Source organism: Ochotona curzoniae, unplaced genomic scaffold (genome assembly GCF_017591425.1).
Source record: "Ochotona curzoniae isolate NIBS_2020 unplaced genomic scaffold, NIBS_Ocur_1.0 scaffold_2453, whole genome shotgun sequence".
In the NCBI taxonomy this organism is placed as follows: domain Eukaryota; kingdom Metazoa; phylum Chordata; class Mammalia; order Lagomorpha; family Ochotonidae; genus Ochotona; species Ochotona curzoniae.
In genome coordinates, this window is record NW_024467094.1 from 14,490,519 (window position 1) to 14,561,722 (window position 71,204).

General features: G+C 47.6%; 1 protein-coding gene across 2 annotated transcripts; it reads left to right on the top strand.

The window, feature by feature from the left end:
* The first annotated feature begins 29,367 nt into the window (after positions 1–29,367).
* On the top strand, positions 29,368–50,518 carry LYRM9 (LYR motif containing 9). 2 transcript variants are annotated; one of them, XR_005885938.1, is made up of 5 exons: positions 29,368–29,409; positions 46,824–46,967; positions 48,494–48,586; positions 49,591–49,738; positions 50,485–50,518. XR_005885938.1 is itself a non-coding variant. In XM_041001334.1 (4 exons), the coding sequence occupies exons 2-4, from the start codon at positions 46,842–46,844 to the stop codon at positions 49,606–49,608; spliced, it is 237 nt and encodes a 78-aa protein (XP_040857268.1). In that variant the 5' UTR covers positions 29,368–29,409; positions 46,824–46,841; the 3' UTR covers positions 49,609–50,445. The 2 variants fall into 2 exon arrangements, 1 of the variants encoding a protein (XP_040857268.1); XM_041001334.1 differs by lacking the exon at positions 50,485–50,518 and having other exon boundaries at positions 49,591–50,445.
* The last annotated feature ends 20,686 nt before the right edge of the window (positions 50,519–71,204 follow it).

Sequence of the window (71,204 nt, forward strand, 5' to 3'; positions counted from 1 at the left end):
GGAACTCTTGGTTCCTGGCTTTAGTCTATCTAGCTATGGTCATTGCCGCCACTTGGGGAGTGAACCAGAGGATGGAAAACCTCTCTATTTCCTCCCAGTACTATGGCTTACAGCATTAGCATCCCCATATAAGCACCAGTTCAAGTTCCTGGTGCTTCACTTCTAATCCAGTTATCTGTTAATATGCCTTGGAAAGCAGCAAAGGATGGTTCAAGTCCCTGGACTACTGCACCCACATGAGAGACTGGGACAAACCTCCTGGCTTTGACCTGGCTGAGCCCAAGCTTTTTTGGTTATTTGGGGTATAAACCAGCAGATGAAATATCTTTCTCCTTGTCTCTAACTCTGCATTTCAAATAAATAAAATAAATTTTTAACAAAAATTATTGGTCCCAGTACAGTAGCCTAGCAGCTAAAGTCCCCATTTTGTGAGTGTTGGAATCCCATATGGGTGCTGGTTCATATACTGGCTGCTCCACTTCCCTTCCAGCTTCCTGCTTGTGGCCTGAGAAAGCAGTGGAGGATGGTCCAAAGCCTTGGGACCCAAAACCCACGTGGGAGACCCAGAAAAAGTTCTTGGCTCCTGGCTTCGGATCAGCTCAGCTCCAGCTACTTGGGGAATGAACTAGCGGATGGAAGTTCTCTCTGTATTTCCTTTTCTTTGTGTATCTGCCTTTCCAATAAAAGCAATAAATCTTAAAATTTTTTTTTCATTACATAACACTGTGAATAATATACTATTATTTTGTATATGTATAAATTATGACATATATATATATACACACACACACACACTCCGGTAACTGTCTATACAAAGTACTGGAGACAAATAAGAAGGCAGTTTTTTGTTTTGTTTTGTTTTTTAAAGATTTATTTTATTTTTATTGGAAAGGTAGATATACAGAGAGGAGAAGAGAGAAAGATCTTCTGTCTGATGATTCATTCCCCAAGTGAGCGCAATGGCCAGAGCTGCACCAATTCAGAGCCAGGAGCCAGGAGCTTCTTCCGGGTCTCCCACGCGGGTGCAGGGTCCCAAGGCTTCAGGCAGTCCTTGACTGCTTTCCCAGGCCACAAGCAGGGAGCTGGATGGGAAGTGGGGCATCTGGGATTAGAACCGGCGCCCATATGGGATCCCAGTGCATACAAGGTAAGGACTTAAGCCATTAGGCTACTGTGCCAGACCCTTGTTTTTGTAATATTTTACATTTGTATCCAGCCCTGGGCTTAGAATTTTCTTTATTATGTATATGCACTGAAATGACTACATTTTAAAATTTTTTATTGAAATGAAATTAATATAATATTAACCTTTAAAAACATTTTAGAGATAGAGAGAGTGTGTGCTTCCTTTCACTGGCTCACTCCTCAAAATCTACAGGGTAATAAATAAATCCTTAAAAAAAACCCTACAGGGGCCAGCCAAGGGTCAGGACTGATGTGAGAAGTCAGGGGCAAGTCCAGGTCTCCCACATGGATGGCAGGGACGCATGCTTGAGCCATTCGTGCAGTTGCCAAGGCCCTCCTTAGCAGGAAGCCGGTCAGGAGTCAGAGCTGAGTACTCAGCCCAGGCACACATCTCAGCCAGCACCTTTTGTGCTGTTCCCCCATCACCATTCAGAGTTTCAAATGGGATGATTCAGTGACATCTAGCACTTGGTTCATACAAAATGTACAACTACTACCAGCACTATAAAGTTTCAAAACATTTCCATAAGTCCAAAGTAAATTTCCTTACCCATTAAGGGATTTCTTCCTGTATTTTCTTCACCCTAGGCCCTGGCAGCTGCCACTCTTCCTTACATCCCTAATAGATTTGCTTGTCTTTGGGTATGTCCTAAAATAGAACTGGGTACCACATAGCCTTTGTGTCTGGCCTCTTTCATCTTGTGTGTCTTCAAGGTTCATCCACACGGCAGCATGCCTGGTCAGAGCTGAATACTAGTCTGCTATTTGGATATATCATGATTTGTGTGTCCATCTGTTGGTGGACATTCGGCTTCCTCCACCTCTTGGCTGTTGTGATCAACTTGCCTGGCCGCACGCTGGCTTGGGTTTTCCATCCTGCTGAGTATGTGCCTACTGATGGAATTGCTAGATCAAGTGGTAGTTTTAACCTAGTATCACAGTCCTATTTCCACAGCTGCTAGAACTGTTTACATGATAGCTAAGACAATCTTCTATTTAACAAATGTATGTATTTGTTCGAAAGGCAGAGCCACAGAGAGAGAAGGAGAGTCAGAAAGATCTTCCATCTGCTGATTTACTCTCCAAACGGCTACAATGGCCAGAGCTGAGCCACACTGAAATCAGTAGCTAGGAGTTTTATCTGGGTCTCCCATTTGGGTGCAGGGACTCAAGTACTTGAGTTGCTCTTTGCTGCTTTCCCCAGGCTATTAGCAAGGAGCTGGATTGGAAATGGAGCAGCTGGGTCCAGAACACCCACCCGTATGGGATGCTGACCCCACAGTGGCTTTAACTACTACACCACAATGCCAGTGCCATGTAGTTATGGCAGCTTCAAATATTCCAAATGCACTGTGTGCAAAGGAAGATAAAATCAAAGTCTTATACGTCTGCTTCATAAGTTGGAAAATGAGGTTCCATTCCTAAGTGGCCCTCTATTCTTCACTCTGTGTCAGCACAGAGAGTTGGGTTGGCTGCCCACCGCTCTGTTGCCCTTTACAAACACAGGCACTTGTCACTTACTGTCACTGGCTTTGAAAGGGCGCTTTCAGCTGCTCCTGTCTTTCTGTAGTCGATGAAGGGCTGTCAGTGGGATAGGAATTACAACCCTCGCTGCTGTTATCGGTGTCTGTCGTCTGCCTGGCTGGTTTGTTGCTGGCACAGCTTCCCAGGGAATTCATCCCCTAAGTGTGGATGGCAAATGATGAAAACCTGGCACCTGAATGAACAGGCAGGCAGCCCTGCACTGATGGCTTCAGGAGGGAAGCACCATGTCTGTGTACCCCATGCTCAACGCCCCCAAGCTCCAGGGCCATCGGCCACAGGGAAACAGCCAGGCTTCACTCACTCACCTGCTCGTTTGTTCATTCATTCAGTGAGCCTTCTGGAGAGCCCATTCTGTGCAGCTTTGTTCTAGATGTTTTTGTACAAACTACATCGTGTGAGACTTGTAAGAACTTTAGAGTCGGAAAATACTGTTGTCCTCAGTTCAGAGCCACTAAGGGCTTACCTCCACGGTCACCAAGCAGGACGACCACGGGTTTAAAGGTGGATTTTTTTAGGCCCTAAATTATATAGAACCCCTTTTTTCATCTTTTTCTTGACTCCCTTTTCCTCCTCATCATGCTGCGCATCCTGCTCTCTCCCCAGCCCCATGCCCTGCAGACATTTCCAGGGAATGGGGAATGGTAAAGACCCAAGCGGGACTCTCCGCCTGAGCCCAACACACAGACGGACCAGGGCGGGGGAGGTAGCATTTGAGAAGTACACCACCTGCGTTCACAGATGGAGCAACAGCAGTTGCAAACCAGGTGCCAGAAGCATTTTCCAATAGGAAGACCAGGGGCAGGTGTCGGATGCAGCAGCTAAGAGTCCTGACTCTGCTTCTAATTCCAGCTTCCTGCTAATGCTCACCCTAGGAGGCAGCAGGGAATGGCTCCAGCACTTGAGTCTCTGACATCTATATGGGAGACCCAGATTGAATTCCCAGCACCTGGCATCAGCCTGGCCCAGCAGCTGCTGCTGGAGGTATTTGGAGTTTGCTTGTCTCTTTTGTTTTCTCTCTCTGCCTTTCAAATAAATAAGTTGAAAAAAAAAAACAAAAAAACAAATAAATAAGTTGAAGATAACTTCACGACACATACACACCCAGTTCAGTGGTGGATAGCACTCAGACCATCAAGGTCTAGCCTCTTCTGGGGAGTTTGTGCTTACATGATGCAGCCCAACACGTGCTAAGAAGTAGCAGTGTTCATTTCAGTGGCATTTATTTCAATAGCTTTATAACTCACACCAGGCTGGCATTTACAGCGTCATTAAAGAACTGAAGGCATCACTTGTCACTTAAATGTTTGAGTTGGACTTCGCTCTGTAGTTTATGGGAGACATTATATGCTAGCAGGAGCAGAAGGATAATAACCTAGACCCCACCTCCCTGGTCCCACATTTATTTTTTGAAATGGAGGCCCTAGAATCTCTTTTTAAAATATGCTTGATTGATTATTTGTTACAGATGCAGAAAGATAGAGACAGAAACTTCCCATCCATTGCATTATGCTCCCAAGTGACTGAAAAGTCACAGCCAGGCTGAATCGAAGAGCCGGGAACTCTATCTATGTTTCCCGTGTAGGTAGCAGAGACCCAAACACTTGAGCCATTAGCTGATGCCTCCCATGGTACGCATTAACAGGAAGCTGGAATTGGGGCTGAAGCCAGGGTACAAAACCAATAAATCTATATGGAATGTAGGCCTCCTAAATGGATGTCAACCACTGTGCCAAATGCTTATTCTATATCTACATTTGAAAATAAAGAGTTGGGGCTGGTGCTGTGGTGCACTAGATTAAGCACTGCCTGCAGCACCAGCATCCCATATGAACACCGGTTCAAGTTCCAGCTGCTCCACTTCCCATTCGGCTTCCTGCTAATGCACCTGGGAAAGTAGCAGAAGATGGCCCAGGCACATGGGCCACATGGGAGACCCAGAGGAAACTTCTGGTTCCTGCCTTTATCCAGGTTCCCCATTTGTTGCAGTCACTTGGGGAGTGAAGCAGCAGATGAAAGGTCTCTTTCTACCCTTTCTCTAACTCTGCCTTATAAATAAAACAAATCTTTAAAAAATGTGTTACAGACAGTAAAGGAAGAAATTCCAGTATCTTTGCCAGTCTCCCCTTGTGGACTACAGCTCCAGGTTTGGAATACTGAGATCCAAGGTTAACACCGTCTATACCGCTGCACCCTCCACTTGGGCAATCTTGGAGACAATTGTTTCTGCAACTGTTAAAAAGAGTGGGATTGGAGGGCTAGCACATGGAATAGTGCAAAAACTACTGCCTTTGATGCTGGCATCACTTTTAGGCACCGGCTAGTGTTCTGGCTGCTCCACTTCTGGTCTGACTGCTTGATAATGGGACAGCATCAGTGATGGACCAAGTTCTTGTACCCCTGTACCCACATGGGAGACTTGGAAGAAGCTCCTGGTTCCTGGGTTCAGCCTGGCCTTGCTCTGGTTATCTGGGGAGTGAACCAGCAAATGGAAGATCTCTCTCTCTGCCTCTCTTTGTAGCTCTGCCTTTCAGATGTCTAAGTAAATCTTAAACAGAAAAAGAAAGAGAAGGATCATAGCACTGCCTTACCTGTGAAACATGATGTTAACAAGGTGGTGACTGGACACATGTGAGATAAAGGTGTATTCAGCAAGCCTTGCAGCTCATCTCATCCCCACCTTTACCCTCCACAGTGCTCCTGAATTTAGGGCTGAGAAAAGCCAGGAGCTGAGGGACCCAAAGTCTCAATGCAACTTGTTTCTCTTGTGGAGGCCAGAAGTCTAGGGGCAAGATGTCAGTACACAGGTGCCTGCCTACGGCTTCCCTGTGTCCCTTTGTTTCATGGGGACACGAGTCACTGGATTTAGGGTCCACTCTAAATCCAGCTAATCTCCTCTCCTCTTGAGATCCTTACCTTAATCGCCTCTGCAAAGACTATTTCCAAAGCAGGTCACACTCATAGGGATGCAGCTTATTTAGTTGAGAAGTAGGAGTGACAGAGAGAGGGAGAAATCTTCCATCTGCTGGTTCACTTCCCAGTTGGCTAGGCCAGGCTGAAGCCAGGAGCCAAGCTGGGTGCTTCATTCAGATCTTTCCTGCACATCATAATGCCTCTTTTGTGTACTGTCATTTAGAGGGGAACCTCTAATTCGCACACACTTTTAAAAGTATATATTTATTTTTATTATTTTTTTATAAAAACAGGTACCCATATGGGATCCCAGTGGGGATTTAGCCACTGAGCCATTGCACCAGGCTCACTCGGATACATTTTTTTAAAAAATACATTTATTTATTTATTTCATTGGGAAGTCAGATTTGCAGAGAAGGAGATACAGAGAAAAATATCTTTCATCCGTTGATGGAAATGGCCACAGCAGCCTGAGCCAAGCTGATCTGACGCCAGGAGCCCGGAGCCTCTTCTGGGTCTTCCACATAGGTGCAGGGTCCCAAGACTTTGGACCATCCCCCTCTATTGCTTTCCCAGGCCACAAACAGGGAGCTGGATGGGAAGTAGGCAGCTAGGACGCTAACCAGAGACCAAATGGGATCCCTGTACTTTAAAAGCGAGGACTTTAGCTACTAGGCTAATTACCGGGTCCACACCCATACACTTTTAAGGAAAGAGGAATTTAATTCCTCTGCTTCCTGAAGGGAGGAATAACAACTAACTTGGAGAATTTTAGATCCACCACAACCAGCTCTTATTACTTTCTATAGCAAGCTTGGACACCATGATGTTGCCCTTGAATGGGAAGCCATTTTTGAAAAATGAGCACACAGGCAGATGGTGAATGAATCTGAAATGATGGGTCCTTGAGGCAACTGAATGGCTGGCTCTGCAAAGAGGAGGCTCCAAGGCCCACTGACTGCGTCTTGATTTTGTCTGCGCACTAGCTGATTGGGGCTGGCCCAGGAAAAATGCCACTTCTTTTGGTCTACCACTGGAGTTTAAAAAAAAAAAAATCTGCCTTTAGAGGGCCAGCACCATGGCACAGAAGGCTAAATTTCTGCCTGTAATGCTGGGATCTCATAGTGGGCACAGGTTCTCACAGGGCCCCAGCTGCTCCATTTCTTGCTTGTGGCCTGGGAAGGCAGCAGAGGAAGGTTCAAGCCTTGGGACCATGTATTCATGTGGGAGACCCAGAAGAAGAAGCTCCTGGATCCTAGCTTAAGATCAACTCAGCTCTGGCAGTTGTGGCCATTTGGAGAGTAAAGTAGTGGATGGAAGATCTTTGTCTCTCTGTAAATGTGCCTTCAAATGAAAACACATTTTAAAAAGAAAGACTTCACTTGGGACACCACATGATTTGAGTTCAGGTTTCTCTACCTCCCATTCTGTTTTCTATGAATGTGTGCCCTGAGAGGCAGTGGTGATGGCCACCCACGTAGGATACTCAGGTGGCATTCCTGGTCCCTGGCCCCGGTGCCCATATGGGATCCTGGCACGTTCAAGGCAAGGACTTTAGCCACTAGGTTACCACACTGGGCCCTTGCTGTTGTTTTGTTCCTGGGACAGCTCCTTGGCTCAGCAGCTATATATTCACGGACAGCAGTGAGGGATGCTGTAGGAACCTGGTGTGAAGTTGAGGGCTCTTAAAGGAAGGCCAGGGACATGTCCTGCTTCTGGAGCAACCCCAGCCAACATGACAGATATGGGGGATGGGAGGGGACTTCGTAGGCTTAGGCTCTGAGGCTAATTCGAGCCTTTCAGAGGAATCTATGTGGTAGCCCAGTCAGAGTTCCTGGCTCTTGGCTTTGCAAAGATTGGCCCAATTCTGGGGCCCAGCACAGTGACCCAGCAGCTAAAGTCCTTGCCTTGAACACGCTGGGATCCCATTTGGGTGCTGGTTCTAATCCCAGCCGCTCCACTTCCCATCCAGCTCACTGCTTATGGCCTGGGAAAGCAGTCCAGGACGGCCTGAAGCCTTGGGACCCTGCACCCGCGTGGGATATCCCGAAGAGGCTCCTGGCTCCTGGCTTCAGATAGACTCAGCTTCAGCTGCTGTGGCCACTTGAGGATTGAATTAGTGGATGGAAGATCTTCATCTCTGTCTCTCCTCCTCTCTGTATATCTGACTTTGTAATAAAAATAAATAAGTCTTTTTTTTAAAGATTGGCCCAATTCTGGCTGTTGCAGACATCGGGTGAGTGAGCTCTCAGAGGCAAAATCTCTCTCTCTGTCTCGCTCTGCCTTTTAAGTAGAAGTAATGAAGTAAAAAAAGAAAATTTCTTAAAAAAAAAAAAAAAAAACCAAAATCCAAACCAGAAAATGTATTGTATTCCTGTCTGAACTGGGGCTTACCACTCCTTGTGACCCAAGAGAGCCAGCTAGGCATCTGGCTGAGCAATATGGCTTCCAAAAGGATGTTCTACAATGGCTTTTTATTCTTGGGAGCCCTCCAGGGGTTGTCAGGAGCAAAATACATGATAGGCCAAGTTCTGTATCTTATCAGTAGGGCAGGGTCTAGCTATGCAGTTGGCACTTTATCAGCCAGGGTTCGCAGATCTAAGACAGCTAAAGACTAACTCAAGAATGCACAGCTCCGAAGTCCGTACCCTTTTCAATAACACAAGTGGACTTTAAAACATATGTGGAAACGGGGGCCTGGTGCGGTGGCGCAAGTGGTTAAAGTCCTCACCTTGCACGCCCGGGATCCCATATGGGCGCCGGTTCTAATCCCGGCAGCCCCGCTTCCCTTCCAGCTCCCTGCCTGTGGCCTGGGAAAGCAGCAGAGGATGGCCCAAAGCTTTGGGACCCTGCACCCGCGTGGGAGACCCAGAAGAGGCACAACATCGACCGTTGCGCTCACTTGGGGAGTGAATCATCAGATGGAAGATCTTCCTCTCTGTCTCTCTTCTCTGTATATCCGCCTTTCCAATGAAAAAATAATAAAAATAAATCTTAAAAAAAAAATATGTGGAAACGGAAGTTTATTTTGGCGCAAAAATTTTGTCATGTCACCCATAATTTTCCATGAACTTTTTGAAAGACCCCTCCTAAGGAACATCTCTGCCTGGGACTGCTCAGCAGGCTCCTTACTAGTAGCTGCCCACTACACAACTTTGCCTGACTTCAAGAAAGCAAGTAGAATGCCAGTGGTCACCTGGAAATGTGACCCAATGAGGTACCCAGGGACCTGCCTACTGCACGGGTGCCCTGACTCCATGGCACTTGCCAGGTGGTTCCTGCCTTTGGGGCAGCTGTGTGGTTCCTAGTAGTTGCACCTACCTCTCCTGTTTCCGCTGGGTCCTGGGTCTAACTTACTTGGTCTCCCACTTCTTATCGTGACTCATAGGATCCAGAATCCTGAAGCTAGAAGGAACACAAGTAAAGGTGTGGCCAGACATTTGCTCTCTGCAGACAGGTAGGTGGCGTCCAGGCAGTGGCTGTCCCCTTCTTTGGAGGCACCTGGAGACCTTCACCTATTATTCAACTCAGGGTAGGGCTGGCAGCTCCCTGTAATCACCCTCAGCTCATTAACATGCTATACTCATTTGAATGTCTAAATATCCCTGTGCACAGAAAACAGAGCCTTCTGCATATATAGGAAAAGGGTAGGGAGAAAATCGACAAGAAGAAAAGACCACACACCCTTTCCTCTGCCCTCTGCAGGTCATCCATCCTCTGAAGGATGTTCTGGTTTTATCAAACCAGCTCATTCAGTGCTTGCAGGAGGAATACTGACACACTTTATCAATAGTACCTAGCTTATAGTTCCTGTCCCCTTCCTTTTGTCCCCTTTCCCACTCCACAGCCCTCCTCTCTTTCTTCCCACTTCCAGGAAGATACCCCAACTCCTAGGGGAGGGAAAAATCCATAGCCTTCCTCATCCATCAGCTCTATGCAAATGTCTCCAAAACACCCAGCCTCCATCAGCAGGCTCAGAAACAGGAACCATCTATCTATAGATCAGCCTGATTGCAGTTCATTTTCATATAGTCTGAGAGGCGTGAAAAGTCACAGGCTGGGGCGAAACCAGCCCTAAACCACCATGCAGATAACCTGGCTGATGGAAATCATTTCTTCCAAGCCAGTCTGGCTCCCCAGACCCCACCCCTGTAAATTTCTTGTAGGTTTGTAGGGGGGAAAAAATCTGTTCCTATGTTGCCTTCTAGAACTGCTCCATTTACCTGGAGTGAGGGTTGACTCTCATTTTGCCCAGCTGCCTGGGAAAACAGTTTAAAGCAGGGGCCCAGGGAGAGCGAGTAGCACCACGAGCTGAGTTGATTGGGGTGTCACTCTACACCTACGTCTACTCTGCAAGCATTTACATAACCCCTACAGGGTGACCAGTTCCCCATGAATTCCAAATGTATTTATTTAGCAAGTGCTGAATGCCTGCTTGCCACGGGGTGGTCACTGGTTATATCATGAACTCACTGACTGCTATCCTCAGCTTCTCTTGGCTGATGAGGAAACAGACACCGACAGGCTAGGTGGCATGCCCTATGGCGGGCCTGGGGTTTCAACCTAGTGTGCGCTCTTGGACTTGCTGGAACGAACAGGGGACAAGGGGAAGAGGGAAGGGTTCCTTGTAGAGCTGGGAGAGTGTCCATATGCGGTGGTGCCTATTTGTTGCTCACTTCCCAGGCTGCTCACCCTTCTGCTGCCCGTATCAGCCCTATTCTTTTTCTAGGACTTTGCCTCTCCATAGGTGTTTGGAACAGATTCAGCCCCATCCCCAGCTCCAGGGTGGGTCCTCCATGGTGTTTAGGCTCATTTATGGGTTAAAGTCAAACTAAGTGAGGTTTCCTATTATGGGTACTGAACGATTCCTAATGGGCACACAAGCACCAGGGACAAAGCACACATGAGAAAAATGTGGAGTGTATGTGCAGGTTGCACACGGACAGAAGCCAGTGGGATCTTGTTAAGACAGTGCTCATGAGACACGATGCAGGGTCTGCCCTATTTGTCCAGCAGTGTCTGGACTCTGGGCAGCAGGCATGTTCCTGGGACCTGGTGCCTATTTATAACAGTAGAGGCTCCTGGCAGCTAGGAACTTTTTTGAAAGTGGCAAAAGGGTTTGTTAAGGGGAAGAGAGCCCACACACTGAAGCGAGACCTAGATGTGGCGTGTGACACATATTTATAGCTTGGGAATGCTGGGCCTCCCAGTGGTTCTGTGGCAAAGCCTCGCTGCTGGGAGGGGCTGAGGCAGTGGTCTGGTCAGCCAGGGGTCTCTCCTCAGTCCTGTTGGATTGTCTGGAGCCCTTTAAGGGGGAGGGTACAATTTGTGCTTATTTCTTCACTTGTCCATGCTCAGACTTACAGAAGTGTAATCCACCCGTGCTACCCACCCACCCACCCAGCCATGCTGCCTGTGGAAGGCTGCTTGCCGGCACTACCCTCAGCTGCTGCATTTATCCAAAAGTTTGTCAGTCTGCCTTTACCTGTATGGTAGCTGTAGCTGGAGATGCATGGGGGCTCCTTCTGTATCTCTCTCCCCTCTAGGGGTTCACCCTTTGCTGGGGCCAGCCTGTAAACAGACACATTTACACAGAATTCAGGCAAGTTAAGAGGATACCTAACTTGACATTCATGTTCAAGAGTCAGTCAAAACGCAAGCAGGGGCCCAACGTTCAGCCTAGTGGTTCTGATCCCTGTTTTCCACATTAGAGTGCTTAGGATTGACCTCAGCTCTGATTCTCAACCTCCTGACAAGGCAGACCTTGGAAGGCCATGGGGATGGCACAAGTGATTGGGTTCCTGCGAGCTTAATTTGGGGTCAGTGCTGTGGTTCAACAGACTAATCCTCCACTTGAAGCACCAGCATCTCATTTGGGTACAGGCACCCAGCTCCCTGCCTGTGGTCTGGGAAAGAAGAGGAGGATGGCCCAATTCCTTGGGCTCTTGCACCCACTTGGGAGACTCAGAAGAGGTGTCTGACTCTTGGCTTTGGATCAGCTCAGCTCTGGCCATTTGCAGCCATTTGGGGAGTGAAGTAGTGAATGGAAGATATTTCTCTGTAAAACTGCCTTTCAAAGAGAAAAGATAAATCTTTCTTAAACATCGAAACATTTTGTATTAGACACTAGGCCATTATTTCATCCACTATTCACATTCAGCTTTTTCCAGGTATCACATTCATGTCCTTTATATTTTCCTAGTTCAAAATCCATTTCAGGACTACCTGCCACTTTCAATAATCATATCTCTTTCATTGCCTTCAATGTGGCACGATTCTTCAAACTTCCCTTGTGCTTTTGACCTTGACATTTCTGAGGATTAAAGGCCAGTAATGTGAGCAGCCTAAATGTAGGCCTCTATAGGATTTCATCACGATGGGGTTCAGACTCTGTATTTCTGGCAGAAGGACTGTGTCCTTTGAGTGTCACATCAGGGGCCACACGATGTCCGTTTGTTCCAGGACTGGTGAAAATAGCTTTTGTAACTTGGCTTTTCTCCACCATGAGGTCGCTGTTTTCCCTTCTATTTAGACAATACTTCATGACAGCCATTTTCATTTCAAGTTTTGCTTCTCCCTTCAAGCATCCATGACTGATCTGTGTTTATCTGGCCTAATGTGCAAATTAAGTTGGTCCCAGCACCCTCACTCTTCTCACCTTTTTATTGGATTGTAATTATGCACACTTTATGTGTCAAGGCCTTGGAAGAGTGCAGTTGATGAAATTCTTCCATCTGCATGTATCTATGTAGCCCTCACTCACATCTGTCACATGTGATCACCTGGAGCTTCCATTTCCTCGGGAAATTGCAAAGACCATAGCTGGGGCAGCATGATTGGGTACATACAGCAAGGACCTTCAGGCCAAGTGGTGAGGCCTGGGAGAGATGCTGAGCATAGCAGAGGGTGGTTCAGGCTCCTTGCCCAGGCGCGAGGGGCAGGCAGAGTAGGAGCATGTGCTCAATGTTGAGGGGGAGGGATAAGCAGGTGATCCTGCAAAAGGGAGGCTAAAAGGCCTCATGGTCAGAGCAGCCCTTGTTTGAGACACCTCCACTTGAGAATCCCTCTGGATCTCTGGAAGTGATTGGAAAGTGGTCCGGGGTATCTTTTCAGGGCCTCCGAAAGACTTGACAAGGATGAAGACCAAAGAGATTTGTGTTGTTGCTGTTTATAGGTCCTGTGGTTGTTTGTTTTGGTTTTTTTTTTTTTCTTCCCTCCCATCTGGGAGATGAGCTGTGTTTTGCTTCTGTTTCTCTCTGGGCCTGGCCTGCCTCTGCCGCAAAGACCATAGCTTTCCAGCTTGGTTTGGATTGCTGAACCTTGATTCCCAACCTTGGCCCTCCAGACACTGGGATGTGGACTCAAAACACCATCTCTGTTCCATCCCATCCCTCCCACCCCTCTCCTCCCCCTCCCGGCCCTCAATCCTCTGACCCAGCTGTGACCTCCCATCGGCACTGTACGCTGTCTGGCTCATCTTGCCAGCTTGGCATAACTCCCAGAAAGGCTGCCCTTGGCTTGTCCTATTTTGTTTCTCTCCCTAATTTGATGCTGACATTGACAGATAAAGACAAGGGAGACAGCCAAACCCCAGGGCATCACCAGTAGGTATCATTCAAACACCAACAGGCTAATCCTCAGAATCCGACCCTGCCTGCTTGGAATATGAATTGCCATCACTAGGTATGAAAGCTGAGGATGGCTGCTGAAATTGGCATGCAGAAGAGCCACTGACACAACAAGAAGAGCCTAATCTCCAGAGCCGGGATTCCCAGAGTCCAGGTTCTAGAAAGGACAGGAATCATTTGGTGTCTGGTGGAGGGGGGCAAGAAGAGATAAAGAGAAAATGTTGAACTCCACCATGATAGCACATGAAGGCTTCACTGTTTGACCCAAGTATGGTCCGTGCTTAACTTGAGCTGTATTTGCTTATAGAAGGGAGAGAGCCGCTGGCAGTGTCTTCCTAAGGATTTATCATGACCTCACTGCTGCATTGCCTTTGTCTGCTGCTCTAATAAAAGGAGGCTTGGTTGAAAATTCCTTGGCCCTTGATTACATTTCATTTTTTGGCATTGTTTGGGATGCTTAGAGAGAGAGACAGAGACTTGCATCTGCTGGTTTTGCTTTCCAAATACCTGCGGCCTGGTTAGCTTAGTTTCAAGTCAGGGATTGACAACTCCATCCAGGTCTCCCATGGTAGGAACTCAACTCCTTGAGCCACCACCTGCTGCTTCCCAGGGTGCGTTATTAGCAGGAACCCGCATCAGAAGCAGAGCTGAGTATCAAACCTTAGTATTCCGATGTGGTACACTGTCTTAGTTATGAGGCCAAACACCTGCACAGTCTTTGATTTTAAACATCTTATGACACTCTTTTATAGAATATGACATTTAAAGTGAATTTTGAAAAAAAAGGAAAGTCATACTGCGAAGATTCGAGCTAACTGCAGATTAATACAGGAGCCGCGTGAATGCCTGCAATGGCTGCAGTGGAAGTAGAATCTGGGGGTGCCAGGGCACCTCTTGGATATAAGGGGGTACCCTGGGCATCCTAAACTTGATTCTAATTGAGTGACTTCCAGCTCACTGGCTGTGTGCCCATCTGGATAACGATTGACCTTGGGAGATACATCCGTGTCTTCCAGCCTGCCTTTATTCTCCTTTCTTTTCTAATGAGCCTTTATCTAAATGCAAATGTGATTCCAACTTTTTGATTAGGATATTATATAGTCATCCACTCCAGGAAAACCACAATTAGCAAGTGATTTTGTTTCTGACTGGAGGACATTTCTTTGGAAAGTTTGGTGATGTTCCTGCTGGAAGCAGGCAGAAGGCGTCTTCTCCACGCGTGGGGGGCTGTGCCAAGCGTTCTTAGAGGGAAAGGTGGTGGCTTCTTAGCTTCCCGGGGAGATGGTGGCAGTGGAGGGGGAGTGTGCTTGGGGTGTGATATTCTACCCTAAAATATTTTTCTAAAATATGCTGGCAGCTAAATCTGGCCATGTTTGTGGGATTCAGTGGAATTTTCCTTACTGTGATGAGAAGAGGCACACTTTATCTCAAGGTTTTATCTGTACCGGGGACCTGGGAAAGCACACCGCTGGGTTCCATACACCTTGGAGATTCTCAGAGGCAATATGATTCAGTCTGTTAACATGTATCCTGACTTGCCATGTGCTTCCTGTGTGACCTCTGATCTTCATTTATTGATTATTATTTTTTTTAGCTTTTCTGGCCCTCTAGTTTCTTACTTAAATAATATTTGCTAACTCCTGTAGTTATGGGGGAAATCAACTGAAATGATATTCAAAAAGAAGTTAGAATGGAGCCTAGTGCTCAGGGCATGGCTTGAGTGATCCTAACCTATCCTTCTCACATGAAGGGTTCGGAAAGCTTGGAGGGGGAGTGGTGTTGTGACAAAGTGAGTTAAGCCACCACCTGCAGCAATGCCAGCATCCCATAGGAGTGCCGGTTCATGTCCTGGAGGCTGTGCTTCCCATCTAGCTCCCTGCTAACATGCCAGGAAAACAGCAGAAGAGGCCCAACTTCTGGTGTCCCTGAATGCATGTGAAAGACCCGAATAGAAACTCCAGCTTCAGCTTGGCTCAGCCCCTGTGGTTTTGACCATTTGGTGAGTAAACCAGCAGGTGAAAAATCTCTCTTTCTCCTCCCTCCTTCTCTCCTTCTCTAACTCTGCCTTTTAAATAAACATTTAAAAAGAAATAGAACTTAAGGAAAAGTGGGATTTAAAGGTCATACAAATTTTTCATGAACTTTTTGAAGCCCCACGTAGACTCTCTCATCTATTGCATATCTGCTAAAGGCAAGATGTCGTGCTAAGGACTCCGGGTGCACTTACCTTGTTTAATCCTCCAGGAATCAGAGTAGTGTGATTATCCCATCGTGGCTACTTTTATTACCTACATATCTGATTAAACACTAGCCAACCATCTACAGCCAACTGACTTCAAGTAAAAGATTTGAACCAGACCAGTCCCTATCATCTTGTGAGCTAATTCCTTAAACCTCTTTTTCAAAAGAATGCAAAGGTGTGTGTGTGTGTGTGTGTGTGTGTGCGCATGCACACATCTGTGAGGAAGCCGATGTTCCTGGAAGTGAATCATTGCACTAGATTATACCACATACCACAGGCAAGCTTTGTGAGGATCAGCCTCCAGGTCTGTTTCATTCTCAAGCTGACTTTCCACTCTCTGGTCACAGCATTTTTGTCTGTGGCCGGAAGACCTCACTGTCTCAGTCTGTGGTTAGAGCAGGTCGTGCTTACTCTATCTTCAATCTCTGGGGTAAGAACCTACAAAAAAGCTCAAGTCCTCTGCCCATGTGATCTGTTCCATGTTCTAATAGCGTTTGGCAGTAGGGAGCAGAGGAGGAAGGGAAGAAGGCTGGAATTTAACAGTGAGGTTTGGGGTTGCTGGCTGCAGAAATGGGTGTGTATTGCATCACATTATGCACAAAGGAAAGGATGGGAGTGCAGAGGCGGGAGAACTCCCAGGGAACTCTACCTTGTGGGCAACCTCTGCTGCCCCACACAAAGGGAGCAGCCAGGGTTGGGGAGGGGGCAGGGCCACTGCCCCCAGAAGATGAGGGGACCTTCATTTGCCAAAACAAAATTGGGGTGCCACCAAGAAAGGACAATGGATGCTTCACAGCCAAAAATGAGAAGTTGCCACCAAAACTGTAAGCGACTTACAGGGTTGATCCTCTTTGTGCAAAAAGAATTCAAAATGGGTACATTCCCAGGACTGGGGATTTGTGGCATGATCCAGTGCATAGCTGTCAGTTCCAGCTTTAGCATTGCGGCTCCAGGAAAAGGCTGTTTGCTACAAATGTTCCCATAAGACACATAAAAGGGAATAACAGTAGCAGTGACTCTCCATGAAACACCGGCTGTGTGCTGGACACGGTTCCAAGTGCTTTGTTTGATGCTGTTCTCATTCTTGGCATGACTCTAAGAGGGTGCAGCATTGTCACTGGTTGACACTGACAGGAGGGAGTTCAACTCATCTTCTTTCCCCTGCCCCGACCAGGAAGGGTTAGCAGTATACAGTATTGTCTTTTTATAACTTAAAGCCCAGAACAGGAAACAGAGGTGTGTTGGCACACACAGCACAGGGTCTAAAGACAAGGCTTCCTCCACCTCGAGAGCTCAAGGCTGGCTGGAGAGAGTCTGCCTTGATGTCTGCTCTGAGACTGTTCACTTCCATTTTCTTAATGGCTGTCAATCAGTTCCCCGCTGCTTCCCCGGAGGCTGGGCCCAGCAGGGGTGTCTCAACACTTAGGAGATGCATTAAGAACAAAGCCTGATCTGGCTGTTTGCTTTTCCCCAGTGAGCAGGAATGGGCTTAGATGTTGCTCCGCTCTGAATGAATTGCTTCCAGAATCTCTGGGCTTCCCTGAGACTCCCAGTATTCCCAGAGCAAACAGAACAAAGGTGTGAGTTCAGATAATGCCTGTGATCACTTAGGCTTCTGGGTACTTCCGCTCATTCCAGCAGCGCTGTCCCATAAAAACAACGTGAGCTGCAGCCATCCTTGACAGATAGATGCGAGGCCTGCGGGGCTGGCGTTCAATCTAGCGGTTAAGCTGCCGGTTAGGACACCTGCTTCTCCTCTCCAGAGTCCTGGCTCTGCGTTAGTGCAGACCCTAGAAGGAGACAGCAGGTAATGACTGGTGTCATTAGATCCCTGCCACCCACGTGGGAGACCCAGACCCCCACCCCTCCCACGCTGCACGCTCCTGCCAGTGTTGGCCTTGTTTATTTGGTTGGCTTATACATGAAACACTGAAAGTCAATATGTCAATGATTTTTTCAGGAAAGAGTTGATTACATTCACATAGAAGTAAAAGTTGTTCAAACTGATATGATGCCTTCATGGTATGTAGCAGCAGTGCCTGCTGGCTGGTTGCGCTGTTATCTCCAGCATGTGGCCATCCTCCGAGTGGTTGAAGTAAGCTCTGTGTTCCATAGAGCAGGCGTGAGAGTGGGGGAAGCGGAAAAGGGAAGACAGACCACTTCCTGATTTTTTTTTCTTTAAGGATTTATTTATTTATTTGAAAGATGAAGTTACAAAAACAAAGGCACAGGGAAAGTTTTCTACCTGATAGTTCACTTCCAAATGGTCACAATACTGGGCCAGACTAAACCCAGAAGCCATGGATGCAGCTAGCCAACCACTTTGGATCATCGTCTGCTGCTTTCCTAGGCCTTTAGCAGGGAGCTGTATCAGAAGGGGAGCAACCAGGACACAAACTAGTACCAATGTGGATGCCGGCATCATAGGTAGCGGCTTACCCTACTATGCCACTGTGCTGGTAGCCTTTTTTTTTTAAGATTTATTTATTTTTATTGCAAAATCAAATGTATACAGAGAGGAGGAGAGACAGAGAGGAAGATCTTTTGTCCGATATTTACTCCCCAAGTGATCGCAAAGGCTGGTGCTGCACTGATCCGAAGCCGGGAACCAGGAGCTCTTCTGGGTCTTCCATGTGGATGCAGGGTCCCAAGGCTTTGGGCCATCCTCAACTGCTTGCCCAGGCCACAAGCAGGGAGCTGGATGAGAAGCAGGGCTGCCGGGATTAGAACTGGCGCCCATATGGGACTTTAGCTGCTACGCCAAAGCGCCAGGTCCGGTAATCCTTAAAAAAAAAACAACAACAACAAACAACAACAACAAAAAGATTTATTCACATATTTGAAGGGGACAGTAACAGAGAAAACACTCTTCTGTCCCACTGATTGTTTCACTCCCCAAATGTCCACAGCAGCCAGATCTGGGCCAGGTTGAAGTCAGGAACCAAGAACTGGATCCAGGCCTCCCATGCAGGTACTTCACTGAACAACCAGGCACATTAACAGGAGGCTAGATCAGAAGCAAGGGGGTTGGGACTTGAACTGGTGCTCCGATATAGGATGTGGGCATCCCAAATGGTAGGATATAGCTTCTGTAAATGTATGGTGTTTGCTTTCATTGCATCCCTTTATCAGGACCTCACATGACCAAATCTAGCTACAGGGGAGACTGGGAAAGGCACAGCTAATGTGGGGAACCATCAAGTGCCAAATGTTTGTTACTGGAGGTAAGTGCCGATCTGGGGCATATGGAGGGCGGGGACTGTAGGGCATCTGCTACACTTTCATATGGCATTTGTAAGCAATTCCTCAATTCAGCTTTCTCACTTACGAAATATGTAGAATAATGCTCAACTTACACAGTGGTTGTGAGGCAGTGTTTATGATAACACCTAGTATAATAGCTACCCTATGGAAAGATTGTCAGTAAATGTTAACATATTTTCTTTAAAAAAAATAGTAATTTAACTTCTTTTTATCTTATTTGAAAGGCAGAGAGAAACACACAGAGCTCTTCCCTTGTTTGGTTCACAAATGGCCAGAGCAGTTGAGTTTGGGCCAGGCTGAAGTGAAGAGTCAGGAATTCTATGTGGGTGACAGGACCCCATACTGCTGCCTCCTAGGGTGTGCATTAGCAGGAAGCTGGACTGGAGGCAGATGGAAGCAGAGCCTGTATTTGAACACAGGCACTCTGACAGGGGAAGCCAGCATCTGCACTGGTGTCTTAACCTCTCGGCCAAACCTCTCTTCCTTTTCACATGTGCCTATTGTAGATGTTTAGACAGTTCCACAGGACATGCTTGGCCTGCTTTTCATGCTACATTTATTATTGAATTGCAGTTAACCCTCTTAATGCTCAGAGTTCGCATCTGTAAATTCAAACAACCTTGAGCTAAAGCTATTTGAAAACAATTGCATGTGTCGGGAACACATGCACATTCCTTTTTCTTGTCACTAGTTCCCAGGCAGTGCAATGTAACAACGACCTGCATAGCATCTTCATGATATCAGATAGGTAAGTAACCTGGAAGTGATTAAAAGTATACAGGAGTATGTGCATATGCAAATGTTACATCATTTTAATGAGAGGAACTTGAGCATCTGCAGATTTTGGTACCTGTGTGTATGGGGCGTTTGGTTCCTAAAGCCAATCCCCCATGGATAGTGAGCAACAACTGTGCTTATAATGGTTGGTCATCTTACCTCTCCATTGAGAGTGCTAATTCCTTCTTGGCAGAGGCTCCTACTTACACAACCTTGACCATGCAGCATGCCTTGGACCTGGATGTTCAGTCTACAGCTACTGAATGAATACATGGGTGAAGAAGAGAAGGGCTTTTAAAAATTATTATTGTGTTATTATTATTATTATTTAAGATTTATTTTTATTATTTTTTAATTGGAAAGGCGGATATACAGAGAGGAGAGACAGAGAGGAAGATCTTCCGTCCGATGATTCATTCCCCAAGTGAGCGCAACGGCCGATGCTATGCCGATCCGAAGCCAGGATCCAGGAACTTCTTCCGGGTCTCGCACACGGGTGCAGGGTCCCAAAGCTTTGGGCTGTCCTTGACTGCTTTCCAGGGCCACAGGCAGGGAGCTGGATGGGAAGCGGGGCTGCCGGGATAGAACTGGCACCCATATGAGATGCCGGGCGTGCAAGGTGAGGACCTTAATCACTGCGCCACCACGCCGGGCCCCCGTGTTATTATTGTTATTATCATCATCATTATATTCTTGTCCCTGTGGAGTGGGATTTACCCTTTTTTTTTTCAAGATTTGTTTATTTTTATTGCAAAGTCAAATATACAGAGAGGAGCAGAGACAGAGAGGGAGATCCTCCATCCGATGACCCACTCCCCAAGTGACCACAATGGCTGGAGCTGAGCCAATTTAAAGCCAGGAGCTCTTCTGGGTCTCTCACACGGGTGCAGGGTCCTAAGCCCCTGGGCCATCCATGACTGCCCTCCCAAGCCACAAGTAGAGAGCTGGACAGGAAGTAGGGCTGCTAGGAATTAGAACCGGCGCCCACATGAGATCCCAGCATGTTCAAGGCAAGGACTTTAGCTGCTAGGCCACCTCACTGGGCCCAATTTATCCATTCTATTGAGGCAGCGGCAAAAATAAATGAACATTGTGCAGGCAGGGATGCCCGGGATGTGTGTGCACCACCCAGGACCTGGCTATCCTCATGCCTGGAGAGGACATGTGTTGGAGATGGGCACAAACCAGAGAACAGTCAGATCAGCAGCCAGGAGACTCTACTTCCCACCGTCATCTTCTCCCCCTTTCCTTGGACTCTCACACTTGAGAGAGACCCAAGAACCCTCACAATTCTAGGCATTCTTCTTTTAAGTGAGGATGAAGATATCTGGGGAGAAGAGGAAAGCCATTTGGTTTGGGAGTAAAGGTGGAAATGATCCATTCATCTCATGAAACTGGGTTATGTGTGGACAGTGCCAGGCCAGCTGGCTCCCCCAGAGATGCGTTACCATGGCAGATTGTAAGGTCACCTTGTGGTCACCTGGCTTAGCTGAGCTTGTTGTGTCTAGACATTCATGCTGAGGGTGATGGCACCCTGGAAATTGGCACCTTGCTCCGATTGCTGGGATGGCCCATTTTCTGCTGCCTCCTGGCTCCGGCTGGGGTTTCTAGCAGCTTTCATGTGTGCATTTGGCGTTTGCCTTGCTCTCCGTTTTCCTGAGGCCAGGCTGCTTCCAGCATCCCCAGTCCAGGAGGGGCCCTGGCCTCTACCACGGCAAATCCATCACACCACTTAGGTTTAATTAGAGCACAATGATGGATGATTAGTTTACACATCAAAACACTGAAACAACTCCACAAATTGGCCCCATCCCAAAGCTCAGCACAGGAGCTGGCCTTGAACTCAGAGGCTCTGCGGGCTGGGGCCTGGTACCCCTGCGCAGAGAGGCTGTGGAGCTCTGTTTCTCAAGTGAAGAAATGGGCCTGCAACTGTTTGCCACCTCATTGTGCCCCGTGGCTCTCTCCCTTCCCTTTCTACCTCCAGGCTCCACACAACCTCCCCCAAGGAGTGGTTTCTATGTTTTGGGGGATGGGTTGCCCAAGCCCCTGGCTATTTCTCTTTGCCACCCTCCCCCACCCCCATATTTTCCAAGTGGGATTTTGACTGTTAATTAGGATACAATCAGGGAATGAAGGAGAAAAGCAAATAAGTTAGTCTTCAAAGCAGGCCACCCCACTTTCTATTGGCTGCTGCTTTTTTTTTTTAACTTTGAGATTTGATGGGGAAGGAGCTAGAAATGACAGATTTCAATGAGGTAAGTGAATTATTCCTGGCTCTCCTTCACACTCTCACCCTCCTCATTCCTGCTGGATGACCAAGAGGGAGACAGACACACGGCAGTGCCCGCCATTAAAACTGTCTTCACCTTCTTTTAGTTATTTATGAACTAAGAGCTGACAATTTTATTTTCACGTTTCACAGCACAAATGAAAACTGCACTTTTCAAAACCCCACTGCTTCCTTCCAAAGCTGCTGTCTCTGACAGGGAGGCAGCTTGGGTTCTCTTTGTCACGCTATAAGAAAACATCGGAATCACAGCAGATCTCCTGGCAGAGCAGGAAAAGTGGTACCAAGCTGCTCTGAAGAGGCTGCGCTTCTATCTTGATCTGCTGGCTAAGCCATCACTGGTACCCTGGCGTTAGTGGCATGTGGCTTCATTCCAGGAGCAGGTTCCACTGGTGTCATCCCCAGGAAGAGAAGGAACCATCACTGGCACCATGAGAGGGCTTTCCACATGGGGTGCTGGCATCATACCAGGGCGAGGAGAGCCCGGGTTACTGGGGGGGAGGTAAGATCACTTGCCGAAGAAGGCACAGAACAGGGAGTAGGAGGCATCTTGCCTCATTGACGTGTAGCCACTGTTTCGTCAATGATGCTCTGAGCCTGTCCTTCCATCCAGCTCTGACCGAAATCTTTCCCGTTCTGTTTCCTGTCACTGCCATGTGCCTTTCTCACAGGTGGAGGGCCATGGTGAAGTACACACTGCAGGAATCACAATAAAATTCGGGCTGTTGCTCTGTGGGCTGTTCCTCCCCACCCCCATGGCCTATATATGTAAAGATTCTTTTTATCAAAATCTTTTTTCAGATTTATTTATTTTTATTGGAAAGTCAGATATATATACATATATATATGCAGGAGAGACAGAGAGGAAGATCTTCCATCCAATGAGTCACTCCTTAAGTGGCTGCAATAGCCAGAGCTGAGTTGATCTGAAACCAGGAGCCAGGAGTTCTTCTGGGTCTTCCATGTGGATGCAGGGTCCCAAGGCTTTGGGCCATTCTTGACTGCTTTCCTAAGCCACAAGCAGGGAGCTGGATGGGAAGTGGGGCTGCTGGGATTAGAACCAGTGCCCATATGGAATCTTGGCGCGTTCAAGGCGAGGACTTTAGCCGCTAGGCTACTGTGCCTGGTCCAAAGGTTTTTTTTTTTTTTTTTTTTTTTACATAAAAAGCAAAGTGACAGAGAGAGAGTGAGTTTCTATTAGTTCGCTCCCCAAACGGCCACAATGGTTGGAGCTGAGTCAGACCAAATTCAGGAACTTGGAACTCTGTCCTGGTCTTCTAAGCGGGTGTAGGATCCACACACGATGCTGTCTTTCCCAGGTGCATTAGCGGGGAGCTGAATCGGAAACTGAGCAGCTGGGACTTGAGCCAGTGCTCACATACACAGGATGACTCAGACTGTGGTCTAACGTAGTATGCCACAATGTCTTCCCCTTTGTTACATCTTTCAGATCTTTCTTGTGGGACTGGAGCCCCAGCAAGGCCGGCTGTGTGTGAGAACATACAAATGTTTGGTTCTTCTGACTACAGAAGACCTAGCCTTTCATGCTCATGACAGTTAATTCAAGGGAAAAGTGAAACAAACCTGAACTATCCTAAACGTTTTCCTGGTAATCATGCTACCAGGTCCACACTTGGCCTTCAGAACAGCATGAACTACCCAAGGTCATATAGTCAAGTCAGAGGCAGGGCTGGCCTGTGAATCTAGGACTTCGGTATGGCCCTTCTCTCTCAGCACTCTGGAAATGTTCACAGGAAAACAGGGCTGAGACTACACAGAAACCTCACCGAGCGCACAGCCTCTTTTTCGAACAACTGAGGAGCACATGGGGCAGGGCAGGATTCTAGATCCTTTGCTGCGGGCCGTGGTGGCGAGAGGGCATCAACCCTGGCACTGGGATGTGGGCAGATAGATGAATGCCGGCTGTCTGGAGCATAGGATGGCAGGCAGCAGCTGAACAGGGTTCAGACTGCCACTGCCTAGAGCCAAGCACTTCAGAAGGAGGATGACACTGCATTATTAGCATAAACCAGGAGCTTATTGATCTGACTGATGAGAAAGCCTTCCAAGGCACTGGGGTAATTAGCACAATTTACAGAGTAGCAGTTATCAGCTTCATTGCTTAATTAACAATGTAAATATCTTCCTAAATGACATTTTCTAATCATGATCAGACCCTCTAGCATTTGCCTCGTTCACTGCTAATTCGGTCCCAGATGCACACGGTTAGTTGCACCCCCTTTTTGTTCCACACCTCACATCACATTTCTGCATCCGGTGTGACCAAGCGGTTGCCCGTGCCCCACATCTCCTCCTTTGTGTCTTGCTGGGGGTCTGCTCTGCCTTCGTCTCATCCCAAAATACACAGTCTGCCAATTGAATCGCCAATTAAAAGTACTTAATTAGACGAGAAAGGGGAGCTCTGTCATGTTCTGGATTCTGAACTATTTTTTATTTATGCGCTTAGTGGGATAAGTCATCCTAAATTAGCATCACATTTTTTCCTCTGAAGAGCATGTGAGAAACGAGGCTATTAGGAGAAGAGGTTTCACACAATATTTGTGTACAGTAGTCCTGGATGCAAGGAATCATCCCCAGTGCATATGTTGTTTTGGCAAGCAGGGATAGTCGTCATATTTATTTTATTATCATTTCTTGTTGAATTAATGTTTGCCATTGAATATTCGACTCACCTTATAAAGCATATATGCAGGGAACTCAATTGTTTGATTTATTTTTTACTGTGGATCCACCTATTATTTTGAATAGCAGAGCTAGCTCCATGTCTAGATTCCCAAAGGCACACCATGAGTCTTTTTCTTTTAAACTTACCTGACAGGCAGTAACAGAGAGAGACAGGGAGAGATGGAGATCTTCCATCTGCTGGTTCACGACCCCAAATGGGCCCACTAGCAAGGGCTGGGCCAACCTGAAGCCAGGAACCTGGATCTTCATCTGGATTTCCCATGTGCCATCCCCTGCGGACTTCCCTGGGTGCCTTAGCAGGGAGCTGACTCTGAAGTGGACCAGGAAGGACTTGAACCAGCACTCCAATGTCAGATGCCAGCATCACAAGTGTCAGCTTCACCTGCTGTGCCACAATGCTGGCCCCATACTTATAGTCACGGGGTGGAAAAGTTCAGAGACTTGGCCACTTCCTTGAGAGACACCCCCAAAGCCTTCCAATGACGGATGCCTGATGATGTCAGATGCTGAGTTATCACCTCTAGTCTTCTTCCCACTAATTGCACGACGGTCAAGGCAGTCACGTCCATAAAGTAAAAAAATAGGGAATGGAAATTTAATACAAGCCGATCTCTTCTTCCACCAGTAAAATGGTAGGAGAGGCAAAGAGGAATTCTGGAGGAATCAACTGTGGGTTTTAATTAAGCATCTTGCCCTTGTTCCCCATTATCATTGATTTGTGTGATAAGTGCCAATTATATATGTCATAAGGATACTTCTTTTCACTGAAGACAAGAGATCTTATGTGTGATGCAAATAAGGGTTCTCAGAATGCTAATTTTGTAATGAGCCAATGCATTCTTCAAGGAGTTGATAGTCTAGAGGGGGAATAAAACATGTGCATAAATAATTACAATGCAAAGTAGGGAACTGATGTGTCATGAGACAGCGCTGAAAGAAAAGAGGATAGAGAAGTAAATTACACTGAAGAGATGTGAGAAGGCTTGCTGGAAGGTTGGGGAAAATGGGCATCAAAGCATGGAGATTATTAAGTATGGTTTCCAGATAGGGAACTGTAGGAAGACCACTCACCAGTGGGGTCATGTGACGTTTCAGCAAGAACAAGGTCAAGTATGGAAGAGAGCAGAGCATGACTGACAGGGAAGGCCATCAAGTTCAACCTGCATTAGAGTCGTATTCTGCAGGGCAGAAAGAACACGGAGCATCCAGAGCTCTTGAAGGGCTCCCGTGGCAGCAGAGGGGGTGAACCTGAAGAGGCCAGATCCTGCAGCATCTGGTCAGATGTGAACACGAGTTTGGCATTTGTACTTAGATAATGGGGAGAAGCCCCAAAGGGGTTTCCAGGGGACCTGCCTATAACGTGGAAAAGGAAGACTTCTGGAGGAAGGGGAGCAGCAGAGACATGGAGTTTTACACTTGAGGAAGTCTCAGGAAAAGCACGTGGAAGTGGAAAGTAACCATGAACTCCATGATTGACCAGCACGCCTTACTTCCTGGCCAAGCTGGTTAGCCCTTGCTCATTCCTGGCTGAGAGCTCTGGCTTGCTGGGCGTCCTCTCCTCGCTCCCTCAGAAGAGCGGCTCCCTCTCACATTTCCTCCTTTGCCGGATTCTCTCCCCCCATTCCCTTCAGCTGTGGCACTGAGTTCTTATCCATGGCCATCTAAAGTTTCTGCAGACGCACTCACTGGACACAGAATGATTCTTTGTGAACCGGGAATTTTAAATGAGTCCTTGGTCAAGTGCAATCAAAATGCAAAACAGAAGAATGTTCCCAAGCTTGTCCACACCTCTGGAAATACTGCCCTACACACGGTCCAGCATGTGCTTACACCTTGTTTGGGAAGGAATCCTATTGCAAGGATAATTTATACAGAAATGGTGTGCTTGGGGTGTGTGTTATTTACAACCTGAAACCATGAGACATGGAGCATATTTTCAAGAGATGGAGAAGTAGAGGCCAACATTCAGAGATGGCATACATCTGGTCACCCATGTGATCTCACACGTGGCCACTAAATTATTATTGCAGAACACAACAGAAATACAGAATGACGTATCCCAATCGGCAAGGTTAGATTTATGGTGTTGTAGAAAGTAACAAGACAGAGGGCCAGGAAAGCTAAAACCCAGCCTGTAAATTACTCTCCAAGCCCGGGTTGTAAATAGTCACAATTGTACCCTTTTCTCTCTTGCACTCCTCTATATGAAAAACTCAGAATCCTCGCTCATCTCCTTCCTCCACCCAGCAATTCCACATAACCTTTTACACCCAATAGTTTCATTGTTTCACAAACAAATCTTGAGCAATCAGTGACGGTTATGTTTGGCAACACCCTGGGGTGAAGATGTATTCATGGAGCTTTCTTTCTTGCTCTGGCGTCCTCTTTGGGCAAATTCACTGTCACTCCGCCCTGCCCCTCACCCTGTGTTCTGGCAGGATTTGCGACATGCAAATTGCAAACTGGTAAATAGCAACTTTGCATATTTTGAATAGAAGAAAACAACATGCTACCACCAGTTCTGTTCTCAGGGAAATCAGAGATAATGGGGGCCGAGGGCAAGGACAGATCCAAGAGGTCCTGAGGATTCCCTTCCAAGTGTCTGTTATGCTTATGAAATCTATTGTGCACTGATGAATTGATTTGAATTATTTACATGGTCAGCCTTGGAGACAGTGATTAAATCCCACGATGCCAATGGCAGCATCAGGACTTGGTGTGTCTTTCCCTGCAACTATTGGGTGACACACTTTGCCACTGTCAGGCTACACGACACAGTGTCAGAAATCAAGAGGAAATGATCATATATTTCTTGGGAAAGTCGATAAACTGCCCTGGGAGAGCATGTCCACTAGGCAGCCAGCCCTTGGGTGACAGATTTCTTAACTAAGAAGTCTTTCAGTTCTGTTTAAGTACTATGTGCTGTCTGACAGGAGTGTGTTTATCAGCTACCATTTCAGTGTAAAGGAAAATCACATGGCAAGTCAGTTGGGTTTTTTTTTTTTTTTTTTATTGTTGGCCTGGTGTCATTTTAGTCAATGTTTGGGTTGGTCACAATTCTTGTTTTGTGATTTGAAATTGTAAGAACCTAAGGTTACTTTCAAGTGTCACAGCTCCAGTATTTTAGAATCTAGGTTTCCCATTGTGATTTGGGGCAAAGAAAACAAACACATACACACTCAAACAAAAACCCTGGAGATTGTTGCTCAGCTCTCTCACTTGGGGTTGCTCTCATCCCTCCTTGGCTCCCCAGATGTTCATAAGGAATTTTTGGGAAAGGCAGAATCTCTTGTGTTTGCAAAGACAGAAGAGGCATAAGAGATTCTAAAGGTGGAGGGAAAAGGAACAGCTTGCCTCCTGAATATTTTATGAGATCCAGGTATCAGGCCATGTAGGAACAAAAGGGAGCTGGAGCTAGAGAACAGACTGAGTTTCTCCAACATATTCCACGCTCCTAAGGCTGAGCAGAGGGGTGGACAGTGTCCCTGCAGAATGTCCCCCAGAGTTTTTAAAGCTCTAGGACGTATTCACGAGGCCTACACTAAGGATGTGCCCCTGATCATGCGTGTGTAAATAAGAGGGTTGATGGAGGAGGGTACCGTTGTACCTCTCAGATATACTGGCTCCAAGTCTACAGACTGAAAAATAAATGGGGTCTATTTCAGGGGAGGAATGCCCTCCTCTCTCCCATGAGATCTGGACAAAATCTAGTATGTTAAATGGAGGTGGGGGGAGGGAGAAAAAAAATTCTAAAGGCTATGCAGAACAGCAACAACAAGCAAAAAGGACAAAGCCTGAGAGGAGCTGCGCTAAGGAACAGCCCCTGCTTCCCGGCTCCTAAGAGTCTCCTGTTACAGAAAAGACATCCCCAGGTGCCCCCGGGAGCAGTGCTCTCCTTTAGAAAAAAATGAGAGAGAGAGAAAAGAAAAGGATGATGTGAGAAGAAGGTATTACATTATGAGTTGTTCTGTTCCATCAAATGCACATGGATTCACGTAAGGAAAGCAGCCTTTCGTTTCACATGGGTTTAAAAAGCCCCAGAGAGCCGTGAGCAGAAGCACCATCACCCGTGAACAAACTCACTCCCTTTCACACGTCAGCCGAGGAGGAGGTGAGCAGCAGCGTCGCTCAACAGGATCAAAACTCATCTGGATTTCTTTCAGGCTATAAAACTTGTATTTACATCAATTCAGAGAGGCACTTTGCCTTTCAACATCAGAGTAGGGAGAGCCTACTTAATATAAAAGCATTATTTCATTTCCAAAGAATGATTCTGGCAGTGGCTTCTGATTTTAAATTCTGGATTCTTCTCCTCAATTATAATTATAGATGGGTCTGAAAGGAAGCGTGCCTATTCCTGTCATATTTATTCTTTGGACAGGTGTTATGGGACTGCAATTTGATGCAAAAGGGCTCAAAACGCAGGTTCTCATCCAAACGTAATTCCTGTCATTCAGAGGAGAGATTTTAGACAAGTCTTCCAGCGAGCTTTGTCATGAATCAGGAACAAACCCCACCCTCCAGCCTCTGTTAAAAAAAATTTTTTTTTGTATCACAATTCATAATCAGGAATATGGGGGAGAGCTTGCCTTCGGGGCTTACATACGGGTCAGCAACAGGCGGAAGACAGAGCGGGAGCAGAAGGTGGAGCAGGCTGGCTCTTAGCCGGAATAGCTTTCATTTTTTTCGGTCAATCGGGTGGGGTCGGATCAGGAGGGAGAGTGGGCAGCACCCAGTAGGACCCTGAGTCCCGCGCGCGGCCGGCAGAGGGCGCTGCGGACTCGCCTTGGCCCGCGGGGCGCAGGCGCAGTGGTCGCCGCCGTGGCCGCGGCGTCCCGGGGCTGTGGCGTCCGTAGTGGAGGCGGGTGAGGCGCAGCGGTGCCAGGCCGAGGGTGGGGACGCGGGTAGCGGCCTGGGGTTGAGGGGCGGTGGCTGTCCTCGGGCCGCCTCCCTCTCCCTCAGGGCTGGGGGTGCCTCTGGGGCCGGCCTTGGCCGTGCGGTACCTCAGGAGGCCTCTGAGGAGCACGAAGGCCCACGCGGGAGGGAGCAGGCGTGCGGGTCCCGTGCAAAGGGGGGTGGTCTCCAGGAGATGCTCGTGGTCCGGCTCGCGGCGTCGGGGCAGCCTCTTGTCCCCCTGCTTCCCCCGCCGCCGCTCCTTCTGCAGCGTGTCACCCGGTGGCTGAGGCCTCCTGCCGCCTGGGGTTAAGCCCTAACAGTGCGGTGCAGTTACCGTTTACCACACACAGTTCCCCTGCTTCAGCAGCGACCTCTATTTCCCGGTCCGTGTCTTCTCACCCTGTTTGGCTGCCACCTGTCTCAGTCTCGCTTTGCCCGGGGGGCGAGGGGAGTAGGGGGTCTCGCCCATCATGTGTGTCTGTCCATAGGTTTGCCCTCTGTGGACAGCGCATGTAAGGGGGTGTCCTGGTTATGCAGCCCACTTAGCATAGTGCTGTCAAGGTTGGCCCATCTTTTTTTTTTTCATTGCAGAATAATATGCCATAGTATTAATGTACCTGGCTTTCTTTATCCACTTATCAGTTGGTGAGCCTTAGGACTCATCTGAACTCCACCTTCCAGGCCTTTCTGGGTATGTCCAGCCTCCTGGACAACTCTTGCCCTCCCCTGGGCTACCTTGGGTTTCCCTTTTTCCCTTAGACCTTCCTGCAGGTCCCAGGCTTGTTCCCTGCCTCTTCTGCCACCACCAACACCTTCAAAGTTTGCCCAAACCCTACTGTCCTGCAGGCCTCACATACACAGGCCTCAGGGTTAGTGTCCGTCTCTCAAGTCTCCGATTCTTGACTAGCTGGAGAATCCCTGCAGTCACACGGTGATTTTTTAAATATATATAATTTATGTATTTATTTGAAAGGCAAAGTTAGACGGAAATGAGAGAGAGAGAGAGATCTTCATCTGCTGGTTCACTCCTCAGATGGCCTCAAATGGTAGGAACTGAGTCTGAAGCCAGGAGACAGGAGCTTCTTCTAAGTCTCCTGCCTGGATGTTGGGGTCCATGTGCAATGCTGGCATTAGAGCTTAACTTACTTTACCACAACACTGGTCCCCATATGTTGATGCTTAGGTTGTGACAGAATAGTTTTTGTGATCTTCTCCTGTTTGTAAGTCCCATGAGGAAAGGAGCTGCCCTTCAGACTTGTTTGTTTCAGTATTGCCTGGCTCCCTGTTGGTGCTCAAATGAATAGTTCCTTACTTATGCAGGCCTACTATGTGTCAGGCACTATATTGTATCAGGGATACACTGTTGCATTCCAGTGGGGGGATGCAAACAGCTGAATGTATATGTATCATGTGGTGATCACTGCCTGGAAGAAAAACAGCAGGGTCTGTGGTGTGGTCAGAGAAGGGCTGAAATTTACATACTTGGAGTGGGACAGGGTTGGTTAGGGTGAGAGCCACGTGGGTCTTGGGCAGGAAGGAGCTAGAGGGTGTGTGAAGACCAGCGCAGAGGTCAGAGGGAGGAGCAGCAGAGGAAGGGCCTGAGCCAGGAATCCTCAGGTGAGCCCAGAGTGTGTCTAGAAAGAGCCTGGCAGGTGGAAGCTTGTCGGCCGGCAGGTGCGCAGCCCACCTGTGGCTCGCCTTGTTGATAACCTTGAGCTTCAGTCTTCTTCCTCTGCTAGGTGGGACTGGTCAGGAGGTTGTGGACTCAGTCGTCCCTGTGAAGGACTCAGCCTAGCACCTGGAAGGTATGTGTCAGTCTGCTCCTTTCAGCCTCAGCTGTAGTGCAGGCCAGGGGTGAAGGATCTTATAGGTTTAAGTTGGGATTGGAAGGTGCGTGTGTAATCAACCAAGTTCCAGGTTGGTCAGTGGCACTTAGGATCTCACTTTGATGATGCAGTGACGTGCTTGCTCTTCAGGGAATTTCTACTCTGAGCAGCTGGCTCCAGTTAGTTTAGAGGTTATATACAGGGGGTGATTACATTCTGCATGGAACTGGAATTTTCTCCACACAAACCACCCCAGGCCATTAGTAGCCATCAAGATTCTTATCTATTGGAGAAGCAAATGACTTCTTGAGTCTAGCGATTAGAATCTTAGAGGGCCAGTTACCTCTCCTTCAATTCCTTGAATACCTTTCGATAAAGGGCAGGTGAGGACACTTTGGGCTAAAGGAGACAGACAAGCGCCCGGATCTTGTTTTTGTATTATGGGAAGGTTTGTCTCAGTTCCCTCGTGTTTTGTTCTTCCTTAGTCCTGAGGGGATCGGATGAGACTGATCTGACTGCTTGATGGGATCCTGTGGGGTGCTCACGGTTAAAGGAACAAAGCTGTAGGTGATTTTTGAGGTGTCATTTGCTAGGCCCAGTTCAGCTGCCGCACTGCCCTGCATCACAGTAGGCTTGGCCGGTCTCTGTGCAGCTTTGCCTTGCAGTAGTGGTTGCTGGGTGGTACTTTCCTCCTCCTGGTCAGGCTGGCTGGGACTTATTGGGGTTATGCGGGTGTGTTGGATCCATAATTTGACCCGTGCCAGTGAACTCATTTAACAGATGTTAATGTAAATGTAACTAACATGTTCGCTTCTTTACAAGTGGCACCTTGTAAAGACTACCCAGTGAGCCATGCTTTGGTATAGAAAAATACCATTGTTTTCTTCTCATGGACTCAAAACTGAAAATTTCCAGTTTGACTACCCAGTGAGGTTGAAGCTGATCTCTTTCCAATTCTTAAGGAGGAGCCAGCCTCTGAGTTTAAGCACTGCGGGGACATGTTTGTAAAGTACAGTTAGAAGCAAATGAATGAGTAGCGTGGAGAACCAGTCTCAGGGACTACACATACCTAATAGGGCCCAACTCTTTCCATTGTAAATGAGATTGTTCACCAGGGCCCTGGGAGCAGAGAGAGTCTCCAGCAGTGTGACTTGTGTGGGTTTGGTTGAACTGTGCTTTGAGGGCCTGTTAGCAGACATACGTGAGATAAGTTCTTTTACTCATGCAAGAAAGAATTCAGGCGTGAGATTGGGGGCAGTGGTAAGTGAGGTAGCAAAGTTCAGAAAGCTAGAGCATCCGTTAGAACGAATGGGCACCTCTGCAGACGGAACCTGAGAGAGCGAGTGCCCAGTTGAAACAGGGAGAGCAAGGTGATGTGGTTTGATGGAGAGAGTGATAACGCAGTGGGGTTCTTTCTCCTTCCCCTCCAGGACAGAGGGTCTGCTGAGTGTGAACTAGGTAACACTCCCACCAAAGTCTCAGTCCTGAGTGCTGTCAGGCTGGGTGGCCCACCCAGCCAGGCAGAGGAGCTTCCCTTGGTGCTTTCCTCGGGGAAGGCTGGGAGGGTTTCATCTCCCGAGGTGGTCAGGCTCAGGGAGAGGTTAGGGGCTGAGCCAGGAGGATTCTCCTGGGGAGCCCTCTTTGACAGGTTGGCCCACCTGCCCAGTTATGAAGTCTGGACAGGACTTTGTAGTGTAAGATACTGGGCTACTCCCAAGGTGTGCTGCTGGGCTTCTGCCGAGCTGTGTTCTCTGTAGGCCCCTCTCTCGCACATAGGCTCATTTCTACCAGCGTAGCAGGCCTACCCGGATTCTGAGCAGTGCAGCCTGCAGAACCTTAAGTCAGGGTGGTTTCTTGGTCTGTAACTATTATGTTTTTCTAGTTGTGGTTTATTTTTCCCAGTCTTGCTGTTGGGTGGGGTTGCCTAGAGGCATGCAGATTCCAGTTGACTCCTCCTTGTTGGGGTCCTTCTTGCATGGGACCAGCTAGGAATGCTCTGACCTTGTCACTCAGAATTGAGAGAAGCAATCCAAATCTGGGGATTATTTTTTCTTTACAAAATTTTAACCACTTCGGATGCCTTTTCTGAGTGACAGGAATAAGCCTGCGTTTGCTCGGTGAAAGTCTCCTCCATCACTAACAAAAACCTGGGGTTTCCTTTTGCCCTTGGTGTTGCAGTAGTCTGCCAGTTCCCCCCCAGACCCTCTCCCTAGTTTGCACTTCTAGCTGAGGAGGGGTAGCTCTGCCTTTGCGTTGATCTTAACATAACTATGCACTTTTGAATAATTGTTTCTGGTTCTCTACGTGTTTAGACCAATTTATATATTTCTGAATCCATTGGAGTGCTGCATCTTATACAAAGTGGGTGCTTTGATGTATGAGCTTCACTTTCTGTCAGATGCTCAGGCACCTGAAATTACTCCTTGATCATTTACTAGCCAGGGGTCTGGGTTTACATTTGTAGGGTCAAAACTCCATTCCCGGGATCGAGTGAGGGCCCTCAGGGAGCCATCTGCTGTGGACTGAGATCTGTATGTGGAATAAGTACCACCACTGAAGGGTTCATAGTTCTTGCAGCTGCCTTTGCTGCCTTTGGTCAGCTCTGCTGTTTCCTCAGGTGAGGGTCCAGGACAGCACGTAACTGCACTTGGTTCTGGTGCTGTCTAGTAACTTCTAGATCTCTCAAGTTTGTTTTATTTCTTTCCTTTCTGAAGTGAGCAGTGCAGAAAAGTCCTATTTAGAATTAGTGTAATTATTTGCACGTTTTGCTCTTCCAAGGTGAGCTTACTCTTTTGGGCTGATGACCCTTGCGGCTGTGTTTATGCTTCTAGAATGTGAGGAAGTGTCACCACTGCATAGCTCAGCCTCTTGATTTTCCATCTGTGACGAGTTCTAGGTCTGGAGCCTTCCGAGGGACGTTGGTCGGATCTTGCTCACTGGAATACATGTGGTCAGTCATTTGTAAATAGTCACACAGAGGTTTCCCCAGAGGCCGCTGAGGGCTGGGTCACCGGATTCAGAGACTATACAGGTTTTAAAATAACATTTGGGTTATCAAGCAGTGTGACATGGTGTTTCCCCAGGCAGCCAGAAGTGAGCCAGTAGACTCCTTGCTGTTCTCGGAGTGGTGACATGCAGTGAGCTGTGTCTGCTGCAATGGCCTATCTGAACTTGAAGCTCTTGGCATCCTATAATGTGCTGCAGGCAGCTGCTATTGCTCTCCCACATGGTGGCCAGCCTTTGTGATACTAGTGAGATTCTTTGAAGAGTATGCCACCAAGCATTTCATTTTTCTTAGCTCTTGATTTCGAACATTTAGCCCTACTCCCTGCATCTCACACATGAGGAGATCAAATGGAGTCCCCAAGTCTGGCAACCCCAGTGCTGGTGCCATTGTCATGTCTTTAGTGTTCTGGAAGGTTCCCTGGTGTTACCTGTTCCACATTAATTTGTTATGAGGGCCTTTTAAGGCCTCATACTGAGGTTTCACATTTAGTTCTAAGTGGGATGCCAAGATGCAGCAAAAGCCAGCCATCATCAGCAAACCCGGTAACTGTCTCTTGGTAGTGGGGATGGCTTCTTGGACGACCACTCTCCATCTGTCTACAAGATGAGTTCTTCAATGTTGTGTGTGTGTTTTTTTTTCTTTAAGATTTATTTATTTTATTGGAAAGGCAAATATACAGAGAGGAGGAGAGTCAGAGAGGAATATTTCCGTCTGATGGTTCACTCCCTAAGTGGCTCCAATGGCCAGAGCTGTACCAATCCGAAGCCAGGAGCTTCTTCTGGGTCTCCCACACAGGCGCAGGCTCCCAAGGCTTTGGGCCATTCTTGACTGCTTTCCCAGGCCACAAGCAGGGAGCTGAATGGGAAGCGGGCCGCCAGGATTAGAATTGGCACCTATATGGGATCTTGGTGCACTCAAGACGAGGACTTGAACTGCTACACTATTGTGCCAGACCTGATGCTGTGTTGATTTAAAACCTAGCATTTTACTGAGAGCTGGGAAACTTGAGCCTTTTTTGTGACATCATAATCTTATTCTGCCAGGAAAATGGTCGTAGTATTCTGTCTGAATAGTCTTCGTCATGCACATACAAAAGGAATGCCTCATCCTCAAGATGGAGTTCTCTGCACTTCTTGGGAGAGGTGTTAGAGACCTGGGACAGAACCTTCCAGCAGTGTTGCTCTGTTAGCCCCTGGGTGTTCCCATTGGAGGGCAGAGCTACCCTGTCACTCAGCCCACTGGCACACAGAAGAATGCATTCTTGAAGTCTAACATCAGCCAGCGGATGCTCCCAGACAAGGTAGGAGTCTGGGGGTTGGGGACTGATGGGTGGATGTGCTCAGTCCTGGATTCCCATACTTCAGATCTGGATGAAATGGTGTGCTCATGTTCCTGGCCTCTTGGCACGTGAGATGGAAGAGTTAGAGGGAGACCTGCAGGGGTAATGGATTCTATATTCCAGGAAGACTGTAATCAAGCGTTGTAGTTCCATTTTTGCTTGATCCCTAAGGAGAAGGTGTTTTACACTTGGAATTCTGGCACCCTTAGAGGGATGACAGTTCATGTTCTTTCCAGTCTTCTATTGGCCAGTTCTCCCTGATTTACCGGTGTTGTCATGCCTATAGGTATTTTTACAACAGGTTCTTCTGTGTGCTGACTCGGAAGACCTGCTCAGGATCCACTCAGAGGCCCTGTTTTCTGAGCCATTATTCTTGGCATATTATACTTTCTATGTATTAGTTCATTCTAATAGAATAACGTAAGAGCCTGTGCTTTTGTGGTGATTAGGTCTTCTTCCCATGTTCCCTCTTTCTCACAGAAAAATTCAAGTTGGAAGATAGATGTATTATCTGGAGATCTATTTAACTGGCATTTGTTTCCTAGCTCTCAAAGAATACTGAAGCCATGCTTTGGTATAGAAAAATACCATTGTTTTCTTCTCATGAGCTCAAAACTGAAAATTTTCCAGTTTGAAGAATACAGCTTATAGGGCCATAAGGTGAAATAGGATCTGATTGCCCATTTGTCTAGCTTGGGCCTATTGGAAAGAATTTAGATTGTGGATGGAGCCAGTAAATTATAAAGCATGTCTCAGGGTAGTTTCTTATTTCAGCTCAAAGGAGGGAAACATCTCTTCAAACCTAATGTCTAGTGGCAGGTGAACCAAACTATTGCAAAAGAATGTTCCCTGTACGAGCTCACTACTCACTAAAGGCGTCTCCCAGAAACTCCAGGTCAAACACCTTAAGCCAGTGATGCCTGGTCAACAATAGACTACTTGGAATTGTCCCTGAGACAAGTGCTCAGGGGTGACTGTGGGCAAAGGGCTATTATCTTACAGGCAAGATGTGCACTCAGGAGGACTAAGTTCCTTCATGGTTGCCAGCTATTGCAAAACAGTCCCCCAAACTAGTTGCTGTAGAATCCCTAAACCAGTTCTCTTGCCTACTGCTCAGAAAAGCCTAAGTTTCTGATATCAAGGTAGTAGAAGAAAGCAGATGTTTGTTACAAAGTGCAGAGCAACTGGCTGGACAGCTTTGGCTTAGTTCCCAGGCACTCCAAGGAGTTAAGGGTGAATATAGATTGCTATTGGGGCTTCCTGGTTGGTCAATGGTGCTTGTGACCTTCCTTTGATTGACTGGCAAAGTGATGCTCTTTAGGGATTTTATTGTGGCCAGGTGGAATTTAATTGGTCTGGAGGTTATGTGCAGGTAACAGTTATATCCTCCAAGGACATGGAATTGCTTTATTCAGGCCACTCCAGACCATTACTGGCCATCAGGGTTCCTATCTATTGGAGAAGCAATTGACTTCTTGAGTCTGGCGATTATACCCTTGCAGGGCCAGTTATACCGCTTCTTCAGTTCAGCTAATTTCCTTTGATAAAGGGCAAGCAAGCACACCTTGAATCAAAGGGGCTAAAATAAGAGGCTGGATGCAGCCGTTAAATTGTAGGGGTTTGGTCTCATTATGGTCCAGGTGCTGTTAATTATGGGGTATGATTGCTACGATCTAGTCTCCCCCAGAAACTTACAGTGGGCCAGGAAAGTAAATTAAGGAGGAGGAAGATGGTGTTCTGGTACCTAGCATGTACCACCTCTGTGCTAGTTATATAAGCTTCCTTGATCTTTATTCTCCTTTGCAGGGGAGAAAGCAGAGACCCGAGAAGCCAAGCACCTTGCCTGAAAGTGCACAGCTAATAAACCGTGGAGGCAGGCTCTGAAACTGGGGTCCTGTCCCATGTTCCTCCATCTCATTGTTACCTAAATGGTAATGATGAATCTGGTGGACAGCATGGGGCGGACATCTTTAGGAGATGGCAGGGGGCCTGGATGTTTAAAGACACAAAGGAGTTCTTGGGATAGATGAATTTAAAGTGGGGAAATGGAAATGTGAAGAGGAGCACAGCATTTTTTTTCTTTTTTTTACAATGAATCTTTTATTTTTAATGTTTACATGGTTGAGAAGGTGGTATGCCCATGTGGCTCACTGATTAGGGTGGGAAGGGATGAGATATGGGGGAAAGTGGATGACACATTACTTCCAGTTTTTTTTTTCTTCCCATATCTGGGGTGTGTTCATCTGTTCCTGGCCTCTTGGCAGGTGAGATAAGAGTTAGAAGGGGAGGAGAGAGAAAGGGATTACTCCCAGCATTCTAACCACATCAGTACCCGGGGATGGAGGACGGCCACCCAGTGTCGTCCTAGATCTCTGATGTGGAACTTGTTCCCAGGGCACTGCTTCAGTGGTTCCAGTAGTTCTGAGATGCTGTTAATTTCATTGCTCCAAGAATGGAGAAGTCATTCCAAGTTCCATTGGCTGACAGTCCACCCTAGAGTCTTCACTTGCCCAGATACTTGCTGTCAAAGCTTGGCCAGCAGAGTTGTCCAATTTGTTCTGTCCTCCGTGGTACTGGAAGTCCTCTGCAATGTCCCCCATATGCGTCTGGGCATAATTTCCCCTGCACAGCCCTCAGCAACAAAGGAGGCCCAGTTATGACACATACTCCATGGTCAGATGACAAATCTTGTGGTTTTCTCCATAGTTGGAGTTTCGAGTACAGTGGTCCAGTTAGGAGGGGATTCCCAAAGAAATCTCACCAGAGGTGACCCTAGACCTGACTCCTGTGTGTGCCAGCCACCATGAGGTCCAGTTCAGTCCATCACCCACAGCAGTCTACACACAAACTAATGGTTGCAGTCATCCAGTCATTTCTGTCTCTAGCCTCATCTCATATGCAAACCAGTGGATGCTACAGCCCAACCTAACCCTACTCACTACACGCTTAGACCTCGCATATGCCAATAGGACCACAGTCTAGTTGGAACGACACAGCACATTTTGGAGTTGATATTAACAGAAACAATAGTTGGTAAGTGTATGGCATATGGTGTGCCAGGTGATTAAAGAGCATTAGCACAATAGTTCCATGTAGGAAGTACTGTTGGATCCCCATTGACAGATGGGAAATAAACTGAGAGCTAAGAGTTAAGAAACTTGTTTAGGATCCCATACCCATGGCCCAGCGTGGTAACCTAGTGGCTCAAGTCCTCACCTTGCACCAGGATCCCATGAGTTTTGGTTCATGTTCTGGTGGCCCTGCTTCCCATCCAGCTCCATGATTGTGGCCTGGGAAAGCAGTCAAGGACGGCCCAAAGCCTTGGGACCCTGCACCCACATGGGAGATCTGGAAGAGGCTTCTGGCTCCTGGCTTCGGCTCAGCTTAGCTCTATTGTGGCCATTTGGGGAGTGAACCAGCTGATGGAAGATCTTTGTCTCTCCTATGCTCTGTATATCTGACTTCCCAATGAAAATAAATAAATCTTGTGGGAAGGAATGTTAGAGAAGATTGATCAGAGAAGTTGGGGCAGATTTTAGAAGCTGTTGGTACAGAACTGTCCTTAGAGGTCTTGAAGGAGAGTGACAAAGTTAACTGTCATGGTGCTATGCATTGTTTCATAGGATGTGTCCTTAGATGGCACTGTAGGGTTTGAACTGGGCGGAGGGAGACTGATGTTTGTAAAGTCCAAGCAAGGTGTGGGTGCAGAGCTGGGAACAGAGGTGGTGACAGTGGGGACTGATGGGGGCTGTTGAGCCTTGGGCAAAGTGGGAGGGGACAGTAGGAGGCAAGGGTTGTGCCCCTCTTTCCAGCCTGGGGAGATCACAAACCAGCCAGATGTGGCCCTGGACTGGGCTGCAGCAGGGAGCGGAACCCTCTGTTCCTCTCCTACTTTTCCCATCAAGGAGAATAATTGCATATTTTAAGAGCGGCCTTAATATAGCTTGCACCAATGTTCAGTAGGGTGTGATTTCTGGCTATTTTCTGCAGTTCCATCTCTCTTTAATGTATGACTTTTCCCTACTTATTTTTAGGTGCCCCGTGTCAGGACACAGGTTTGGGAAGAAGACGTGGCATCAAAGGGAACTGTAGGCCCATTTCTAGATAGCTGCACTGCTTTTCTCCCAGGAAATTCCCTTTGTGGCTTCAGTTCTCCTTTCCCTTAATTCTGTTGTATCCTTTTTTGGATTTCATGAGGCTTTTTTGAAAAAAAAAATATTTTTTTGTAGTGTTTCTTTAGTTGTCCCTTTTCTTTATCTGTGTAATTGACATCAGTGTGGTGACTCTTTTCATCCCTGTGCAGGGGAAGCTATAGATGCTATCAGTGTCTGTGAAAACCATAGGACAAAATTTTGTGGAGAAGGCTGAGAAGTACCAGATAATAGGCTTTTACAAATGGTCTTGTATGGCCTTGGGAGAGTTTTTTGTAGGATCTTTATCTCTGATTTGCCAAGTATGTGAGGGCTGGTTCAGATGTAAACATGTGCAGGTGGTATCACCAAGCAAGTAATGGCATGAGCTTTGGAATTCATCAGGCCTAGGTTTGGTTCCTGCTTTGTGGTGTATTAGCTGTGTGGTCTTTGGCAAATTTCTTAACCTCTCAGAATCTCAAATGAGCTAGTGAGGTTGTGGGGGTTAAATGGGAGTACACAAGCACATCTCTCCTACCTGGCATAGGAGAGATGTCATTAGCTTTGCAGGAGGTGACAGGCAGAGCCAGGTTCATCAGCCCATTCATCTCTGTGGTCCCAGGGCTGAATCCAGACTCCTGTCCAAACTCTAAGCTCTGAGTGTTGCTGCGCATGTGACAGGATTACCTGGGACGTGATTGTTTTGATGCATTTGCTGTGTGGAGTAGCAGAATTGGAAGCCCCGAGGATCGTGGCAGATAGTGACTCTGGACTGAACCAACAAAATACAAGATGGAGAAACAGACTTTAGGAAACATGGCTCTGAGGAGGAGGGAGGTCAGACTAGGGGAGGTGAATACCTGGGAGCAGGAGGGCCCAAGCAGGGAATGCAGTCTGAACACATTCTTTGAATTCCCAGGTCAAAAGAGATATCAGTGCCACTGTCCCTGGATTCAGTGATGGAGCCAAGCTGTTGTTTCTCCACAGGATACGGTCTGGGAGGAGGCTGAGGCCGGTGGAGAAGCTTTGGGGGATGACAGCAGCTTCAGGATGGCTGTGAGGGCAAAGGAAAGTTAACTTTGAATCATGGGAAACTGGGGGTAGGGGTAGGGAGAAGGTTAGACTGATGAGCGGAATTTTACAGCAGCAGCAGATTTTCACTCAGGAGCAGAGAGACCTTCCACAACTTCAGTAGATGGAAAGGAGGTGCCTTTCTTCACACTGCAAGCTCCCCACAGCGGGGCGGAAAGCAGGATGGCTCCCTCCCTGCCAGACATGTTCATAAGATGATCTTTTTAATAACACATTTCAAAGACACAAAAGTTGAAGTGACAGCATCATGTCCACTCCTCCCACCTGCCATCCAAACACGATCTTAACATTTTCCCTGGTTTTTTTCCCCCCCCTTTCTTTCTCACTCCCTTTTCCATGTTGCTTTTGGCTTAACTCTTTGGGAGCAAGTTACAGACCTGACGTCACATCACCTTGGGACATCACTGCTTATGTCTCCTAAGAATCGAGGCGTTTTCTTCCGTCTTTCATCTGGTGGCTTACTCTCCAGTTAACTGACCATGGCTAGGCTGAAGCCAGGAGCGAGGAACCTATTCCAGGTCTCCCACATTAGTGGCAGGGACCCACATTTGTGGACCCTTACCTGATACCTTCCAGGAATATTATCAAGAAGAAACTGGGTCAGAAGCTGGGACTTGAACCAGGCACTCTGATATGGGGTGCAGGCATCCCAAGTGGTAGCTTAGCTCCCTATGCCACAGTGCCTGCTCCTTTATCATCTCCTAATTCTAATTTTTCATAAGCTTTTATTAAACTTCTGTTTATTTTAATTTGTTTGGAAGGTAGAGCAATAAATAGAAACAGGAGAGCTGTGAGGAAGGATCGAAATCTTCCATCCATTGATTCACTTCCCCACCGCCCACAACCTGGCAGAAACCAGGAGTCCACCTCTCCTACATGAGATACCCATGAAAATAAACAAAGCCATCACAATATAAGAACGCTGTCTATATACTGCTTAAAATAATTTCAGGCTTTTGTCCCCCATTTTGGTAAAAGTGGCCATGAACAGTGAGGAGTAGGAGTGAACATTGAAGGGCTTAGGAAAGGAACAGAGCACTCTGAGAGATATATTTCCAAAAGATTCACCCAGTTTGTTGGGTGGAGAGTAGATGGAAGGTAAATGGATTGGAAACAAAGTCCAGGGAAGGAGCTGCTGTGATTGTCCCAGTGAGAAGTGACAAGAATCTGAGCCAAGGCCATGCAGTAGGGTTGAGAGCAGGAACATTCAGAGGTAGCATTTCACAGGACTAAAACCAGTCCCGTGATGAGGGAGGAGGATTGCTGGATGACTGTGATGCTTTTAGTTTGATTGCGTGTGAAGATGGAGGGACACCACTGGTGCCGGGTGGGGGTCGGGGGAGTGTAGGTCTAGGCCAAAGGGTAGGAGAAGTGAGGCAAGCATTGCCAGGACCAGAGGGTTGGACCACAGTTTTAGCAATGATGCTGTGAGTTGCATTGCCCCTCTACTAATAGCAAACCCACATTTCAAATTAAATTAAAACATTTTTAGTTTAGCTCCTTCAAGTGGACCCACACATGTATTCTTTACTAGTTATTACTGAGAATGACTAAGTCTTATAATTGAGCTGAAAATAATTGGCCGCCCATACTTGCTAGGTTGGTTACTAAGTATTGCCTGGGTATTTAAGTAACGAAAGGGAGTTGTGCTCTTTCCAAATGTTAATTTTGAGGACTACAGATGGTAACCATCTGTTAGATGACTAGCATTTTACAATATTTGATTAGCACTTTTTATAGTTTGGGGAAGCCTGCCAGTGGAGCAGGTTGGGGGCTTTGGTGGTATGTCCTGCGTGGTCACCTTTGGAGAGCTTGGGCACCCTCATTGGCTGGCCTGGTAGTTGACAATTCCTAGCATGAGGGCCTTGAGGAGGCCTTGCTGGAACCATTGGGTCTCATCATGAAAGTAAAATTGGAAAGTTGATATTTGTCCACCAGGTGTGGGTTGCAGGTGACAAAACAAACAAACAAACAAAAAACCCAAGCCACTTTGGTAAGAGAGGATGAGTTGGTTGTAAGCAATGAAAAGTGTAGGGGTGGGGGGGTCAGTGCATTTTTTACTTTGTGGTTTCTCTTGGACTCTCAGCTCTGTGCCTGCAGCCTCCGACTTCTAGAAGAGGCAGCATGATTCAGGACACTAGGGGGCAAGTCCTCTTGGCATGAAGTATTGTGGGATGAGGGGGAGTGAAAAGCTGGATTTTTTCCCTCTGTCTTGTAAAGCTGTCAGGATTAGTTCTGACTGGATCAGCCTCCATCATGTGCCTGTCTATGATCAATCCTAGTGCCTGTGTGAATTGGTCAGTTGAAAACTGGGGAGTGGCAGCTGGAGTGGCATAGGGGGCTGTTACTAGAGGTGGGGGTAGGAGGTGGCGCTAAAACCATGGAGATGGCTAGTGGGGTATTGCTGAGGGCCACAGAGGGAGGTGCTTCTGAAAGCAGCTGCCTAAAGAGTTTCCCTTTGTGGTGTTTTAAATTTTTTTTTTTCTTTTTAAGATTTCTTTAGATCTATAAAGAGGAGGAGAGGTGCAGAGGAAGCTCCTGCTGATTCACTCCCCAAGTGGCTGCAACAGCTGGAGCTGTGCTGCTCCAGAGCCAGAGCTCAGAGCTGTTTCTAGTCTCCCTCGCAGGTGCAGAGTTCCAAGGCTTTGAGCCATCCCTGACTGCTTTCCCAGGCCACAAGCAGGGATGTGGATGGGACACAAACTGTTGTCCATATGAGATCCCAGTACATACAAGGCGAGGACTTCAGCCACTAGGCTGCTGTGCCTGGAGCCCCCCTTTGTGGTTTAAGGGCATTCTGGTTTTGTCTTTCTCGTTTTCATATGATTTTACAACATGAGGGCCAGTCTCTTCATCTTCCTTTTAACTCTGTCTCTGAGAAGGAAAGTCTGTATGCAGAGAACAAAACAGATTCCTTCGCTTCCACTATACAGTGTGAAGCCTGCTGAGGGCAGGTGCTCTTCCTGGGGTAGGCCTCAGGCACGGCAGCTGATGGACTGCTGCCCAGTGTGGGAAGCAGTGTGGTGGTGCCAGGGGAAGGACGCAGTGGTTTTTACTGTCTGTGGGATGAACAGCCAGGAAGGCTTCCTGGAGGAATGACCCCAAGCTGGATCAGGAAGGGTGAATATGGTTCTCCACAGGGATGAGGTAGAAAGGGTCCACCACATCCCAGCAGGTGCATGTGCAGGAGTACTAGGCGATATACTCAGTGACCTGAGCCATTTGGGAGAAGTTCTGGGGCCAACCAGTTCCAGAGCCTGTTTGATGGGAGGCAGGGACATCACACTGGGTGCCAGGCAGAGGTCCAGGCTGGGGCTTGTCAGGCAGTCAACACGGAGAGAGGTGTGGTGATGGACTAGGGGACACTTAGTCAAGGGCTAACAAGTACTGAACGTTCTAGAAGCTACTATTTAAAAAAAAAGCTATGCTCTTCTAATTTCCTTCAAAAAAGAGTTATGAGTTCTTTGGAAAGAGCTGGTATGATACAGGGGGTAAAAATACAGGCCTCACAGATACAAAAAGCCTGCTCTGTAATTCCCTTCATAGAGAACTTGAGAAAATACATATCAGGCTATTGTGGCAAAAGGCAGATGTGTGATTCCTCAGTAGTAAGGAAGTGGGGACGACAGAGGGAAGGATCATAAGAAAGCATGAGGTGACTTTTGAAGATAGTGGCTGTGTTTACAGTCAATTATGATGACGATATCTCAGATATTCACATATCCTCCGAACCATCAAATTGTGTGCAGGTTAAGCCAGTGCTTAATGATGCCAGCATTCCATATCAGAGTGCTGGTGAGTGACCAGCAGCTTTGATTCAGATCCAACTTCCTGTCCAGCCATCCAGTGAGGCAGTGGATGTGGTTCGGTTGCTTGGGCCCCTGATCTCCCTGTGGGAAACCTGGGGGCAGTCTGGGCTCCTGGCTTTAGCCTGGCTCAGCCCTGGCTGTTAGAGACATTTGGAGAATTAATCAGTGATTGAAATATTTCTCTCTTGTTCTGCCTTTTATTTATTCATTCATTATTTTTTAAAGATTTGTTTATTTTTATTGGAAAGTCAGATATACAAAGAGGAGGAAAGACAGAGAGGAAGATCTTCCATTCATTGATTCACTCCCCAAGTAGGTGCAGTGGCCGGAACCGAGCTGATCTGAAGCCAGGACCAAGGAGCTTTTTCCAGGTGTTCCAGGTCTCTCACTCAGGTGCAGGGTCCCAAGGCTTTGGGCTGTCCTCAACTGCTTTCCCAGGCCACAAGCAGGGAGCTGGATGGGAAGGGGGCCACTGGGACACGAGCTGGCATCCATATGGGATCCTGGCACATGCAAGATGAGGGCTTTAGGCACTAGGCTACCATACTGGACCCAAGTTGATAATTTTAAAAACTTATTTTCATCTACTAAAAAGGCCCAACTTGTACACTTTAAATATGTACAGTTGATGGTCCACTGTGAGGGGAACTTCAGAAAGTTTGTAGGAAAAAGGAATTTGGGGCTGGCATTATGGTATAGTGGATAAAGCACCATCTATGATGCCAGCATCCCATATGGACACCAGTTCTTGTCCAGGTTGCTGCACTTCTGGTCCAGTTCTCTGCTAATGATCTTGGAAAAGTAACGTTATGGACCAAATACTTGAGTTCCTGCCCCCCACATGGGAGATTTAGAAGAAGCTCTGCTTTGGTCTTCCCCAGCCCTGGCCATTGAAGCCATCTGGGGAGTGAACCAGTAGATGGAAGATTTCTCTTCCAAATAAAGCTTTAAAAAATTGGAAGTAAAAGATGTTAATTTTGGTGCAAAACAGTAATAACAGAGGCAGTTTTCTACTTTAATTTTTTAAAATGTATTTTTTATTATTTTGGAGAAAGATGGAGATTTATTTTCGTTGGAAAGGGAAATTTACAGAGAGGAGAGACAGAGATCCCTGTCCACTGGAAGTGGATCAGCGGGAACACAAATTGGCACTCTCATGGGATCCTGGCAGATGCAATTTGAGGATTTAGACACTAGACCATCACACCAGGCCCTGAGAAATTGCCACTGCATCAAATACCTGCCCAGGATACAAAAAAGTTGAAATTCTTTCATAGTTTTTCCGTAAGATGAATTTTCCATGAGTTATTTGTAGACCTCTCTATACTTCCATATACTTTTTTTTTTAATGTTAGTTATCTATTTATATGAAAGAGTGACAGAATTCTGGGCTGGGTCCCTATATGCAGCTGCTTCTTAGGCTCAGAAGGGCTGCAGGTCTGCTGGGCAGCTCGTTAGCACAACCTGGGACAGCAGTCAGAATGTCCAGCTCATGGGTCCTATTACACCCACTGAATCATGTAGACTGACTTGCTAAGGCCATTGTGGGTGGGACTTGAAATTCACTGAAGACAGCAAGCTAATCCTTAAGTTGATAATTTTGTCTGGCACATAAATGAGATTATTAATATTTCAGATGGCCCTGCAGCATAGAGGTTCCCCACCCCTGTGCTAGGCAGTTTGGGTGGGCCTAAGACTGGGCATTTCTTTTTTTTCTTTTTATTAATTGTATTGCATTATGTGACACAGTGTTATAGGCATTGGGATTCCCCCACCCCTCCCAGACTTGGCATTTCTAACAGGGCAATGCTGGAGCTGCAGGTTCAGGGTTGCACTTGGAGTAGCCCTGCTAGATACTGACCTGTTGTCTGGTGCCTGCCCTGGCTTGATGATTTAAGAGAGGTCTATCTGTCTCCCTTGCCCTGCCTGTCAGTGCCACCTCCCACCAAGTCCCTGGAAAAGAGCTCAACAAAAGACCTCAAGGCTGAGGTCATGCATGTCCCCTATACCGCCCTTGGTCCCTGTGGCTCTGCTCTGGACTGGGCTTCTGCAGGGCTGAACACCTAGCCCCAGGCTCTGGAGCAGGTTCCATGGGGGAGACCCCCGAATGTCCCTGCACTGCCTCTGGCCTGCTCCTCTGAGGGTTGGATGCTTGAGAAGCAATGCTCTGTGTTTTCCAGGGACAGAAGTCTTCACACATGGCCCCACTGCCGGGGGCAGAGCTGGTCCAGAGGCCACTGCAGCTCTACCGATACTTGCTGCGCTGTTGCCAGCAGCTGCCGACCAAGGGCATCCAGGAGCATTACAAGCATGCTATCAGGCAGGTAGGAGCAGGGAATGCTGGGACTGGGGGGCTTCTTCAAGGGGGCAACGTGAGGGGTTGGAGCCCAGGGTCAGGAGACAGTGTAGAAGGGCCACAGGAAGCCCATGCTGGGAATCCAGCCTAGCTCCTGTCTGTCCAGGATACATCATGCAACTCCCAGCTCCTTGCCAGGGCCTGAATAAAGCAGACAGCTCAGCGGACAAGCACAATAGAGCATGGACACAACTTCATGTGACAGGCATCCCAGCCAGTGATGCACAGCCTGATGTGATCGTGAGAAACCATCAGGGTGTTTAGCACATCACTTCCTGGCTGCTTTCAGCAAAAATGCCAGCATCTTGAAGCACAAAGACAGGCAGAAGAACTACTGTGTAAAGAGCTGTGATAGTTCTGGAACCTGGACCAGACAGAAAAGATTTCTCTGTAGGACATTACTGGGGCAACACATGACACTGGAATAGGTGCTGTCGATTAGAGAACGGTATCATATCAGTGTTAAACTTTCTGAGTCTAATTCTGGTTCTGTAAGGGGGGAAATTTTTGTCAGGAGGAAATATGTATGGACGGAGTTAAAGGCATCAAGGCTGCAACTCATTTTTCAATGCCTCTGGAAAAAAAGCCATGAAAAAGCAAAAGATGAAGCAAGTGTAGCAAAGTGTTAGCAATTGGTAATTCCGGTTAGCTTTTTTTTTTTTTTTGAAAGATTGGGACCTGTCTACAGGTTCACTTTGCAACTGCCTGCAACAGGCAGACCTGGGCCAGGCTGAAGCCAGGAACTAGGGACTTCATCAGGATCTCCAGTGCTGGTGACAGTTACCCAGGCACTATCCATCACTTCCTGCCTCCCAGGGTGCATCCTTGGAGATAATAGGGTGGATTGAGTAACTGACCTTCTGTTGTCCATCTGGGAGACCTGGCTTTTATATTAGTGCCTAATGACTTTGGCCTGGTCTGGGCATTTGGGAAGTGGACCAGCAGATGGGAAATCTGTATGAAATAAAGTTTAAAAAAGAAAAAAAAAGCAAAAACTCCCCAGCAGCTCATGCTCTGGCTCGGGCTTTACTGAATCCACCTGAGTCACCTCCCACTCACCTCCCTTCTCCATGTGCCCTTTCCCACTGGGCCAAAAGACAGTCCTGCTCCTTGCTGTTGCAAAGCCTTTGCAGAAGGCGCACCCTGGCAGGAATGCTTCCTGTGATCAGTAAATCAGACTCAATGCTGGAGCCCTCCTCTCTGGCCCAGCGTGATTTGGGGCAACTCTGGGGCCAGGCTTCCTTCTTGCAGTTGCCATGCTGGCAGGAGTGGAAGCTTCACAAAGAGAACAGCCTTCAAGTGAGGTCGCTTAGCAGCACACTTCCCATCTCTGAGCACAAGAGCCCCAGCTGTTGTCAGAGGATGGGCAGGATGCTGAGTAGAAAGACTGAGCAGTGTACCTGAGCTCAGTGTACTGAGCAGTACAGCAGTGTGCCTTGCGGTCTGCTCTGTGAATTTTGCCTGGCCATCATTTCTTTATTCTTGTACTGCCAGAGTTTCCGGGTTCATTCGGATGAAGACAACCCTGAGAGAATCCAGCAGATTATTAAAAGAGCTATTGAAGATGCCGACTGGATCATGAACAAAGTAAGTGCTGCCTCCATTGCCCAGCAGGCTGATGATGGCTTTAATCTCTGTGACCACTAGGAGTCGCCTCTGCCCAATAGTTGGAAATGGTCCATGCCTGGGTCGGCTCACTCTCCTCCCCTAGGAGCTGAAAAGTGATCCCTTCTGGCAGCATTTGTTTTTGGCAAGGTGTGCATGTGTGTTATCCTTAATCACTTCAAAGATTATTTGAAGGAGAGAGAGAGAAATAAACAGAGCTCCCACCCATTGGCTCACTCCTAGCATGCTTCTGTTTTGGGTCAAGAGGTCATAACAGAGCTGGGGAACTTGATCTAGGTCTCCCACATGTGTGACAGGGACCTAGTTATGTGGACCATCCCTGCTGTCTCCCATGGTGCACAGTAATGTTCATGTCTGAAGGCAGATTTTTGCCAGAGGTGCCCAAGGGGTGCGCTGAGACAACCAGGAGGAGGAAAAGGCTGGGGCAGAGCTGGCAGCAGTTTGGTGCCTGGGCAGTGAGTGCCCTGTCTGTGGGAGGCCAGCCTTAGGCAGGGGACCTGAGGGTGGAAGGGAGTGAGGCAGGGCTGCAGGTGGCTACTTGGTCCATGAATTTTGGTGTTAGTGACCCAGGGAACTGGAGGGCTCCCCTCTCCTTGTACTTGTAAGTCTGAATCTCTAGGGTTGGGGCCCAGGACACTTTTTTTTAAAACTGATTGAACTCTGAGCTGCTGGGGTCCTTCTCTACCTAAGATGTTTTTTCCCCAAAAAATAAAACGGAGAAGGATGAAGAACCTCACTTTTTGGTCTTGATTTCCTCAGCTTCTTTGATATCCTCCCTTCCCACTCCTCTCAGCTGCCTTTTCCGATTTAAAAAGATGTCTGGTGCCTCCTGCCTGGGTCCCTACACCTCCAGAAAACCATGCAGGAGCCAGGCAAGACCTGGATCATGCAGTTCTTGAGGTTCCCACTCCAGTCCTCTCTCCCTGGTGGCTTCCTTCACCATCTTCTTCCCTCTCTTCTTGCAGTATAAAAAGCAAAACTGAGAGACCAAGGCCCAGCGAAGAAGCTGTTCTAAAGCCTCTTGCAACTGAGAGACCTCTCTTCTGGAACCAGTCTGCAGCCTGTGTTCTGAAACATTGACCAGCTTTGTAGGTTGGGACAACCAGCAAGCAGGTGTGACACGCTGGTGGTGTCCCCAGCTTCTCTCAGCGCAGCAATGTTGCCAGCATCCTTTATGTTTGCTATTCCAGCCAATCATGACGTGAGGTTTGGAGAGAACATGATTTTCTTCTGTTTCTTCTGTGTGTTTTTCATCTTTGTCTTCCTGCTCTTCTACTTTTCTCTGAAAGTGATTCATTTGTTCTGGCGGTCACTCTACCATTCTTGGAATCCTAGAGTAGATGTGCCCACACACAGCCGTCCGTGCAGTGGGAACAGGATGGGTGTCAGTATTGTCAGAACCAGACAGCTCTGGATTTGAGTCCCAGCTCCGTGGCTTTAACAGCGATGGCCGTCGGGCTCTGAGTCCTTCCCTGGGGGCACGAGGGCAGGAGAAGCTGAAGTGCCTCTCACAGAGGATGGTCCATGGTGGTGCCGCTAACGTCCCTCCCTGGAAGTCGTCCCAGCTGCTCCCTCTTCTACTGCCCTGGTGCTCTGGGCATCTCCACTGTAACATGTACTGTGTCAGGCCTTAGTAATTTGTGAACTTGTCCTGTTCCTGCCTGTGGCCCCTCAGCCCTCATAGGTGTTCCCTACCCAGCTGTCTATACCCAGGGAAGTGGCAGGTGTGGCCCTGGCCTTCAAAAGTGTGCAGGAGGGCACCTGGCATGGTAGCCTAGTGGCCAAAGTCCTTGTCTTACACGCACTGTGATCCCATATGGGCACCAGTTCTAATCCCAACGACCCTACTTCCCATCTAGCTCCCTGCTTGTGGCCTGGGAAAGCAGTGGAGGACGGCCCAAGCCTTGGGACTCTGCACCCTTGTGGGATATCCAGAAGAAGTTTCTGGCTCCTGGCTTCGGATCAGCTCCGCTCCAGCTGTTGTGGCCACTTAGGGAGTGAATCATCGGATGGAAGATCTTTCTCTCTGTCTATTCTCCTCTCTGTATATCTGACTTTCCAATAAAAAAAAATTAAACAAATCTTTAAAAAAAAAGTGTGCAGGACCCGTGAAGTAGTAACCATGGAACCTCTGCAGCCTGGCTCTGTGGAACTTGCTGTCTGTCTTCAGTGACCCTTCCCTTTGCTGCCTCTATGGATGCATGGGGTGGGAGAGGAGAGGAACGCAGTTCAGGAAGATCCAGCCAGATGTGCATGGAGCAGCGTGAAGGTGCAGATGGATGCACCCTGGGGCTTGCATGTTCCTCAGGGCATTCTGCTGTTGGGAGGAGCTTGCACTGTTTATGTCCTTGCGTCTTTGTGACTTCAGGTGACTCAAATATGATTATGTGTATGTGACTAAGAAACAATGAAGTAAGTGTATCTATTTGTGAAAGTTCTTATCTTCTCAGCTGAAAACATTCATTCGTTCCTCCCTGAGCAGATGTCTCCCTGCTGAATGCTGTCATCATGGGTACCACGGGCTTAGTGGCATGGCATACCTCACACCCAAGCTGCCCACAGGGGATCCTTCCTCAGAGGAGATGACCAGGTGCTGGTGACATGGCTAGACAAGAGCCAGTGAGGTCTGTGTTGGCCTGCAGGTGAGGGCAGGCTGAGGGGCTGCAGGTCAGACACAAGCTGAACCCATCCCCCATCCCACCCCTCTGAAACCTCATGACTACCAAAGTGCAATTGTTTGGATCCAAGTCATTTGACCAGCAGGAAGATGTGTGGTAGGGTGGCCGGGGCTTAGGTGAGAACTGGTGTCCCTTGCTGTGGCCTGCCCCCCAAGTGGTTCCCTGATCATCCGTTCACTGCTACATCTTGATCCAGGTGTACTGATTCAGCTGGGCATCCAACAGTGATGCTTAGCTTGGGCATGAGGCTGGCCTGTGAGGGACCCGAGGAGAGCCACGCTGGTTAACTGTGTGTTGACTGCTCTTCACCAGTCCCTGTGAACCTGGCCAGGTTGGGGTGCACACTGGGGAGTGCAGGTGGGTGCCCTCAGACAGGACAGGCAAGATTCCAGGAGTTCTGTCCTCAGGCTCCTGCCCCCTGTTAGTCCTGCAGTGGGTTGAGGGGGCTGGGCAGGCCCTGAATGCACACAGTGGGGAGTTTCCAGAGTTGCTGCCAGCAGGTGGAAGAAGGAGACCAAGACTTGTTGACTGAAGGGGGCAGGGGCTGTGGGTCCAGACAGACCTGAATGTCAACCCAGCTGTGTCGCTCAGTAAGAGCGTGATGTGGTGGGTTATTTGTTAAGCTGTCAGTCACTCTCCTCTGTCTCATCTCACTGGGACTGGCTGTTCATTCCATGTGCAGGAAGACCAGGACAAGGTCCTTCAGTGGACGGTGAGCTTGTGGCCTTCTCTCCCCTCATCTTCAGTTTCCCTGCTCACTGATAAAAGAATGGGTCGGTCCTTTCTCTCCCTGGTGTCCATAGGCATGATGCCAGCAGGAAGGCATTGGTGTCTGTTGTCCACACCCGGACTCACACTCTCTAGTGTTCGTGTGGGCTCTGTAGCACAGATGCGTTGTGACATTTCTGGGTCTGGCTGTGCAACAGAAGGCAGCTGCTGGTAAGACACTTGCACGTCCTCCCTTGAGAGACCCTGCCATTTGCAGCAGGTGATTCCTGGTATAACACTGGGTCTTGGGACCTATCACCAGCACATGCTTCCTAGGATGGAGCTTGCCATGCCCTGGAGTTTCATTTGCTGCCCCTGTTTAATTTATTCATTTGAAAGACAGTGACAGTAAGAGCAGGGAGAGAGAGCTTCCCTTCACTGTTCATCTTTTGAAGTCTGCAGCAGCCAGGAGTGGGCCAGGCTAAAGCCTGAACCCCAGAATTACCTGCAGGTCTCCCACATTGGTAGCAGGGACCCACGTATAGGACCATCATCTACTGCCTTCCCAGGTACATTAGCAGGGGCTGGAAAGGAGGTGGAGTAGCCAGGACCCAATATGTGATGCCAGTAGCAAGTGTTGGCTTAAGCCACTGTGCCACAACACAGGCCACATGCACCCGTTCCAGTCCTAGTTGAGCACTTACTGTCTGTGTGGCCATTCCTCTAGGCAGGAAGGAACTCAAAGCAGATGGGGAAGAGAAGTGTCAATGCTCATCAGGCTGACCAGTACCATTCGCACATAGTATGCCATCCTGATGCAGGCTGATATTTTTCTTCCCAGTATCTCTTTACACTTTTTCTTTAGGTTTCTATCCTCCTTATCCCTAGACAGAAACTCAAATAAGCTTCATAAGCTTTGGCCCATCCTCTGTTGCTTTCCCAGACCACAAGCAGGGAGCTGAATGGAATGTAGAGCAGCCAGGACACGAATCAGTGCCCATATGGGATCCCAGCAGATGCAAGGTGAGGATTTAGCTATTAGGCTATTGCGCCGGGCCCGGTGAATTCCCTTTAGAGCAGAGTTTACAGCCTCCTGAAACAGAGAGTGGAGATCAACACGAGCATCCAGAGCAAACAGCCACCCTGTGGTCAGCTGTGGGGTCAGCGGGGGATGACCTTGAGAATCCTACGGCCTTGAGCTACCTGTGGAAGCTGGTAGTGCCTAGAGGAAACGCACCCTGGGAGCATTGGAGTCAGAAACTGGATGACCCATGTTACTGATGGAATGTCATTTTTCACTTAAACAGTGACTGGCAGACTGGATCTTCAACCTTAGTGATTTGGTAGACATTTTCTCAAACATGAAGGGAGCCTGTCAGTTCTGGAAAAACTGACAAGACTTTTGTCAGTTGAAAAATATTGAGCTGTCTGTTTCGGGCCAATGAGTTCAGTAGGATCGTCGGCCTAAAGTTCATAAAATGGTTTTGGTTTTTGTGTTGTACTTCACTTGGAAAAAACTGCCATTTATTGAATTTTGGTATAGCATCACAACTATTTAAAACTTTATTTAAAAATGCCTCAATTTCCCAAATGTCTAACTCTATGAGGCTGGATTTTCTACATACCTGAAGATACTTGAAAAAATTAGTGGAGAAAATGTTACTGAAAGGAAAGTTTGCTTAGAGCTGAAAACAATTTTATATCTGTGCATCTTTCTTCAATAAAAACTTGTGCCTATTTAATTTCCTTGGAAGACAGAGATTGACAGTAGGCATCTGCTGGTTCACCATCTGAAGGCCTGGAGTAGCTGAGGCTGGGGCACGTCAGAGCTGAGAGTCACAGACTGAGGAATTCCCAAGTGGCATTTTTACTGCTGTGTCTAATGCCTGTCCCACATCAGTCGTCATGCTACGTGTTTTCCATGAACTTTTTGAAAACGACTCGTATTTTAGCTAAGACAACATATTGCTGCAGAAGTGCTGTCTTCATGAATTGACAACAATGGAAAAACGTGCTATTCCTATCCCAGGTATTGTTTTTGTTTGTTTTTGGTAGAATTGTTACTCGTAAACTGTCTTCATGTGGGGGATGACTACATACCACAGCTGAATACTATTCCCAGGTTCAATTCCCAGCTCTAGCTCCTGACTCCAGCTTTCTGCTAATGCACACCGGGGAGGCAGTAGTGGTGGCTCAAGTAAATGGGTTTCTGGGTTTATTTTAAATTGACAATGAATTACTGTAGTTAACATTTTTTAAAAAGATTTTTTTATTTTTTATTGGAAAGTCAGATATACAGAGAGGAAGAAAGACAAAGATCTTCCATCTACTGGTTCATTCCCCATTAGCTGCAATGGCGATCCAAAACCAGGAGCCAGGAGCTTCTTCTGGATCTCCCTCACAGGCTCAGGATCCCAAGGCTTTGAGCCATTCTCCACTGCTTTCCCAAGCCATAATCAGGGAGCTGGATGGGAAGCTGGGCCCATATGGGATCCCAGTGTGTGCAAGGCAAGGACTTTAGCCACTAGGCTACTGCACAGGGACAAGTTTTAAAAATTTTTTAAAAAGTATTTATTTGTTTGTAAGGCAGAGTTAGAGAGTTGGAGGGACAGAGATCTTCCATTCACTGGTTCACTCCCGAAATGTCCACAATGTTCATGGCTTGCCTATACCAAAGCCAGGAGCCAAGAGCTTCATACAGGTCTCCCATGTAGGCTCAGGAGCCCAAGCACTGGGCTAGCCTCTGCCGCTTTCCCAGGTGCATTAGCATGGAACAGGATTGAAAGTGGAGCAGCTGGGATGTGAATCTGTGATCACATGGGATGTCAACATTGCAGGTGGAGGCTTAACTTACGGCACCTTAACGCCAGCCCCCAGTTTTACTTTCTGAAATGACATAAAAATATAGCCCATATAAACAATAACTCCCTGGGACTCTTAATGTTATTAATGAGTCCTCTTTATGTTATTAAGATTCCTGAGGCTAAAAAGTTTGAAAACTGTTTTTCTGCCATGCAGTTTGTTAGGTCTTTTCTTTAAATTTTGAGCCTTAATTTGGATCTTGATTATATTTTGTCCTACTGGTGTCAGCCCTTACGGCCTACATCTCAGAATCGTGTGGAAGGCGCATCTGTTGTTGAGAATGTAAATCACCTCCATAGCTTCATCTCCCCTGCAGGTGTGCCGTCCATCCATCCAGTGAACACTGAGCACCTTGCCTGTGTGGAAAATTCCATCTATTCCCCATCCTGACTGGGTTATGAGTCATTTAATTTGTTCCTCTTTCTTCATCTCTATGGTTTCTGGAAAGTATGGACTCAGTTTCCGGCAGTTGTGATCACCTACAGGATTCTGCCGTCTCTTTATGCCTCAAATGAAAAAGAAATTGCTTCTAAAACCTGTTCTCTTCTCAAGTTCTTGGGCTCACAGTTGGGCAAATGGTTGCACACCTCTAATGGGTGTTGCTGACAAGTCTGGACAAGAAATGGTGAATCACTTGAACATGTCCTTCTTCTGACGTTGTACCCTTTACATTCACATATTTCAAATTCTTGAGGTAGACAGAAATTGTCCAGGGACAGTTGAATCTCCATCCGCAGGACTGGAAACAGGAGCATGGCCACCTCTCTCCTCGTCTTCACCAACACGGTGCAGTTCATGCTTACTCTGGCCTCTCCTCTCTCCCTTTCATTCTCCTGTACTGTTGGCTATGTTCGAAACCAGTATGGGTAAGGACCACAGCTTAAAAAAGAACAGGGGAGGGCCCGGCGCGGTGGCGCAAGTGGTTAAAGGTCCTCGCCTTGCACGCCCGGGATCCCATATGGGCGCCGGTTCTAATCCCGGCAGCCCCGCTTCCCTTCCAGCTCCCTGCCTGTGGCCTGGGAAAGCAGTCCAGGATGGCCCAAAGCTTTGGGACCCTGCACACGCGTGGGAGACCTGGAGGAGGCTCCTGGCTTCGGATCGGCATAGTATCGACCCGTTGTGCTCACTTGGGGAGTGAATCATCGGACGGAAGATCTTCCTCTCTGTCTCTCCTCTCTGTATATCCGCCTTTCCAATGAAAAAATAATAAAAATAAATCTTAAAAAAAAAAAGAACAGGGGCAGGGGGTGTACACAGGGAAAATAGAAAAATATCTAAGTCTTCATGAGCAAGTGAAGCTTTTTCAACTTAGCCATTTTTAGTCCCCCTCCCCCGATATATCTATAGCATTCATCTAGCATTACTCACCTTCCTTGCTAATTTAATTTCTTAAAATATACTTGCTTCATTCAAAGATGAGAGAGAGAGACAGAGAAAGAGGCCCTCTATCTGTTGATTCATTGTCCAAATGGCCACAACAGTCAGGGTTGATCTAGACTAAAGCTAGGGGCTAGGAATTCTAGCCAGGTCTCTTGCATGAGTGTCAGGGGCCTATGTACTTGGGCCATCTGCTCTGCTTTCTCAGGCTCATTAGCAGAGAGCTGCATCAGAAGCGGAGCCACTGGGACTCAAACCCACAGCTCCATGATTCCAGGTCTTGCCTTTCTAACTTAATATCCAGACCACCAGAGCACACCCTCCACATCTCCAGCATTTGCTTTATAATTCTTTGGGGAGTGGTTCTTGCTCTCATAAAAGCCAGGAACACTCCTCTCATTTGTCGGGGTCATTTCCCAAGAACACACATGCCCCATTTTGACCCTTTCTGGAGATTGAAGACTGCTTTTCCGGAGGTGCTCACAGATGACAGCAACCTACATTTAAGTTGTATTTTACAAATATTTTTATTTTCATCTCCTATCAGAAGTCCCAGAGATCCAGTTTCTCCAAGGGAATAGAGAAATACTGAGACTGGTGCTGTGGCATAGAGAGCTAACCCTCTACCTGCATCCCATATGGTACCATATGGTGTCCTGACTGCTCCACTTCTTTTTAAAATTTTTATTCTTTAAAAAATTTTAATTTTTGATGGTGTTTACATAGTTGATCAGGGTGGGAAGGGTCAAAGATTGGGGATAGAGGGTGAAACCATTGTTTACACATTTTCTTTTCCTTGTATATGGAGGAGAGCGGAATACAAGAAAGAAAAAATGCCCAGCCTCCCCTCCACCTCATTGCCTGGGAGATGGGGAACTGCCACCTGATGTCATCCCAAGGGTCCCCAGTGTGGAACATTTTCGGAGGGTTCTGCTCATGTGGTTTCGATAGTTCTGAGATGCTGCTGATATTGCTGCTCCACAGATGAGGAAATCCTTCCAAGCTCGATTGGTTGTCATAGTCCACCTCCAAGTTTTCATTAGCCCAGCTATTTGCTGTCAAGCTTTACCTTGATAGTTGATCAGTTTGTTCTACCCTCCATCCTCAGCAATCCAATGGGTGCTGTGGCCCAGTCCAGCCCTGCCCAACAGACGCTTGGCCCCATGTACCACAGGGGGAACTGCACTAGCTGGTCAACTTCTGATTCAGCTCCCTGCTAATGGCATGGGAAATAGAATGGCCCAGGTGGGCCCCTGGCACCTATGTGGGAGATCTGGAAGAAGCTCCTTGTTCCTGGCTTCTGATCAACTCAGCTCCAGCTGTTGCAGCAATCTAGGAAGTGAACCAGCAGATGGAAGATCTCTCTATCTCTGTAAGTATGCTTTTCAAATAAAAATACATATGACCTTGCTTAAACATTACTTACCTGAGCTTCATAGCTGGGGGCTAGAAGCTGGTCATTTATCTCTGCAACAACCTCATTCAATTGCCCAAGTTCCCCTGCAGAAAACATGGTTACTTTGTGCATGTGCCCGAGTCAGTGCATGGGTTACAAGGCAAAGTTCCCCTGGATGGCATGCTGTGACTGAAGACATAAAACAGAGCAATCTCTCACCTGCAGTCCCTAAGGACTGGAAAAAGAAGTGTGACCTTATCACAGGTGGGCCTGAGCTCTGAAACCTTGGGAAACTTCTCTAACTTCTCTAAATCTCAGTTGTCCATAAATTAGAGGTAATAACAGTAGCAGTAACTGTCTCTGGGTCAGGTGTTTGCCACAGCAGTTAAGATATCAGAGTGCTTGTATATGAGTCCCACCATCCTCTCCATTCCAACTTCCTGCTAATGCAAACCCTGGGAGGCAGCAGAAGTTGGTCCAAATGGGTCCCTTCCACCCAGAAGGAAGCCCTGGCGTAGTTGTTGCAGGTATTTGGGAGAGTGAACCAGCACTAAATAAACACACACGTGTTCTAAATAAACACACACATACATCCATCCATACATAAGAATAACTCATAGCAGCAAGGCAGCTGTATGGACCCAGTGGGATACTGCTGGTGGCAGCTCAGTAAGAGCAGCTGGCAGCTTTCTCGTCATACAGTCTACCCGCACTGCACTGTCTGGGCCAGACTGACTGCTCCTCTGCCTTGTTTCATTGGCTACAGATAATGAATTTTTAAAAAATCTCTTTGGAAACAGACTTCTTAACTGAGGAGAGAAATCTGAGGGGCGAAAAGGAGACCGTTTTGTGTCTCGGTGGACTGGTCAGCATGCCTGGGTAGAGCTCATGGGGAATTCTGAGGTGTGGAGGTCTCCTAGAGGCATGGAGACAATGTGGAAACAGACCCTGGCCCTGGATCGCCATGCTGGGGAAGTCCCTCTAAAGCCCAGGGACTGGTTGCATGGTGTTCCCATTGTTTATTTCTGGAGAACAGGTTACCTCATAATTTAGTGGCTCCACATGATGGTGGTATATTAATATCTTAGGAGCTGGGGGTCATGAATTCAGGCAGGGCTTGGCTACAGTGGCTGCTGTGTTCCATGGGGCAATAGCTAAATCACTTAGTCTACAGCATTTGGATGATGACTAGGCTGGAAGGTTCTAGAAGCTTTTGCTTACACATCTGGTACCTTAGCCTTCTACTGTGTGGCTTTTATCCACTTGTGGTTTCTCATTCAGAAGTCTAGTCCAAGTTTTGCTTTCTTCCTCCCTCCCTTCCTGCCATTCTTTCTTTCTGTCAAGAGGCAGAGAGAGAATGGAGAGAGAATTCCAGAAAAACAGAGCTCCCATCCCCTGGTTTACTACCTAAATGCCTACAGGAACTGGGGTCTGGGCCAGGCCAAAGCTAGGGCTGAGAACTCAGTTTGGGTGTCCTCTGTGGGTATTAGAGCTTCAGGAGACCAGTTACTTGAGCCATCACTGCCCTCTTCCCAGGTACACATTAACAGGAAGCTAGAATCTGACTGGAATTGAACCTGGGTGTTTTAATATGGCATGTGGGCATCCCATCTGTTTTTAGGCGAGACACCTACCACAGGCCCCAATTTTTTATAGTGTTTGGCTGGCTTCCTGATAGAGAATGGGAACCAGCCTTTTGTGATGTCCTCTTAAGAGCTGGCACTGACATGAAACTTTTGCCTCATTTCATTGGTCAAAATAAGCCACAGGGCTAGCTCATATTCTAGAAGAAATCAACTCTGCCTCTTGATGGAAAGAGTGGCATGGACCTACACTGCAGCGCGGTATTGAGGGTGGCTACTGTTGGAGACCGCTCACCACACACATGGTGAGCTCTGATCATTATAGGAAGAGAGGAACATGCTCTTTTAATCCCTCAGTTGAAAGAAGGGAAGGTCTTGGAAGCAACACTGAGGTGTAACACCAAAAACAGTCCCCTACTCAGCTCCAGGAGACCCTATTCTTGGCCATCTTGGGATCAAGAGCTGAGAGAAAGTAAAAGTCAGAGAAAAGACTTGCAATAGTAAGAGTGCCTTATGATATGGCAGGAATGAGGCTACCCAGCTAAGGATCTTGATGAAAGAATTATAGTCTTGACCAGGAGCAGCATACTTCTCCCAGCTAGAGGCATGGAATTGTGTCTGGGAACTACATGGCCACAGGCAGAATGTGTAGAGGCTGCGGTGAAGATCCCGAGGGTGGTGGGCCTGCTTCAGGGAGGTCAGTGGAAGGTGTCAGCTGCTGAGGCAGGACTCCCATTTGGCAGAGTGGTGATGGCCGTGAAGGCCATGGGAGAAGGTCTGTGAGCTCATGGGAAGCATCCCAGGATATTGCTGGAGGTGGGAGGAAGCTGTGTGGCTGGGCTTCAGTGATAGCTGCCAATACTCCCTCCATTGTCTTCCAGGGCGGGAAGACCCTGGCCTATAGGAGGCACCTGTCACAGTTCAGTGTTCTAGAGCTGAGCACACCTCTCATCATTTTGAATCACTAGCTTTGAATTTCACTAAGGCAACTTCCCGAGGATGCGTGGATGTCCTCTTTGAACAGCTCACATGTGGCATACAACTGTACAGGCCCACCCTGGCTGAATGTCAGAGGCCCCCTGCAGAGTGGACAGAGCCTGTAAACACCCCCCAGGGGAGTGAAGGGTGGGGTGCGAGGATTCACTACCCATCCTTCATGTTCAGAGTTGCAGATTCTGTGCGAGAGTTCATTTGGTTGAATCTTCACAAAGCCCTGTTTTATTGTGCCAGTGGAGGATCATAGGTATCAGAAAGGTTACATGACTGCTCAGGGCCATTCAGGGCACATGTGAGATTGCCACCTAGTACGATCTCGCACCCAGGCCAGAGCCCTTCCTCCCACACCACTGTCTCTAGAGGAGTAGCTGCTATGGGTGGGGCAGGGGAGTAGAGGGAAAGTGCTGGGGTGGTTTTCAGGGCTCTCACCAAAGAAGGGTCCATCTACCCTGAGTTAGTCTGCACACACTGCTTAAAGTTAGGACGTGACATCCAGGCTGATCTTATTTCAGATGAATTCACTGTTCACTTCCAAGAATCCCACATTCTTTATTTTATTTGAGGAGGAGAGAGGTAGAGAGAGAGCACACTCGTGTGTTAATTAACTCCCCAAATACAATAGTGATTGAGGTTTGGTGGCTCACACAGGTAATGGAAGGCCGAGCCGGTCTTTGACTCCCTGCTGCTGGCATCTGGCATGGCCCAAGTGCCCGTGGCATCCTGGCCCTGCCTTCAGGGGGGCTGTGGCTTATTTCAGGGACCTTGGGGCTTCTCTTCAGTTTTTCTGACTAGAACTCAGCAGTTCAGTTCGTATGAATGAAGCCAAGGTGAGCAGCAAGGAGAAAGGGAAAAGTTTGTCTTTTTTTTTTTAATCTTTGGAGTTGAAATAACTTTGCAGATGCCAAGCAGCATCTTGAGATGCAATATTTAAAGGAGAAATGGCACAGATTCTTAAAAGCTAAATGTCAGCTGATTCCAAAAGGGACACTTCTGGTTAAGTTAAAGCTGGCCTGGAAGTGGAGAATAGGTCTGGTATCTGAGAGGCCTGGTCTCCTAGGCTGACCCAGGCCCTTCTGAGATGTGGGACCTCAGGTAAGTCAACTGACACGGTGGGAGCCTCAGTTTCCTAAAAAGTGAAGCGTAAGGGGGCAATAGGGGTGGGGTGGGGACAATACCTTCTCTATCAGGGCTGGCGTAGTTGGTTAAGCTGCCATTGCAACACTGGCATCCCATAGGAACACTGGCTCGAGTCCAGCTGTTTCACTTTAGTCTCTGCTAATATGTTTGAAAAAGCCATGAAAGATGGCCCAGATGCTTGGGCCCCTGCACTCATGTGGGAAAGGCAGATGGAGTTCTAGGCTCTCAGCTTAGGCCTGTTAAGGCCATTCATGATATGAATAAGCAGATTGAAAATCTCTGTCTCATTCTTGCTCTGTCTCTCCTTCTGTGTCATTCTGCTTTTCAAATAAATAAAATCTTTAAAAAGGAAAAAAAAAAGAGTGACAAATATTGCCTCCTCCATAGAGTTGCTGGACAATGATCACACTGGAGCAGAGGTGGTAAGTTATATCTCTTCCTCACCATGCACTTGTTCTGTGTTGCTGCTTTGTAAAGGCATTCTTGACTTGGCCCTGCCAGCGGCTCCAAGGCAGAGCTCACAGCTGCCTCTGATCCTTAGCACCTGGGGCCACTTCTGCCCAGGGGAACCAAAGGCACTTGGGCACTCCTCCTGGAGGCCTCCTTGGTTTCCCTTTCATCTTCCGTATCAAGTCAGGGTGATGAAAACGAGGGTCCTGCTGTCAGCCACTCTTCCCACTGGAATTTAATCATAACGCAGTCCAACAGTTTGAGTCAGCACAGTTAGCAAGTTCAAAAGAGTGTGCTTTATGCTGCCTTTCCTGGCATCACAGACACCTTGGGATGCTTGCTTCTGTGGCACTGAGCAGGTGACTTGGCCGTAAGGTCCACTGTGGAGAGCTGGCTGCATTTCTGGGGACCAGTTACCTCGTGGGAGACAAGTCAGGCAGCTTTTCATCAAGGGGCCTAATTAAACCCTTGGGCAAGTCCCCGATTGTGTTCCAGGTTGCCCAGATGAACCTGGTTTCAGGGCAAAAGAAAGAGGCTTTCCCCTGGAATGATGTTGATGAACCCCAAATATTTCATCCAGTCTCCTTTCCTGGAGGCCCCAAAGGTTGGTGGATTCTCATTGCAGCCACTTTAGGAATCAAAGTGAGACAGAGGCTAGGACATCCTAAATATTTTTCTTCTCAATAACAGAGTCTTGGCTAAAAGCCATTTCGAAAATAAACTAATATTCTTAAAAAATTTTTTTTTTTATTAGAAAGGCAGCTTTACGGAGAGGATAAACAGAAAGAACTTTGACTCACTGATTCACTGCCCAAGGGCTGCAACAGTTGGAGCTGAGCTGATCTGAAGCCAGGAGCCATAAGCCAAGAGCTTCTTCTGAGTCTCCCATGTAGGTACAAGGTCTCAAAGTTTTGGGCCATCCTCCTGTGCTTTTTTCCCAGACAATAAGCAGGGAGCTGGTTGGGAAGTGGAGCAGCTAGGACATGAACTGCCACCGATGTGGGATCCCAGATGCTTGTGAGAGAAGGATTACCCAGTTGAGCCATTGTATCTGGCCCAATATTATACTTTTTTAATTAATGATTTTAGGGCCCAGCAGTGTAGCCTGTTGCTAAAGTCCGTGCCTTGAACACACCGGGATCCCATATGGGCGCCGGTTCTAATCCTGGCTGCTCCATTTCCCATCCAGCTCCCTGCTTGTGGCCTGGGAAAGTAGTCGAGGACAGCCCAAAGCTTTGGGATCCTGCACCCGTGAGGGAGACCAGGAAGAGGTTCCTGGTTGCCGGCTTTGGACAGGCACAGCACCGGCCATTATGGTGACATGGGGAGTGAATCAATGGACGGAAGATCTTCCTCTCTATCTCTCCTCCTCTCTGTATATCCAACTTTGTAATAATAATAAAAAAAAAAATTAACGATTTCTTTGAAAGGAGGAGTGACAGTGACCCATGCGTCTGTACATGCATACACATACACGTATCACTCCCCAAAGAGCTGCAGGTGTTGGTGCTAGACCACGCCCAAACTCAAGACTCCATCCAAATCTTGCGCATGACTGACAGGAGCTCAAGCCCTTGGGCCATCTTTCTGCTGCCTTCACAGGGGCATTGGCAGGGAGTTGAATCAGAAACAAAGCAGCCAACACTTAAACAGACATTTCCATGGGATGTCAAAATCGCAAGGGGCAGCTTGGGACTGGCTTTGTGACATAGGTAAAGCTAATGCCTGCAATACTAGTATCCTGTTATCCAGCTCCCTGCTAATGGCCTGGGAAAAGCAACAGCAGATGGTCCAAGTACTTGGGTCCCTATACCCGTGTGGGAGCCTTGGAATTAATTCCTGGCTTTGGCCTTGCCCAGTCCCAGCCATTGTTGCCACTTGGAAAGTGACAATTCTATGTTTTTCCTACTGTCTCTAACTCTGTCTTTCAAATAAGTGGTATTAATAATAAAACGCTAGTGAAAAATAACCCAAGGGCTTAGGTCTCCAGGTGAAATTCCTGGTTCCTGTTTTTAGCCTGTCTCAATCCTGGCTATTGTGACTGCTTGGAAAGTGAACCAGTAAATGGAATATTCACTCTCTCTCTCATCTCAAATAAATAAATAAGTAAATCCTAAAAAATAAATATCAAGGGCTAGCTTAACTCCCTGAGCCTCAATGCCCCAGTGAATTAATTTCTAGTTCTTCAATTTATATTAGCAGCAAGCACTCATATGAATGTGTTTAGTTGTAGAATGGGTAGATGCATGGTCCAAAATCTATTACAAATTCCTTCTTCTAACCTAGGTCCCAGCTGTTGTATTGCCCTGAAGAGGGACAACAGTGTCCTTTCTTCCATCCCCTAGGAGATGTGCTGTGTACAGGAAGACTGCACATGGCTTTCCTTGTGCCTCAGTGCTGCCCTCTCCACCCCTGCAATGGTAGACCACATAAATGCTATCTTGATCTTTTAAGACCCAATAATGTATCTTGAAGTTCTTTTCCAAACAGAGCATAAAAGGCTTCCTTCTTCTTCTTCTTTATTTTTTTTTTTTTTGATGGTTCATTTTATTAGCCCTCAGCAGAAGATACCACAGCTTCTCCAGGAAGTCCTACAGAAAGACATTTGGTTTATTTACATTACTCTGCTATTATAAGCAACACAGCTGTGACTAGCCCTGTACAAATGACATTTCATACGTGGCAGATAGTTCTTACAGGGGAACAGCTGTCTGAAAAGATATGCATATTTGTAATTTTGAAAGATGTGATGAAAATGCTCTGTGTAGAGGCTGGACCAATTTTTTTTTAAAACCAGTTTATTTGAGAGTCAGATTTACAGAGAAAAGGAGAGACAGAGAAAGATCTTTCATTCAATGATTCACGCCCTAAATGGTCATAATGACCAAGTTGAACTGATCTGAAGCCAGGAACCAGGAGCCTCCTCTGAGTCTCCTACACAGGTGCAGGGTCCCAAGCACTTGGGCCATCCTCCACTGCTCTCCAAGGTCATAAGCAGGGAAGTGGAGCAATTGGAACATAAACCAGCACCCATATGGGATGCTAGTGCTTGAAGGTGAAGGGTTAACCTGTTGAACCACAGGCCCTGGACCAATTTTTTAAAGATTCATTTTCTTTATTTGAAAAGCAGAATTACAAAGAGAGAAAGAGGGAAGGAGGGAGGGAGGGAGGGAGGGCGGGAAGGAGAGAGAATCTTCCATCTGTTGGTTTACTCTTCAAATCATCACAACAACCAGGTTGAAGCCAGGAGCCCAGCTCTCCTGAGGGCCAGCACTTGGGCCATTTTCTGCTGTCTTCCCAGGCAGGGAGTTGGATCAGAAGCAGAGCTGCCAGGACTTGAACTGGTGCCCTTATATGAGATGCCAATGTTACAGACAGCAGATTAATGTGCTGTACCACAACACCAGCTCACTTAAAGAATTCTCAAAATGCAACAATCAGAAGCAAAAAACACAATCAAGAAAGGTCCAAAGGAATTGTGAATAGACACATACTGCATGCTGTCACTGGCATGCAATAGTCTTAGAGTTGTCAACATCTTGAAGCAAGGAAAGGGGGTTGCAGGGGTGCAAGTGCACCAAGGCCAACTCAAGGTACCAGACTTTTGAAACAAGAAAGGCTTTATTGGCTGGGCAGTAAAGGAAGCAGGAGGCATGGCTGCAGTCTCCAACCTCTTGTCCATAAAGCTATCCCTGAATGAAGGGCTGGGAAAGTGTGACGGATTAGGAAGAAGTTGATACAGGATATAGGATAGGTGGGTGACTGGTTATGATGGCTGAGCTGAAGTCACAAGCCTCTCCTGCCTCCACCCCCAGCCAATGTATAATTCTGTTTTCCAACTTGTCAGTCAAAATGCCCCCTTTCTCAGGATGCATCTGCTTTACCCAGGACTTGGGGATAAAGATACCATGAAAATAAGAATTTTAAACTCCATGTGAAATGTATGGAGGTGCCATAAAATTCCCAGGTGGTTTCACCCTTGTAGAGGTACCACCCCCATCTCATAAAAGAGACCAACAACTAGAGCTCCTTCTTCCTCACTCTCCTACCTCAAACTACCTCTGGAGCAGGTGCTGGATTCTTTCTCTGATTCCCCTCTCCTCCTCTTTTACTCTTTTGGGCCCACTGCCTGATCATGAGTTTTTCTTCATATGTGCATATGTGTGTATCTTTCTGTATGCTTGTGTGTCTGTTATACTTTCTCAATTTTTCTTTTTTTTTTAAGATTTTATTTAAAAGGCAGATTTTACAGAGAGATACAGAAGTCTTCATCTGCTGGTTCACCACCCCACAATTGGCTATAATGGCCAGAGCTGAGCCAGTCCAAAGCTGGAAGCCAGGAGCTTCTTCCAGGTCTCCCATATGAGTACAAGGTCCCAAGGACTTTGGGGCACCCTCTGCTGCTTTCCCAGGCCACAGGCAGAGAGCTGGATCAGAAGTGAAGCAGCTGGAACATGAACCAGTGCTGATGGGATGGGATTGCCAGCACCACAGGGAGGATGAGCTGGCTACGTGACTATGCCCACCCTGACATTTTTGTCTTTTAAATAAACTTTACCAAACTGTGTACCTTATATGCATCTCCACTTAGAATGCTTCTCAAGGTGTGAGGCAAAAGCCAGGGAAAAATATAGCTCCCCTACCCTCTCACTCTTCCCTACAACACTGCATGATTCTATTTATTTGCCCTTTTGGAAAAGGCAAGCCTAGAGTGACAGAAAATAGATCAGTGGCTGCCAGACACACCTGAGATGGAAATCTGAGTCACACAATCTCCTTGAATAATGGGGCCTCCCAGTCTTGACCTGTGAGTTTCCAGAAGCATGAGCCAAAGTTAGACTCCTCCCTTTGTAAAACTAGGCGCACTGGTTATGGTGTCACACAGCTCTTTGTAGCAATGAAAGCTGACACATGCAGGAAATTGCTACTACGGACTGGGATCAGGATGAGAACTTGACCTGGAAATGTGGAGACATCTTGGAAGCTGGTTTCTGGCAGGGGTTGGAGGATGCTGGAGAAGGCCTGGAGTGCCGCGAGCAGAGCATTCCTGAGAGGCTCAGAAGAACAGCATGCCGACACACAGGGGGACGACAAAGGCCATACTGATGAGGTTTCCAGTCACAAGAGAATACTGGACTAAAGGCCATGCTGGTTACACTATGGTATTGTGTCAATGCCCTGTGGGACCTTAAAAGGACTGGACTGGTTTACTTGGCCGAGGAGACTGTGTGAAACAGCAAAGCATTCAGACAGCAGCAGGTGCTTTATTAGCTGCTGTCAGCAAGTTTTACAGTAAGTCAGGTGCAAAAAGGAACAGGCTGGAAAGATTTGGAAAACATATGACAGGGCCAGAGAGGGAGTGTGGAAAATGCACACATGGGACATGGAGAAATTAGCGCTAGTCACTATGTACTAATTGGCAGAAGAGCAGGACAAAGACTGGAAGGGCAGCCCTTGTGGGGGCTGCCCCTCCCATCACAGGTCCAAAGGTTCACACGGCCTTAGGGTACTTCCCAAGGACTCCTCTAGGACTGCCTCAGGTTTGCTTTCCTAAGTTAAACCCAAGACTGCAGCTCACAGCCTTGGTTCCAGGGCCCCAGGTGCAGCTCTTGCTGATGGGAAGTTATAGGGTCATGACAGCCTTTGTCAAGATTTTAAACCAGGGGCACTATTGTGGCATAGCAGGTGAAGCCAACATTGCCTGCAGTGATGGCATCTAGTGTCCCAGCTGCTTCACTTCCCATCCAACTCCCTGCTAGTTCCCTTTCAGTGGCAGATGGCCCAAGTGCTTGGGCCTCTGCCACCTGTGTGATAAATGTCATGGCTCCTGGCTTCACCTGGACTTCACTCTGATTTTCAAGTAAATACTTAAAAAACAAAAACAAAACAAGTCTTAAGCTGAGTGCTGGGCTGGGGTTTGATGGGGCAATGTGTAGCGCAAGTGTGAGAGTGAAGTTGCAGAGGAAAGGCTAGGAAGGCAGCTGTGGCTCACAGCGCCCAGCAGGGAAGTCTATGTGCAGCGCCACAGGACAGCCTTCCGGGCTGCACCAGCAAATCCAGGAGGCCAGGTTGCCCAGGCCTGTGGGAGCGCACCCTCCTACATAGTCCACGGAGCTGGACACGGAATGTTAGGATTTTCTGTTTGTCTTTGAGCTTTGGTCTTGCTTTGGTTTTTTTTTATCCTCCCCATTTATCTTTCCCTCCTTCTTGGAATAGGAATTATATTTACCCTGTGTCTATTCCATCACTGGGCCTAGAAAGTATGTCATTAAAAAAAGATTTATTTATTTATTTACTTACTTACTTATTTGACAGGTGGAGTTATGGAGAGAAAGAGACAGAGATCTTTTGTTGGCTGGTTCACTCCTCAAACGACCTAAAAAACCAGGGCAGGACCATATTGAAGACAGCAACTCCATCCAGGTCTCCTACATGAGTAGCAAGAGTTCAACACTTAGGCCATCTTCTGTTCCTTTTCCAGGTGCATTAGCAGGGAGATGGATTGGAAGTGGAGTGACCAGAACTTGAACTAGCACTCATATGGGATGCTGGCATTGTAGGCAGTGACTTAATGCACTGTGTCATAATACTGGCTTCTATAGTGATTCACAGTTGAGAGTTTGTGTTGAGTTTCACATAAAACTTTGGACTTTTGGATTCATGCTGGATTGAGTGAAGATGTTAGCATACTAGAGATAGAAGGCTTATAGGTATATGTCAAGAAGACATGAGTTCTGAGGGGCTGGGGTAGGAGGCGATGGTTTGAGTATTGGTCCTCTTTGAGCTATGGAGTTTAGTCCCTAAAGTGTTAATGCTAATTGTGCAAATTCTAATTTAATTAAGGTGTTTAGAGATGGGGCCTTTAGGAGGTTTGGGTTGCATGGGGTTGTTGCAATGGAGCTGCTGTGACTACATTCTGGGGCTTTTGTAAGAGACCACAGGACACAGACATGTACACGGTGCTATCTCTTGCCATGTGCACCCTGTGCCACCTCAAGGCCGCCACTAGGAGTACCATTGCCAGGTACCTAACTGATGGTGCTGGGAAAACTTGGGCTATTTGAACTTTAGAAGCTGTGAGCCAAAGTCAGCCTTCTAGGGCCAGGGTTGTGGTGCAGTGGGTTAAGTATCCACTTGGGATAACCAGCACATTCAGTGGCACATTTTTTCAACTCTTATGGTGCTGTAATTTTGTTGTTCTAATTCATACCTGCTTGTTGATCTTATTTCATGGCTTCTCATTTAAGGGAATGTATATTGATAGAGTAATAGAGACTACTATATCCAGATGTGGGGATATAATGCATTATGCATCCCTGCTTCCAGACCAAAAAGGGACTCCCAGTGAAACTGTTGGAAATGGGCAGACAATGGGATGCTGGACTGTCTGACATTGTCTGTACCAGCAATGTTGGGGCACAGTTAAATAACAGACTGATGGAATCATAACTCCTTAGGAAGGACTATACTATTGTAGCAACATGGGGGAAATCGGTCGGGGGGTGAGATTTTGTTTGTGGGGGTGAAAATCCCAGTCTCTCCAAAATTGTACCATAAAATTCAAAAATTCAAAATAAAATTAAAAAAATAAAAAATAATTTTAGAAAGTATCCAGTTGGGGATGTCCCATTCCAAATTAGAGTGCCAATGGAATCCTAGCACCTGCACTTCTAGTCTAACTTCCTATGGACATGCCTGGAAGGCAGCAGATAGATGGCTCAGGTGTGAGGGCCCCTGATACTACTGTGGGAGATCCAGATGGTGTTCCTGGCATCTGGCTTTTGCCTGTCTCAGATATATTGAGGGTGCCTGGGCAGTGAACCAGTGGATGGGATAGATCTCGTTCTCCCTGTAGCTCTGCCTTTTATTTGTTTATTTTTTAAAGATTTATTTATTTTTTTTTACTACAAAGTCAGGTATACAGAGAGGAGGAGAGACAGAGAGGAAGATCTTCTGTCCGATGATTTATTCCCCAAGTGACCACAGCAGCCGGTGCTGCGCTGATCCGAAGCCGGGAATCAGGAGCTTCTTCCAGGTCTCCCATGCAGGTGCAGGGTCCCAAAGCTTTGGGCTGTCCTCTACTGCTTTCCCAGGCCACAAGCAGGGAGCTGGATGGGAAGTGGAGCTGCCAGGATTAGAACCGGCGCCCATATGGGATCCCAGCATGTTCAAGGTGAGGACTTTAGCCACTAGGCCACGCCGCCAGGCCCGATTTATTGGTTTTGTAGCCTGGCTTCAGCTCTAATTCCAGCTTCCTATTAATGCATCTGCCAGCTGATGCTGCAGCAAAGCCCAACCCACCCACACCCACTTTGGCTTATGCATGCACCAGTAGGTACAGTCAACCCAGCCTGACTTTCCCCTGATCTAGCTCACATGGAGGCCAACAGGTGTTGCAGCCCTGCCTGGCCTGGTCTGCCCCTGATCCCAGCTCTCACACTCACCAGGGGGAATAGTGGTGCAGCAGTGGAACCCCCTCTCCCCACCTTAGGGTCTCACGTGTGCTGGTTTGGCACTGTGGCCCAATCTGGCATGGTCTGCCTCACCTCAACATTTGCCAGGTGGGTGCTGTAGCCTGGCCTGGCCCAGCCCAACCCAATTTCCAGCTCTCCCTGGTTGGGGCTACAGCCTAGTCCAGCCCTGCCAGTCTCCAGTCCTGGCCCTAATGTGAACTGGCTGGTATTGTGGCCCAACCTGACATGACTCACACACCATTCTGTTCTCAGATTTGCCAGCAGGTGATATGAACTGGCCCAGCATAGCTTGCCCCAGGCCTGAGCCAAATGTATGTCAGCCAAATGGCATGGTCTGTACTGCTCCCTGTCTTGATTCTTACACTCACCTGCAAGAACTGTGTCCTGATAAAGGAGTTCCCTAAGCTCCTCCATCAGAACCTCTTCCAATGCCAGATCTTATGCACACTGGTGGGTCTATGGGATAGCCCGACTTAGTCTACCTCCTGTCTTATCAGGAACAGTTGCCTTTCCTGACCAGATCTCACCCATTCTGGTTCTTACTATTGAGTACTGTGGCCTCAAGCAAGCCTGGTCCACACCCAGACACAGCTCAGCATGGCTAAACAGGAGCAGAGACCTAGCCTAGACTATCCTACACCACCCTAGTTCTCAAGAACACCAGTCGGTGCTGGAGTCTAGCCCAGTCTGACACATTCCACATTCATGTTGAAGAACACTGCAGCCATGTCCAGACCAGATCACTCCATCCCTTGTGCCAGTCAGGGTGTCCCCTTAGCTCCTCAACCAGGTCTGTTCCCAGCCACAGATCTTGTGTGTGCCAGTGGTTGCTCTGACCCAGCTTGGCATAGCTTCTCACCTGTCTTGACCTTTGGATGCTGCAGCCTGGCTTGACCCAACTCTTGCTGGTGGGTGCTG

Excerpts from the sequence above, each read along its gene's own strand:
- LYRM9 (XM_041001334.1), top strand. The coding sequence starts at position 46,842 with ATGGCCCCACTGCCGGGGGCAGAGCTGGTCCAGAGGCCACTGCAGCTC. Across the intron at positions 46,968-48,493 it reads ACAAGCATGCTATCAGGCAG|AGTTTCCGGGTTCATTCGGA; the intron begins GTAGGAGCAGGG and ends TTGTACTGCCAG.